Raw genomic sequence first — 72089 nt, 5'->3', positions numbered from 1 at the left:
GAAAGCACATGTGAAGTTCCTTTCATAACTTTAAAGGCTGCCTCCAGACAGCACTTAAGCAGGGATAGCTTAGAAAGAGATAAAAACATTTTTAACACTTGACCAAAAATACTATACTTTGTTTTCACAGAAGAAAAGAATATAGCTTCTTTATGAATTCAACCAACTTATACATAGAAATTTCCACATATGATACACAAATAGAAAATTTTGTATCTTTATCAATTGCTGCTGCTAAGTCGCTTCAGTCATGTCTGACTCTGTGCAACCCCATAGACGGCAGCCTACCAGGCTCCCCAGTCCCTGGGATTCTTAAGGCAAGAACACTGGAGTGGGTTGCCATTTCCTTCTCCAATGCATGAAAGTGAAAAGTGAAGGTGAAGTCACTCAGATGTGTCCAACTCTTAGCGACCCCATGGACTGCAGCCCACCAGGCTCCTTCATCCATGGGATTTTCCAGGCAAGAGTACTGGAGTGGGGTGCCTTTGCTTTTATCAATTAAGTTGCTGATATTTACAAACCAGAATGTGATTTAACTTCTCTTAACTGGAAAGCTGGTAATACTTATTACCAAAGTAATTATTCATCTCAATTGGCGTTTGCCAAGTGCCCATTCTATGACAGGTCTTAAAAAAGACTCTGAGGATCTTGGGATGAACAAGATGGAACTCTGGCTTTCAAAGATCTCACAGTATAGATGAGAAGATAGGCTAAAAAGAAATAATGTGTGGAGCACTATGATTACAGTGTAGCTTAGAAACCACGGAAAACTCATGAGGAGCTCTCAGCCACAGTGAACAATTTGAACATAGCACTTATGTGAATCCAGGAAGATTTGGGAGCCCAGGGAGGGAAGGGATGGTCCTAATAGACTGCTTTCTTTGTGAAAGACACTGTGTTAACTAAGGGGATAAAGTGATGCTTCAGGCACGGGTGGCCTCAGCCCCCTGGGGCTTTCAGTCTGTGAAGGGGTTCAGTGGATCTGAGTTTGAGTGAACTCTGAGAGATTGTGAAGGACAGGAAAGCCTGGTGGGTTGCAGTCCATGGGTTCGCAAAGAGTCTGACATGACTGAGCAACTGAACGACCACAAGGCGTACAAACTGTAGATATATTTTAAAATGCACTATGTTAGATGCCATGATGGTGATGGGGCTGGAGGTGTGGAGAAACAGGAAAGGTACTCCCAGCCTGGAGCTAAATGGAGTGAGGAGCGGCAGGTCACCTGTTGAAGCTTTCCTGCAGGAAGAGATACCTGAGCCGAAAGAGGTGTAGGCCTGAGCCTGGCGAAGTAGCTAGGAGAGTGGAGAGCAGACAGTACAGCTTCAAGTCAAAAAGAGAAAAGGAACACGGTTTGTGTGGAGATGCATTAACCGTCAAAGCCACTTAAAGTTTCCGGAACCTAGATTGTCAAGCAGGAAGGGGTGGTTGTATCTCTCAGGATCTATCTCCGTTTCCCAGATTAGAGGGCTTCCCAGGTGGTGCTAGTGGTAAAGAACCCGCCAGCAAGTTCTTTGCAGGAGATGGAATAGACCAGGGTTTGATCCCTGGGTCAGGAAGATTTCCTGGAGGAAAGCATGCATTCCAGTATTCTTGCCGGGAGAATCCCATGGACAGAGGAGCCTGGTGGGCTACCGTCCATAGGGTCGCACAAAGTGGGACACGACTGAAGTGACTTAGCGCACATGCATGCACACACAGATAAGAATGGTGAAGCTCACAGAAGTCAGGAAAAATCATCCCATCACACCGGTAAAAAGCAGCAGGACCAAAATTCCACCAATGTCTGTCAGACTCACAGCACTTGCTTTTCTACATGTCTTCAGAAGTACTTTTTCCATATATGTATTTAAAGTGGTTACATCATGACATAGGGGAAATATACATTCATTTTTTAAAAAAATCCATTTTGGCCTGGAAGAAAAATAGTCCCCATCAGAATGACGAAGATATTCATGAAATACAGCAACAACAACAACAACATAAAAAACCTAACAGAATAGAGGGGGATAACAATAGACAAAGTATGTATATATGTGTATATGAGATAAATGATGCAAATATATTAAAATAGCTTTAAAGACTTGCCCATTTGTCAGAAATAACTATGTCAAAATTATTGCTGTTAAATAACATATTAGCATAGTAATAAAGTATTTTACAGTCTCCTCTGGATTGAAAATATCTGGACAAATAGAAAAAGCTTTTGGAAAACTTTTCAGTTGACATTCTTTTGCTTCTGTTGAGAAATTTCTGTTTATGATGAGACCACTCTACCTCTTTCAAGCATTAAAGTTGTGGATTTTTTTCACCTTGTTTCAGCAGGCTCCCAAAGTTACAGTCAAGGAACTTGTCATCAGCTGGTTTTCATTAGCAAGGTTGCCATGACATATTCAGTTCTGATGCTCAGAAACAGGACTGAAAGACCAGGGCATTCTTTTTTTTTTTTTTTCCATTAAAGTAGCTAACAAATTAGGCATGAAGGGAAATTATGGCAATATGATGAAAATAGGAACAAGGTAATTAAAATGAGATAATCTAATAGGGTATACCTGAGGTGAGAGGAGAGTGAACTTTTGAAATGTAACCCATTAAACCACAGCAGAAACAATGGAAGCAATAAAATCTTGCAAGTGTTGCATCACCCTGGAGATCTCCCAGTGCAGTCAGGCAGCGAACCCCTTGATGAAAAGTGATTTTCATAAGCCTCGTGATCTGGACACATAAACAGAAAAGCCATTATGATACTGACCCATCGCTCTGGATGAAAACATCCACGGTCAAAAATAGATCGCATGAATAAAAGAACACATGAAAATGTCTACTCAGGTATTTTCCATTGAGCCAAGAAAATTGGAAGAGAAGCATCTAAATAATCCATGAGCAAAAACAAGATGTCACAGAACACTGTGACAACCTAGAGGAGAAGGATGGGGTGGGAAGTGGGATGGAAGTTCAAGGGGGAGGGGACATATGTATACCTATGACTGATTCATGTTGATGTATGGCAGAAACCAACACAATATTGTAAAACAATTATCCTCCAATTAAAAATAAATAAATTTCAAGAAGCAAGATGGGTAAGCTGATTTTTTACTACAGCCTACTTAAGAGGCTTAGTTTATGAAGAATGAGATTTCAGATCAGGAGGTTTCCTGGTTAACACACATACTAAAGCCCTAAAGATACAAACTTTATTATTTACTTTCCTATTTTGTAGTTGTGTGATTGTTTTCTAAATGACATTGCAGCCATAAAAAAGGAAAAAGTCGAGAAAATTCAGGTCCCCAACACTAGCCTTAGAGTCAGTTACTACTGTTTGCAAAATTGAATAGTCAGCTTATTATACATTTTGGAAAACTTTTAATTTCTGTCTAATCCATGTTATACAGAAAAAAAAATTCAGAAGATATTAAACCTCTCTAATAACACAATTGGAAAGAGGATCAGTCTAAATGAAAAGAACATCACTTTTACAACTGACCCACAGTTATATATGCATGCAGTTAATGGTTAATGAATGCCAGGAAATAGAGGCCCTTCCAGACTGGATTTAATATAGAGAAGAGGATTATTTATGAATGAGAAAATTATATAAAATTTGGTATGACCAAATGCTCTAATAGATTAGAATTGTATGATTGAAACTACAGATTAAATTTGCATGTACTTAACACATACCATAAAACTAAACGGTAGTAAGACCAAGTCTGAATTCACCCACATTCTGAATTTGTGAGGCTGGAATTAATGAGGTCTCATTACACATTACCTCAACTTTCTAATGTTGCAAGGAGAGACCTAGATACATGTGGAACTTATGTAAAAAAATTATGTAAAAATATTTTTTGTGTAAAAAATTGAGAGGTGGGAATTAGGAAAGGAAAAATATGCAATCTTTATTATTTTATTATAAAAATTAATTTCTATTGGAGTGTAGATGCTTTACAATGTTATGTTAGTTTCTGCTGTACAAGAAAGTGAGTCAGATATAGATAGATATCTATATCTGTATTTGTATATATACATATATGTACATATATGTCCCCTCTTTTTGGATGTCTCATGTAGGTCTTCTTTCTCATGTAGGTCATCTCTTCCCATGTAGGTCACTGCAGAGCACTGAGTTCCCTGACTTACAGAGCAGGTTCTCATAAAATATCTATTTTATACATAGTATCAGCAGTATATTTATGTCAATCTCAATTTTTCAATTCCTCTTATCCCTCCTCTCCCCCATTGGTGCCCATACATGTTTTCTATGTCTGTGTCTTTATTCCTGTTTTGCAAATAATACATGATCTTTAAATGATATCTAACTTCAAAAGTCGAGGGAGAGAAATTTTTCAAGGTTGTAGAGACTGAGCTATTCACTCTTAATGAGTATGCATTCAATCATATGTCAAGCAAATAAGAATGAATGAATAAATGGAAAATAGAAATGCAGCTTTAGTATTGTTATATATTTTACTCCCAAAGACTAAATAAACTGTTGGTTACAATAAATAAAACCACTTCAAATATATAACACAGTGGCTTTCAACACTAAAGATATATCACATAACAATTCTGAAGACTGACTGTATTCTATAATCTGTTTGGGCCGTGAAGAGGTAATTAAAATCTCTGTGGGTATGCATATCATTTGAATTGTCTTCTCACCTGAATCTTAGACAATTCTTAGTCACTCCCGACACTGGATTTAGATGAAATGCTCTAAGTTTAAACAGCTATGATATGCCATATAATTATGTAGTTTTTTTGCTTTCAAAATTAAATAACATGGCACCTTAGTTAGTTCTAAATGATGCCATGTAGCCTACTCTCTACTTCCTCTCACTGCCCTGAGAAACACATCCTCAGTCCTTTTCAACTCAGTCCATTGTCCAATGAGTCCTACTGTGGAAACTTCATTTTACTTTTCTGTTATTTTTTGAACCACCTCTCCCTACCCTACATTTTTACTGCTGCCCATCAGAGCATAGTTGATCTGATCCCTGTCCTTGTTTTTTTAAGATTTAGCAATCTGAAAACTTAACTCTCCCAAGTATGGGCATGAAAGAGTATTAATGATTAATTAAACTCGCCTTCCATACCAGCATTTAATGTTTAAAATCGGAATAATCAGATTAAAATAAGATTCAGTGAGCAAATAGTATATGGACAAGCATGAGATATTTTGAAATAATATCTTCATAACTTTATGGAGTCTAAATGCGCTTGAATTAAATAATTTGCTCAAAGACACATAATTCAGAGACTGGATACAAAATCATCATTTGTGACTACAATGTAATCTAATCTTTTTATATAATTCAATCTAAAAGGATTAAGAATAAGTAGGACTTCAGCAAAATGGTAAAAAAGACATTCTTGCAAAATACATGTTGGGGTAGTTTGAGGGTTCACTAAGATAAATAGATACTTACTTTACTGATAACAGCTTACGCTTGTCCCTGGAGCTCTTGCTCTCTCCAGTATGGTAGCCAATAGACATATGTGGCTACTGAGCATTTGAAACATGCCTAGTGCAAATTGAGATGAGCTGTAAGTATAAACTCCACACTGGATTTCCAAGGCATAGTATTACAAATACATCTACAAAGCTAAAGTAATCAGAACAGTATGGTCCTGGCACAAAAACAAACACCCAGATCAATGAAAGAGAATAGAGGGCCCAGAAATAACCTCACATGCTTATGGTCAATTAATCCATGACAAAGGGGGCAAGAATGTACAACGGAGAAAAGACAGTCTCTTCAATTAATGGTGCTAAGAAGACTGGAAAGCTGCTTATAAAAAAATAAAATTAGAACATTCTCTAACTATATATATATATGTATATAAAAATATGTATAAAATTATACTCAAAGTGGATTAAATACCTAAATGTGTAAGAGTGAATACTATAAAACTCTTAGAGGAAAACACACATGGAACACTCTATGACATAAGTTACAACACTATGTTTTGGATCCGTCTCCTAAAGCAAAGGAAACAGAAGTCTATAAACAAATAATAAGCAAATGGCACCTAATTAAACCTAAAAGCTTCTGCACAGAAAAGGAAACCGTCAAAAAGTGAAAGACAATCTCCAGAATGGGGAAAAGTATTTGCAAATGATATCACCAATAATGGGTTAATATTCAACTTATATAAACAACTCAGCATCAAAAAAAAAAAAAAAAAACCCACAAACAATATGATTTAAAAATGGGCAGAAGGACCAAATAGACATTTTCCAAAGAGAAAATGCAGAAGGCCAATAAGCACATTGAAAAGATGCTCAACACTGTTAAATATCAGGGCAATGCAAGTCAAAACCACAATGAGACATTATCTCACACCTGTCAGAATAGTTCTCATCAAAAAGAGCACAAATAACAATTGTTGGTGGGGATGTGGAGAAAAGGGAACCCTGGTACACTGTCAGTGGGAATATAAATTGGTGCACCACTGTGGAAAACAGTATGGAGGTTTCTTAAAAAAAATAAACATATAACTGCCATATGACTCAGCAATTCCACTCCTGGTATATATTGAAAAGAAACAAAAAACTAATTCAAAAAGATACCTTCTCCCCAGTGTTCATAGCAGCATTATTTACAATTGCCAACCAAAGGGTCCATCAACAGATTAATGAATAAAGATGTGGTATACACACATACACATGAACACACACACACACACACACAATGAAATACTACTCAGTCATGAAGAATAAAATTTTGTCATTTGCAGCAACATGGATGGATTTGGAAGGCATTATGCTAAGTGAATAAGTCAGAGAGAAAAAGACAAATACTTTATGATATCACTTATATGTGGAATCTAAAAAATATAACAAACTAGTGAATATAACAAGAAAGAAGCAGACTCACTGATACAAGGAAGAAACTACTGGTCACAAGTGGGGAGAGGAAAAGGGGACAATATAGGAGGGGGGAGGATTATTACAGGATCATATAAAATAATGGCTGTGAAGCTTTTGAAAGTTGTCAAGCATTATAGAATTTAAAGGCTTCCCTGGTGGCTCAAGTGGTAAAGAATCCGCCTGCAATGCAGAAGACCCAGGTTCAATCCTTGAGTCGGGAAGATCCAGTGGAGAAGGGAATGGCAACCCACTCCATATCACTCCAGTATTCTTGCCTGGAACATTCCATGGGCTGAGGAGCCTGGCGGACTAGAGTCCATAGGATTGCAAAGAGTCAGACACAACTGAGTGACTAGCAAGAATTTAAATAATCTTTCATTCAGTAGGAAATTTTTTAAAATATAACGAGAAATATCTTATTAACATCTTATATGCTATATACATGTTGAAATGATGTTTTGGATATATGGAGTTAAGTGCATTCTAAAATTAAAATTAACATCATCTATTTATTTTTACTTGTTAAACATGGCCACTAGGAAATTACTTATTTGGCTGATAACATGTTGCCCCTGGCGAGCTTTTGTTTGGACCCTCACTGTTTATAGAGTGTGATCTTCTGATCCATGGCATTACCTCCACTGGAACTTGTGAGAACCGGAGATTCTTGGACCTCACTTGAGAACTGGTGAATCAGAATATCTTTTAACAAGCTCTTTGTATTCCTATTACAGCTTGAGAAGAACTTTCTTGACTTCAGGAGGGCTTCCATACACTGGGCTCTTCTTTCTCCAACATATACGGTCCCTTTTACACATGTGTCCAGAAGGGAGGCGATATTTTTATACACAGAGCTGATTCACTTTGTTTACAGTAGAAACTAAAAGAACACTGTAAAACAATTATACTTTGGGTTTCCCAGGAGGCTCAGTGGTTAAGAATCCACCTGCAATGCAGGAGATGTGGGTCTGATCCCTGGCTTGGGAAGATGCTCTGAAGAAGGAGATGGCAGTCCACTCCAGTATTTTTGCCTGGGAAACCCCATGGACAGAGGAGCCTGGCGGGCTACAGTCCCTGGGATCACAGAGTCGGGTGGGACTAAGCACGTATATGCGAAATACATAAATGAGGAAAAAGAAATTGCCATCGTTCTTGAAGGAAATACAATCTGCCTTCATGTGAAGGCTTATTCAATGCTTACTAAATATTGACTTAAATAATCAGAAATTCGTTTGCTATCACTATAACTAATTTTTTCCATACTGAAATGACAATGGCTACAAATACTGTGTATTTGTCTATGTGACAGTTAGTACATGTGACATTGCCCATGTGATACCTGGTAAAAGAAGCAGAAGATATTAAGAAAAGGTGGCAAGAAAACACAGAACTGTACAAAAAAAGATCTCCATGACACAGATAACCACAGTGGTGTGATCACTCACCTAGAGCCAAACATCCTGGAATGAGAAGTCAAGTGGTCCTTAGGAAGGATCTCTACGAACACAGCTAGTGGAGGTAATGGAATTCAGTTGAGCTATTTCAAATCCTAAAAGATGATGCTGTGATAGTGCTGCACACAATATGCCAGCAAATTTGGAAAAGTCAGCAGTGACCACAGGACTGGGAAAGTCAGTTCTCATTCCAATCCCAAAGAAAGGCAATGCCAAATTACACTTATCTCACATGCTAGCAAGTAATGCTCAAAATTCTCCAAGCCAGGCTTCAACAGTATGTGAACCATGAACTTCCAGATGTTCAAGCTGGTTTTAGAAAAGGCAGAGGAACCAAAGACCAAATTGCAAACATCTGCTGGATCATCGACAAAGCAAGAGAGTTCCAGAAAAATATCTACGTCTGCTTTATTGACTATGCCAAAGCTTTTGACTGTGTGGATCACAACAAACTGTGGAAAATTCTTCAAGAGATGGGAATACCAGACCATCTTACCTGCCTCCTGAGAAATCTATATGCAGGTTAAGAAGCAACAGTTAGAATTGGACATGGAACAACAAACTGGTTCCAAGTCAGGAAAGGAGTACATCAAGGCTGTATATTGTCACCCTGCTTACTTAACTTATATGCAGAGTACATCATGTGAGATGCCTGGCTGGATGATGCACAAGCTGGAATCAAGATTGCCAGGAGGAATATCAATAACCTCAGATACACAGATGACACCACCCTTATGGCAGAAAGCAAAGAAGAACTAAAGATTCTTGTGATGAAAGTGAAAGAGGAGAGTGAAAAAGTTGGGTTAAAACTCAATATTCAGAAAACTAAGATCATGGAATCTGGTCCCATCACTTCCTAACAAATAGATGGAGAAAAAAGGAAACAGTGTGAGACTATTTTGTGTGTGTGTGTGGGGGGGGCTCCAAAATCTCTGCAGATGGTGACTACAGTCATGAAATTAAAAGACACTTGCACCTTGGAAGAAAAGCTTTGACCAACCTTGACAGCATATTAAAAAGCAGAGACATTACTTTGCCAAAAAAGTCCATCTAGTCAAAGCTGTGGTTTTTCCAGGAGTCATTTACGGATGTGAGAGTTGGACTATAAAGAAAGCTGAGCACTGAAGAATTGATACTTTTGAACTGTGGTGTAGGAGAAGACTCTTGAGAGTCCTTAGATTCAGGGAGATCCAACCAGCCAACCCTCAAGGAAATCGGTCCTGAATATTCATTGGAAGCACAGATGCTGTAGCTGAAGCTCCAATACTTTGGCCACCTGATGTGAAGAACTGACTCATTGGAAAAGTCCCTGATGCTAGGAGAGATTGAAGGCGGGAAGAGAAGGGGATCACAGAGAATGAGGTGGTGGGATGGCGTCACTGACTCAATGGACATGAGTTTGAGTAAGCTCCAGGTGTTGGTGATGGACAGGGAAGCCTGGTGTGCTGCAATCCATGGGATCCCAAAGAGTCGGACACGACTATGTGGCTGAATTGAACTGAACACTTAGTACCACTGAGTTAAAACATTTATATGCCTCATACACTAAAGACAACAGGAGACAATGGCCAGGGAACAATAGGATGTCTGAACTTCATATATATTTATACAGTATCTCTGATCTTGAAATGAAAAGGAAAAACTGTGTGAGGAAGTCCATCAGTACTCTGAGGGTCTGTTGTCAGCCAGCTTTCCTTTGGGAACAGAGAAATGGAGGTTATTGTTCAAAGGTGCAGGGAATCAGGCTATTATTTTTGTCTGCCCTTCAGTTTGCAGTTTGGGGATGAAGAGAAACCTAGCAATATTCTTTTCTGTTTCCTTTTTCCTTGTTCTAGTTACCAAGTCCTCAATCCAGTATGTACCTCTTCCTAGAGGAATTTAGATGAAGGTTGTTGGTTTTGAAAGCCACGTATAACTTTTTAAAAAACTAGTCTAATTATAACCAAACAGTGCAAAATCATCCCACTTACGATTGCTCCTGATTATGTGGAGGCTCTCTTTTTTCACTGCAGGAGGCTTCAGATCATTACAGAAAAATGCAAAGTGCCCACTGCCTTCCAGGAGGGGAAGGGCTCACAGAAAACAAAACTATTGCAGCTGTGCTCTATCATTTTATTGTTAAAATTATATCTTAAAGTTTCTGAGAATGGTTAACTTGAAATTGGCATGATCCAATCAATGCTTTTAGTGACTTGATCTAATGGGCTTCTCTGGTGGCTCAGTGGCAAAGAATCCACCTACCAATGCAGGACATGCGGGTTTGAGCCCTGGGTCAGGAAGATCCCCTGGAGGAGGAAATGCAACCCACTCCACTTTTCTCGCCTGGGAAATCCCATAGAGGAGCCTGGCAGGCTACAGTCCAAGGGGTCACAAAAGAGGTGGCCACAACTTAGCAATTAAACAAAAATAAAACAAATGAATTGACCTGATGTTCAGGAAATAAATAGTAATCAACTGATGATTAAGTAATCACCCACAAGCTATCATAATATTATTGTCAGACTTCAACAGCATATAAAGAATACCATTTTGTTCAAGCTACTGCAAAAAAAGGTGATTTTCTTTGTTTCTTCTAACTTTTATTTTATATTGGAGCGTAGTTGGTTAACAATGTTGTATTAGTTTCAGGTGTATAGCCAAGTGATTCTGTTATATATAAACATGTATCTACTCTATTTCAAATACTTATCATATTTAGGTTATAACAGAATATTGAGCAGAGTTCCCTGGGCTATACTTTGAATTGAAGTGGAATTCCATGGAAATTGAAGGTCAAGGGTCACAATGGTGCAGGTCTGACTTTGCAGAGAGCCATTTCTGTCCTTGCATCTCCAATGAAATCCTTTTAGCTCTCACTCTCTCTCAGCTGCCTTCCCTTGCTGACTTCTAGTTTCCCCCCTCTGCACTCCCCAGCCTCTCACTTCTGCATATTTTATTCTGGCACAGCTTCTCCAGTCACAGTTCGATTTCATGATCTCTCAGATGTAGGCTTGACTGTCTCCTGGAAGTTATTTCTTTGCTTTCTGACTCAGATGTTAGAGGCTCATGTCTGTGCTCAGTCACTAAGCTGCATCTGACTCTTTGAACCCCATGGACTACAGCCCACCAGGCTCCTCCATCCATGGCATTGTCTAGGCAAGAATACTTGAGTGGGTTGCCATTTCCTCCTCCAGGGAGTCTTCCAGATTCAGGGATCAAACCTTCATCTCCTACATATCCTGCATTGGCAGACAGATTCTTTACCACTGAGCCTCCAGGGAAGCCCTGGATTTTAGCGGAGTTCTTACTAAAGTTATGTTTTCAATGCAGTTCACTTTTGTCATAAAGTGGCTGCATGCTAGGGCCATTGATGAAGACATTCCCCGAATAAATGATGAGGACAGCCAGATATCATGACTGACATACCTGGTATCCGTGAGAGAGTCAGTTCCTAGGCAGGTTGATATGTGCACCAGAAGACATGCACACGCATTTAAGAAAGCTCCAACAGGTAGCCCCAGACTAGAAACTTCCCAAACCTTCCTCAAGAGTAGGACAGACACACACATAGTTGTATACTCTGCACGTGTGTGCTAAGTCACTTTGGTCCTGTCTGACTCTTTGTTACCCTGTGGACTGTTGCCTGTCAGGCTCCTCTTTCCATGGGATTTTCCAGACAAGGATACTGGAGTGGGTCGCCATGCCCTCCTCCAGGGGATCTTCCCAACCCAGGGATTGATCCTACATCTCTTATGTCTCTTGCATTGGCAGGCAGGGTCTTTACCCCTGTGTCACCTGGGAAGCTATACTCTGCCTAGCCATCAGCAGACTAGACTACAGCCTACAGGGAAACTATGACCTGCAGATCAAGGCGGGCACAATGCCTGCTTTATTACTGACCTTTGAGCTACGAATGGATTTCATATTTTTAAAGGGGTTGTAAAAGCAACAACAGCAGCAAAAAGAAACAAATAGCAGAGACATGGAAGGATGTGTACCAGAGACTACATGGCCTACAAAGCCTCAAATATTGACTGTTTGACCTTTTATAGAAAAGTTTGCCAACCATGAATTCAGGAGAGAATGAGCAAACCACAAGCAACACAATGGATGGATTTATAAGCCACAGGTTGAGCCAAAGGAGTGACAGTGACAGAGAAACACACACAAAATCAAGCTGGGATCTGAGAAGGCAGGTGAGCGGTTGTGCTGGACCATAGCAGAGACTGGAAGAGAGGGATGAAGTATATAATACTATTTAAGAGCGGCATGTTCCACAGATGTGCCCAATTTGTGGGAAATTTGACAAGCTGCACCCTTACGACGTGTGTAAGCACCTATTTGAACAGCTGTAACTGGACCAGAGAGTCTATGACTGACTGAGCCCAGCACCGCTGACAGATTATGGGGACATGCAACTTAAATTATTAATCTCCCCGTCCTCTCTCAGATCATGTAAAAATCCGGAGGGATTTCTGAGGCACCCAAAAATTGAGACAAGTCTTTTCATCTCCAGGCTACTGTGATGACCAGGTGTGTCCCCCTTTTGAAATCATGTGTTCCTTTCAGATACTGCCATTTGTTTACAAACTAGATAATTTTTTAACCTGATACTGAGACACTTGCAACTTAAGTCTTTGATTTCTTATTTTCAGTTGTTGTCTTTCTCTCTCATCTCATACCTAAGCCATGAGGCCATCCTGTGGATTCTACCGACATTGTGCATCCACAGTCCAACCATTTTTCTCAGCTTTCGCTGCTGCAAGCATGGTTCAAGCTGTCAGTCTGTCTTCCCTGGTTTGTCAGGCTCATGGTTTTTTCCCTTTGAGTTCCCCACCCCTGCCAACCTGTCCCCAGACAGTCTATTCTTAACATAGAAACTAGTGTGATCCTTTGAAAACAAAGATTGTGTCACTGCTCAGGTCAAAACTCCAATAACTCTCCTTTTCATTCAGAATAAAAGCTAACATCCTCACAATGGCTAATAGCCAGCATCTTTCTCGGCTCTCTCCCACAAACATACATTCACTCCCTCCCCACCCCTGACACATACTAGCCTCCTTCTCTTCCACAGAAATGTCAGGACCCTTCCTGCCTTGAGGCCTTTGAGTGAGTTGTTCCAGCTACCTGGATCATTCATTCTCTAACCAGCTCAGGAGCTAAGCCCTTGCCTCCTTCAAGTTTTTACTAAAATCTCTTCAAAGACACGAAGGCCTCGTGAAGCCTATTGTGATGGTTCTATTTAAAATTGCCAGGCCCCCTCCCCACATCCCCAAGTGATCATTCTGACCTTGCTTTTTTAAAATCACAATTATTGCATTCGAGCATCCTTTATAAGGTATTTATTTATGATGAACATTGTCTATTACCTCTCTTTTCCAGGTAATATATAAGTTCCTGAAGGGCAGCGATTTTTCATTTGTCTAGGGATATATCCCAGGTGGCCATCCCAGTGTTTGGCACACGGAAAGCTTCAGTAGGTACTGTTGAATGAATTAGGAGTGAATAAACAGAGTCTGGTCTCACAGGTACACCACTCTTCTAGCATCTCTGAGGCTTGCCACTTCGCTGAAGTACTGCTATAGACTGATACAGGTCATCACTCCTTTAGGGTCCTGTAAGAAGTCTCCACCCAGCATGGGGAATTATGTCTTCTTTCTCATGGGGCTTCTGCACTTCTTCTGATATAACACTTTTAGAGAAACAAAGCCATCAGGGAGATAATTTTTAAAGAGCAGATGAAATGAAGAAAGACAGACAGTAATTTATCCCAACACTCATAAGCATCCCTGTCTTTCCCAAGAGACTCAGCTGTGGAGAGCTCCAGGACTATGGTGGATCTGGAACATTTGAAAGCAAAATTTAGAAAGCTCAACTTTGGGTTGGGGCTTCCCCGGTGGCTCAGTGGTAAAGAATTCATCTGCTAATGCAGGTGACACAGGAGACTCAGGTTCAATCCCTACGTCGGAAAGATCTCCTGGAGGAGGAAATGGTAGCCCATTGCAGTATTCTTACCTGAGAAATCCCAAGGACAGAGGAGCCTGGAGGGCTGCAGTCCATGGGGTCGCAAAGAGTCAGACTTGACTTAGCAGCTGAGCATGCACACACATAGCTTTGAGTCTCTCAATATGAATTTAGTTTTCTGTGGCTTTATAGAAAGGATATTTGATATTACTTTTATTTATAAGACCCAATCTTTGTATTTTATTTTACTTGGGCTTTGAAAGTTGGTAGCTTATCTTTTATGATACTAAAAACAGTAATCCCCTACATAAGAACAAGTTCAATTCTGAGAGCACATTTGTAAATCCAATTAGTTTGTAAGTCCAACAAAGTTAGCCTAGGTACCCAGCTAATACAATTGGCTATAAACATTGCTTTCATGCCTGCTTCTAGACATCCTGGACTTGAAATAAAGCTATTGTTTGGCTGTACTCTATACAGCATTGTACAGTAAAGTACACAAAACACAACCATTTGCAGAGGATGCAGGCATGTGACAATGTACTCGAGATACTGGGACTGACACGTGATTGGACATGCAGAGGCACGTTCATGTCTTTGGAAGTTCGCAATTTGAAGGTTCCTATGTAGGGCATCTACTGTATTTTTTTAGTCCATGTTTTGCTGTCACATAAAATATACTGATTTTTCTGAACTTGTCTTCCAAGGTCATGTCTAAACAATTATTCGTTAAATGTACTCAACAGTGGGAACACAATGCCGGACATTATGGAGGAACAGATATGCACATGAAACAGGATCAACATTTAAAATATTTGGTAGAGTTGACCCTTGAAAAGTATGTGGGGGTGGGTATTAGCAGTGCCACCACGGGGGAATTAGGGACATGGATTCTTGGCACGGTCCAAAACCTATGTATAATTTATAATTAGCCCTCTGAATGCATGGTTGGCTTCACATTGGGGATTCAACCAACCAGGGGTGGTATAGTAATCTAGTATTTCGCTATGAAAATAATATCCACATATAATGGACCCATGCAATTCAAATCCACCTTGTTCAAGGATCATCTGTACTTACCGAGGTGAAGAAAAAGACTAGGCTGTCACAGGAAGAGGATTTTAATTCTACTTTAAAATATATTTTGTTCTATTATTGTAACTCCAAGCAGAGTCCTTATTTGTTACTGGGAAAGGTAAAAACACATTTTGATGTTAACTGACTTAAGTGAGAAGAAGGTTTATCCTTCCATGAAGAGAAGAACAAATGGAAAGCAAGGCAAAAGCTCTAAAAATTCAAAGCAAGCCAATTAAAATGTCAAGGTCACTTAACAGAAATAATAATAATGGTTACTCAAAAATCACAACACACTCCATCAGGGGTGGTTTTCATTAAAAATGTCAATGATATGAGATTTTCTGCTCACCAAATACATCTAGAAAACATAACTCATGCAACATTAAATAAATGATTTTTTTTTTAGTAATGTCTTTATGACATTTTTTACTTTGAAAGATGACCAAATAAAGTTTATAAATGTAAGTAATTTGTATTTTGGACTTCCCAGGTGGGGTTGCAAAAAGTCAGACATGACTGAGCGACTGAGTTTACACACCCAGCACACACAGAGATGGCTCCAGGGGTAAAGAATCCCCTGTCAGTGCAGGAGAGGAGGGTTTGATCCCTGGGTCGGAAAGATCCCCTGGAGGAAATGGCACCCCCCTACAGGATTCTTGCCCAGATAATTCCATGGATCAGAGGAGCCTGACAGGTTACAGTCCATGGGGTCACAAAAAAGTTGGACACAACTTAGTGACTAAACAACAACAACAACAAATTTGTATTTTACTCCAAAAAGATCTGAAAAGAAACTCAGAAGCCACCTTAAAGCAGTATTATTATCATTATTTTGTACTTAAATGCCCAGAAAACACTCCTACATATTATAACTGAAAAATTAAGTGGGGAATTGGGGCCTTGATCTGTCACAAAACAGATCATGCTTCATATAATTGGCTGAGCAATCAAGTTGGGTTAATTACTTAACTTGTCCAAGACTTCATTTCCTCACTTCTAAAATGAAGATAATATTAGTGCCCAGGGCATACTCCGTTGTGAGGATTATATATATATATATATATATATATATATATCCACACGCACACATATATATAATAATATAAAGTGTTAAATATATAATGTATACCTAATTAAAGTATTAAATATATAGTATATATATTTATATTTAAAGAATATAGTTGAGTATCTGGCACATAGTACAAATACAGTAAGTCCTAGCTGTTGTTGTTACAGTTGTTTTTTTTTTTCTAAATAAGCTTTGTGAGTAGAGCTTTATAAACTTACAGCATTGGTTTTTGCATTCAAATACAAAACTTTAAATGAATTTCCATTACCTGTGTTCTTATTAAATGCAGACCATCTGTCCACACTATTAATATCATCTTAGATCTCAAATTTATCATCCCCCTTTGAGACGTGATAGCTCAGTTGGTCAAGAATCCACCTGCAATGCAGGAGACCCTGGTTCAGTTCCTGGGTTGGGAAGATCCCCTGGAGAAGGGATAAGCTATCAACTCCAGTATTCTTGAGATTCCCTTGTGGCTAGCTGGTAAAGAATCCACCTGCAATGCAGGAGACCTGGGTTCGATCCCTGGGTTGGGAAGATTCCCTGGAGAAGGGAAAGGTTACCCACTCCAGTATTCTGGCCTGGAGAATTTCATGGACTCTATAGCCCTTGGGGTCACAAAGAGTCGGACACGACTGAGAAACTTTGACTTTCACTTTTTCTTCTATCCCTCCTAGTCTGATACTATTTATAATTCTTATTGTCATGTCATCTACACCTTTACTCAACTCATTTGTAAAAAAAGGAAAAAAAGCATGTTAGGTAAAACTGGTGATACTCAGATTCCTAAATTTCAGCCTTATGAATTGAATTAACAGGAGGCCAAAAATCAGCTCTCTTTGGTTAAAGTCATTCCATCTGTTATAAATTTTTGAATGTTCTCTCATAGAGTTAATATTGTATTTATTATGTTATGCATTAACAGTAGTTTTTATACATTTCTTAATTTCTTTACTAGACTGTAGGTTCCTTGTTATTAAGAGCTATAACTTACTCATCTTTATTATTTATTCATTTTATTCACAGTATGTAGCAAAGTACCAATTGATGCACTTTCTCAGTAGCTGTTTTCTGAGTTAACAGGATGAAAAAATGATTAAAGGCAAAGATGGGCATATCTTTGACTTAAAAATATGTGTCAATTGAGGAAAAAGGTCACCTTCTTTAATGCAATGTGTACAGCTTCGGGAAGGGGACTAACCCACCTTTGAGATCAATAAAGTGGCAATGATCATAGAAAGGTCACCCTCACATCTATTTCATTTTCTAAGCACTCACGTGCTTCTCTTTTACAATCTTTCTTGCCCTCTTCCACCTTAGATTCCCCTGCTGTGAAGCTTAATTAAACTATGTTTGCAAAGCATGTTGAATTCTTCAGGATAAAGATGCTCTGCAATTGTGCTACATGCCCAGTGATGTGACATATCTGCCCCTTCCTCAGTCATGTCTATAAATCCCTTGGTCATGTGCTCCTAACTGGAGGCAGCAAAGTATTATATTGAATGTAATCTGAAGCAATATCAAAATACAACACATTTCCACTGAGTATTCCTAAAAGGCTCTCAAAATGTGTTTTATTTAAAAACATGTATCCCAGATGGTTTTTCTTACTAAATATCTATGAGCAGATGTTGGGAATAGATTCCAACCCTGCCAATAGTTGACTTTGTTTCACTGAACTATGATGGATACACTGAATGACCTTGGATAATTACTTTACATCTTAAACCTTGGTTTCTTCATCGATGAAACATGGAGACAGAATAGGTGATCACTTACCTTTGAGATCTGCCAAAATATCAAGCAGAGAAGGCAATGTAATTCCTTAAGCAAGATTTATATACCCTATTGTATGTGACAGTTATAATTTGGGGCCTCAAAGATTAGGATGATTTAAATGTGTTCATGATTTAAACATAAGTGACTTAGAGAAGGTTTGCCAAATGTAAGTGATTATCTTAAATATCAACTCCCTGGAAAGTCCTTTTACTCACTCTTTATGTTAGGTACATCCTTGCCATAGCCTCAAGTCCAGTCTTATGGAAAGTCATCTCTGGGCCATCCTGTGTTGTTATTTTACTTTTATTCTCTACATGTTTTCTTTCTCCAACTAAATTTAAGGTCTCTGAGGAAGGACCTTATGTCTTCTACTTCTTTGCATCTTGAAAGAACCTACACATCCCAGCATCAGAGATTTTGAGCACTCAGTGATTAAATAGTTTTTATAAGCCTCTGATCACTATTTCAGCTGCATCACTATTTAAAGATAAACCTAAGCAACATTAAATGCCTGTGCATATCGTAATGAGAATCAACATAGGTCCAAAGCCTGACTCTGCCATTACTTAAGGTTTCTATCTCTCAAGTTCCAAATTTGTAAAATAGTGAACTGTTGTCTAAATTTAGAGGTGTTAGGATTAAATGAAATCCCATGTGGGCAAAGTTGATACATAATAGATATTTGATAAATGGTAACTATAGATATCATACTTTGCCTTTGTACAGTTATAAAGTTAATCATTGGTTTTTTACTTCTATGTGTAAACAGATCTCCTGGGGAGCCTCTTAAATATTTTGCTTCTTAGTACTCAGTCTTAGAGCTTCTGACTCTGGTGATCCTTGATCCTTACCTTGAGAAATGCAGTCTCGCAGCTGAATTGTTCATAACTCACTCTTATTCTTAAAATATTTTAGATACACATTCCTCAGAGTTCCACAGTTGTCAAGCATTTGACTCTTTACTGACCATTAAAATATGAAACTATTTTGATGCCAGCTATCTTGAAAGTTAGGTGGCTTGTTAAAAGAACCTGGAAGCTATTAGCTTGAAAAACAGGGATGAAAAATTACCTAGTGCAATTTTTCTGACCCAAGAAAATAATTGCTTTCTCACAGTCTGAAAATTACACAAACTTTTCTCCCCTCATATTACAACTGCCGTTTCCAATTTTTAAGTGTGGTTAAGGCCTCAGGTTACCCACATATTCTTTGAACTTCAACACTTTAGACAATTATTTTTAGGGCAAGGTTTACACTGGATTTCATTTTGCGCTTCTGACATTTGGCAATATCACTATAAAATTGATATTAAAACTGGTGTCTGTAAATTGCTTCAACTGATACTATTTGATACATTGTTTCTTAGCTCAACTTGCTTTAGAGTTTTGAGAGCCAACGATGAAAGATTAAGAGCACTGGGGCAAAAAACATGCTAGAATTATACATATAATCAATTTCTATCAGCACAGATTTTCAAACTATGAAACTATTTAAACTTCTAGTCTCTACTTCAAAAAATCTAAGCCTTTGGGGACTTCTCTGGTGGTCCAGTGAATAAGACTCTGTACTCCCAATGGGGGGTGGGGGCCAGGTGGGGCAGGTCTGATCCCTGAGTGGGGAACTAGATCCCACATGCCACAGATGAGCTCACATGATGTGACTAAGGATCCCACATGCTGTAACTGAAGATCGTGTATGCCACAACTAAGACCAAATAAATAAAAATAAACATTAAAAAGAGAGTGAAAAAAGCAAAAGAAGAAAACACTAAGCCGTTATGAAGAATGCTAATTGAGAACTAACAAATTGCCTTTATTCTTCCCAGAATCTATTTCTTAATGTATTAGTTAGGATAAAAGCTTGATTTCTGTTAAGAGAGAGATCAAAATAATGGTGGTTTATAGAAGAGGAATTTATTTTCTTCTTGCATAAAAGTCTGACTCAGTCATCCAGGTCATTAGGAGGTACCACAATCAATAGAGACCCCTTCCATCTTGTTACTATGTCATTCTCAGTCCAGAGTTTGCATTTCACTGCTCAAAATGAGCATCCCAGCTACTGTCAATATATCCACATTATGGCCCATGGGAAGGGGTCACTGGAAGGGTCAGGCATGCTTCTTCCTTTGAAGTATACAACCCAGAAACTGCACTGGAAAATTCATGCACTTTCCAATGGGCAGCACTTTGTCACATGACCACATGTAGCTTCAAAGGAGTATAAGAAATGGAATCTTTTACTGGATTTTCGTAACAGAGCTACAAATTCTTTTACTAAGAATGATATTGGAAAACATCTAGCTTTCTCTGCTACATCTGATACTCAGTAAGTTCAAGTGGATTCACGCAATGCTCAACGAATGCTACTGAGCCAGGGTACTAACTGACAAGATTATATGAAAGGTAGAAACAATATTAAGAAATAAGAAGATAAAATTCCAGAGACGAAATGTGCTGCTGTTATACCGATAATATCAGCCTGATGATCCAATGGTTTAGAAGTGATCAGGTATTTTTCCAAGCATATAACTTGCTAAACAGTAAAGGGAATCAAGCATTTTTATTAGATACCATAATATCTGAAGTAGAGAAACTTGGGTTTTGTCTAAGAAATCCAGTAAAACATATAAACTATTTCATCTTACCAAACAAGTGTAACCTAGAGATGCTAAAATTTAAGTATATAAATTTATTCTGTGATATAACCTGTGATCATTCCATAGAACTATAAAAACTAACATTTCATTCCCTTTTATAGCTGCTTAACATCTCACTGTGTAATTGCATCACTGTCATTCAACCACTGGTTTCCTACTGATGATAAGTCAGATTGTTTGCAGACTTCGCTATTACCAATAGTGCTACAAAAAATGGCCTTGTAATGGTACTTTTCTAACAATACTGGCAGCATATCTTTGGGATAGAATTTTGGAAATGGCCATGAATATGTTTAGGTATTTAAAATGGTATATGTTTTGGTATTTAAAAAAGTATTCAAAATCCAAAGATGAAACCAGACTCTAAGGATTTTGAATACCATGCCAAAGTCTGAACTTGCCAGTGAAAATTTATCAGGAAGGGAATGCTATTTTTGGACATGTTTTAGAAAAATGACTTTGATAGTAGTAAAAAGGATAAGGTAAAGAGGTTGGTTAGAGGGCAAAGGTCACTGCCTTCATAAAATTCACCATATTTTGGGTATATGTAATCAGGAATCATGTGATACAAGTGAAACAGTTTAAAAAATATCTATATATCATTTTTTCACTTTAGGAAAAGTAACACAATTCATGAAAGACTTATAGGCCAGAGGGCAGTTTTATCTCAGTCAATGAGTAAAGAAAGTCACATTATGTCTTGCCTACTCTTGAGTATAAAGACCTATCAGTTAATGATGTCTATTGGAACAGAGGGATATAATGGGAAGCCATCTTTCATCCCAGCCATCTTACAGAACACAAACTTTGATTCTGCTGGGGAAAATACTGATATCTATGGCTAAGACCAACTATAGGTAAGAAATGCAAGGCAAAATATCTTCTACAACGCGTGCTTGTTTAGAACCAAATAGCTGTTTCTGTAAGAGCTGAGATTCAAGTAAGATTGGAGCAGTGGTTAGATGAGCAACTAGAGAACAGCAATTAAAGGATTGAACTTTGAGAAATAAGAATTGTGCAGCAGATTCTGTGTCTGCCCTGCCCTCTGTCCTCTCAGCTCCTTTCCATGTACATTTATAGCCCCACTGAACAGTTTGCATATACTCTGATAACACCCATTGAAGACACCTGCTTTTTATTTTCGCTTCTCTGCCTGAGGGCTTTCTTTGGTCCTAGGGTAGCTTTTTCAGCTGAAGTTCAAGGCAGGTATTCAACATGCAGAAAACACTCCTCAACCAAAGAGGTATACAATTGGTAGAAAAATATTCCCAGCTTTCCCATTTCTTTGTGGGAAAATTCTGAGCTGAATTCTATAAGGTTCTCCAGAGTGAGCCTCAGTCACCCACAGTCCATCCATCGACACACCCCTTACTGACTTTCTCACTTCCATGTCCCATCTGCCATACTTCTCTCTTGTTCATCCTGGGACCACCTTTCAAATGTTTAAGTCTTTGTCTTAGTCTCCTTTGGAACACCCAAATGATGACTAGCAGAACTTTCTCTTAATTTTTCTGAACTGTATTGCCGTCTGTTTCAAGGCCCCACTGGAAACTTCCTACTAGCCTATCTAGCCCTGATCTATCATAATTAACAGAATTTCCCCTTCAACATAGGGAGCTCCATTTTTTTTTTTTTTTTTTGTCTTGTTATTCACAGTGCCTTGCCTATTCCCTGGCATAGAGCAGCTGGACATTAGGTAATTGTGGAATGAATGAATAAATAAATGAAAGAAGTTCCAAAAGGCAAGCAGGTTATATCTGGGAAATCTAGCAATAAACAAACAGAGAATACTAATGCAAGAGGAGGGGATCAGGAACAATAAATAGAAATCTTAGGAAGCAAGTAATTACATCAACCAAAAAAATGAATAAATACAAGATGTAGAGACAGAATTTCAGGAATACGATCCTGTCTTTAAAGAAGATATTTAGGTCAAAAGAAAATGGTGAACTTTAGAGTGAGAAGGCAATGATGAGGACTATTCAAGTACTCAATTAATTCTTACGTTAGTCATATAACACAGGTATTGCTTCACTTAATGGAGAGGAAAAAATAAGCCATAGAAAGGTAAATAAAAATGACCAAGTTTAGGCAGTAAGCACTATTAGAAAATCAGGAGATGCGTCATCTGGTATTTCTAGCCGTAATTTCTAGAAGTGAAAACTCCTAGGAGGACTCAAGGTGATTCTTATTTTTGAGGAGTCAGCCACCAGAATTACACCCTGTGCCTCCAGTTTCACTAGAGAAATCTAGGCCTCATATGAAGAAGCAGGTGACTAAACCAGCTACCCCTGCAGCATGGGAATAAGAGTTTCAGGGCCACCATTTTTGTTTTAGAATTCAAAGTTATAGTTTCTTTGCAATGATGGAAAGAATGTTCCAACAGTGTCACAAGTGACCAAATTCTGATCACTAACATTAAAAAAAATAATTGGAGGTTACGTATTATTCTTTCTTTTTCTTTTCTTCCCTTCACTTTATATTACTCAACATAATTTCCTCAATTATAATGGAAGCAAACTCTCATTTCCTATCTGTGCGCTCCTAGTCTATGATTCAAAATTACAGTGCTGTTTTAGAGGCAACATTTTGCTTCTGTGGTAACATTTCCTCTAAATCTTTGCCTTGTGGCCTCAACGAATGCATTTGGCAGGAGAAGCAGGCTGATAGGAAAAGGAGGGCTTCTGTGAACACAAGTACCTTGGGAAATCAGCAATGATGTGAAAAGAAATATATAAAAGCTACCCTGCACAGTAGATCTGTTTTTAATGGGACTTCATTAAAAATATATATTTCTTAAAGTTTGCCTCAACATGGCAGTGGGCTTCTACAGAGGAAGTTTGAGAGTACTTAGTTTTCTTTCACTTCTTTTTAATTCACTCACTACAAACTTTGATAGAAAAAAAAAAGGAGAATAATTTCAGGCTCATATTAACTTCGCAGTAGGATTTATATCATTTGCCACTCATTTTCTAGAAACCTTAAAAATCAGTCAAAAGGGAGCTCCTGATTTATGAAACTAGAGTTTAAATCATTAGAAAAGTGGCTCAGCAGAAGCTACCGTCAAGGGCATTGTACCCAAAGAAGTGTGCATTTTGGAAGGTTCTAGAACACAACCTTTACTAATGCCACGGCTCAGAGGAGGGCTTTGAATCTGAGCAATGACTAACACTGAGTTGACCCTCTGTGAATATCTAATGAATGAATTAGTATCACATCAGTGGGGGGAAAAACCCAGAAATGGTAACAGAATTCTAAAGATGAGAGATAAAAGCAGAAAATAGAGGAATTTTTAACATGGCAAACACTGGCTACAAGAGGACAGGAATTCTATATGGTAGGGGAAAAATATTTCATTGATGAAATGAATTCAGTGTAAGGACATTAAATGCTAGAGAGTTATAGGCAATGGAGAACCAGTAAAGGTTTTCCAAGTAGTAACATCAAAGGAGTTCTTTAAGATTACTTAGCCGGTTGGTTTTGAAGGGAGGACAACACAGGCATAGAGAAAAGTCGAGTCTAATTCTAGCAAGGGAATAAAGCAGTCAGAAGCACTGGCATCAAGGGCAGAGAGATCTGAAATTGTATTCCCCATATGCCACTCACTGTTTGGGAATAATTTTATTTCTTCAGGTATCACTATTCTCATCTGCATAGGTTTAACTCCATCAGTATTCTGGAATTTACCTTTTTGTCATTCTTTGCTCTAGAATCTGAGCAAACAGTTACACAATAGATAATCTTGCATGAAACACTCTGAAGGTGACTTTCAAGTCAAGAACTAAAAAGGGCAGATGGGTAACACATAGTTAGAAGACAGACACTTCCTGAAGAGGCAAATATTAGTACAAATGCATGAGGCAAGGATGAGTTGGGTGCCCTCGGGGAACTGAAGAAAAGTCAGTCTATACCTATGGGTGAACAGGGGAGTGAGATGAGTTGAGGACAGATGGCTAAGGCGGGGGCCAAATTTTGGAGAAACTCATAAGCTGGGCTAGGAAGACTGGAAATATTTTAAATCTGATGGGGAATATCTAGAGAGTATTTTTGTAGATGACTATTGCTGAATAGAAAATGGATTGTGGTGGGATGTGGATTGGAGCTAGGAGACCAGTTACACAGCTATTGCAGAATCTGGGAAAGAGATGATGAAGGTTCACAATAGGACTGATAATGAAAGAAAAAGATACAATCTGTTTGTAGGACATACATTAAGTTCATCTTAAAAATGCATTCCAACATACATTAGGTGCAGACAAATATTATTTGATTCCACTTATACAAGGTACCTAGACTAGTCATAGAGTCAGAATGTACACCGAGAGATGGGGTAGAGGGGTAAGGGGATAGTGTTAAATGTGGACACAGTTTCAGTTTAGGAAGGTGAAAAATTCTGAAGGTGGATGATGTCTGAAAGTTGCACAACAATGTGAATGTACTTAATTCCATTGAAGTGTACAGTTAATTATGGTTAAAATAGCATGTTTTATTTTATGCTACCTTTACCACCATAAAAAAATTTGAAAAAAGTTATCATTGACATATAACATGTGAATTTAGGTATATGATATAATGATTTGCTATTTGTATATAGTGCTAAATGATCACAAGTCTGATTAATGTTCATCACCACCAATAGTAACAATCTGTGTCTGTGTGTGAAGGGAGATAAGAATTCTTATGATCAACTCTCCTAACAACTCTCAAGCATACATTTCTGTTAGCTATTGTCACCAAGTTGTACATTCCAAGTTTTCAGATTTGAGGCAGTAAAAAGTTCATTAAGCTTGTTCTTAGAAAATAAATAAAGGGAGAAGCATAGATATGGATATGTTCAGGAGGTAGGAACAATAGGACTTGGTTATAAATTAAATTGAAGAGTAATGGAAGGCAAGAAATCACAGAAAACCCCTACATTTCTGGCTAAAGCGATGGGCTATAAGGTTGTGTTTTGTTAAGATGGGTGAGGGGGAGAAGCAGGAGAGCAAATCAAGGGTATTTTCATGATCTTAATTTTAAGTGTATGAAAGTCAAAGTGTCAGTCACTCAGTCATGTCCAGCTCTTTGTGACCCATTGAACTGTAGCCCACCAGACTCCTCTGTCCATGGGATTTCCAGGGAAGAACACTGGGATGAGTAACCATTCCTTTCTCCAGGTGATCTTCCAGACCCAAGAATCAAACCCACCTCTCCTTCATTGTAGGCAGACTCTTAACAGTCTGAGCTGTCAGGGAATCTTCAGTCCATAACTATGGTGATAAAAGTAACATGGAGTGGTGGACATAAATCTAAAGAAAAAAATTCAATTAGACATCTTATATCAGACTGACAAAATTCATGTGTGAGAACTCGGTCAGGAATAGGCAGCCTGGCTAACCTCTCTTCTCCTAGTGAGAGGATGCCCACAACGGTCTGCACACCAGAATCCATGCCCTGGAGTTTGTGACTTACTTAAAATAGGACTTACTATGGATTTCATATGTGTGCTTTCATCCTGCCTGCTAAGTTGCTTCAGTCATGTCTGCTCTTTGTGACCCTATGGACAGCCAGGTTCCTTTGTCCATGGGATTCTCTAGGCAAGAATACTGGAGTGGGTTGCCATTTCCTTCTCCAGGGGATCTTGCTGTCCCGGGGACTGAATCTGTGCCTCATGTCTCTTGCATTGACAGGAGGGTTCTTTATCACTGGCGCCACCTGGGAATCTCCATGGATTTTGGTCTCCTGCCTTGCAGGCAGATTGTTTACCATCTGAGCCACCAGGGAAACCCTGAGTGTGCTCAAACCTGGTCATTTCAAAAATTTTTACAGAACAGAAATTCCAAAGATTCATATATATATATTCATATAGATCATATGTATAAAAATCCATTTCATGAATATATGACTTTTATATGTATATAATATACATATTATATACTGAACACATTTGATGAACTGAATATATAGATACAGATATAGATATATGATCCATATGAATATATATGAAACAGGAATTTCTATATTGTAAAAATACTTGAAACGACCAGGTTTGAGCACACTTAGGGCTTCCCTGTTGGTTCAGTCCATCACCAACTCCTAGAGCTTACTCAAACTCATATCCATTGAGTCGGTGATGCCATCCAACCATCTCATCCTCTGTCGTCCACTTCTCCTCCTGCCTTCAATCTTTCCCAGCATCAGGGTCTTTTCTAATGAGTCATTTCTTTGCATCAGGTGGCCAAAGTATTGGAGCTTCAGCATCAATCCTTCCAATGAATAATCAGGACTGATTTCCTTTAGGACGGACTGGTTGGATCTCCTTGCAGTCCAAGGGACTCTCAAGAGTCTTCTCCAACACCACAGTTCAAAAGCATCAATTCTTCGGTGACACTCAGCTTTCTTTATAGTCCAACTCTCACATCCATACATGACCACTGGAAAAACCAAAGCTTTGACTAGACAGACCTTTGTTGACTAATGTCTCTGCTTTTTAATATGCTATCTAGGTTGGTCATAACTTTTCTTCCAAGGAGCAAGTGTCTTTTAATTTCATGGCTGCAGTCAACATCTGCAGTAATTTTGGAGCCCCCAAATATAAAGTATGTCATTGTTTCCATTGTTTCCCCATCTATTTGCCATGAAGTGATGGGACCAGATGCCATGATCTTAGTTTTCTGAATGCTGAGCTTTAAGCCGACGTTTGCACTCTCCTCTTTCACTTTCATCAAGAAGCTCTTTAGTTCTTTCTTCACTTTCTGCCATAAGGGTGGTGTCATCTGCATTTCTGAGGTTATTGATATTTCTCCCAGTAATCTTGATTCCAGCTTGTGCTTCTTCCATCCCAGCGTGTCTCATGATGTACTCTGCATATAAGTCAAATAGGCAGGGTGACAATATACAGCCTTGACGTACTCCTTTCCCTATTTGGAACCAATCTGTTGTTCCATGTGCAGAAGGACAGAAATGAACTCTGATCACTGAGGATCATAGTAGCTGCATTACCAACTGTAGTTGGCATGGTAAGCAAACAAGATAGTGTGTACATCCCTGATAGCTCAGTTGGTAAAGAATCCACCTGCAATGTGGGAGACCTGGGTTTGATCCCTGGCTTGGGATGATCCCCTGGAGAAGGGAAAAGGCTATGTGCTTCAGTATTCTGTCCTGGAGAATTCCATGGACTATATAGTTCATGTGGTCACAAAGAGTCGGACACGACTGAGTGACTTTCACTTTCAGTTACCACATCACCGGACTCTGAGATCAGAAAGTGGACGCTAAGTAGAATCTGCTGCCCTTCCCCCAAGATGAGGGCCCACTTTTCTGTGAACTACTTCTAACAGGGCAGACAGTGGTTTACACATAAAGATGCTCCTGCTTCTCCTCCATTCTTTCTGAACATACAATAGCAGTAGATACTCTGTCAAGAGCACATACCTCATGATGACGGCTCAATATGTTTTCCAAGAGCACTATGTATATTATTTTCCTGCTCTGCTAAACAAAGAAAGTTACTGTAACTGGGAGAAATAGGTACAGAGAAGAATTATGACCCTCTGCACACTCTTATTTTTTAATCTACAAGTAGAGACGCTTTCAGCAGAGATGGTGCTGTCCAGGGTACCTCTAGGACATTATATAATTGAGATGGAACACTTTGGCCTTCCCCGAAGATGGATGGCGTGCTCTTCTAAATGCTGCTCACGACCAGAGGCTTTACTTAAGTATAAATAAGGAAGATGTCGCTAGAGATATTGAATAAGGTTTTCCCTAAGAACAAAAGACATAGACACTGGAAAGCGGAAACATTAAGTGGCTATACCTTCAACACGTACCCAGTCATCTCTACAAGTGACAATGCCCAAAATCTGGGAAAGGGAGGTGTGATTGTCCTCACTGTTGTCTCAGCTGCCATCCACATAGAGATCTTGATTCCAAGTTCCAGCCCTATGTATCCCCCCAGTTCAGTTGCTGTTTCCTGGGCCTTCACAGACCACAGAAGACAAGCCATTTTTGAAAGTCTGAGATAGGTATACATGATATTCTGTTTCACTTTTCTTGGGCCTCATTCCTTCAGTTCCTGCTTTGCTTAAGTCAAAATGTTCAAGGTGATTATGAATTCATAGACTGCTACAGAATCAGTGAAGAAGTGTTTTGGGCATATCTAGTAAGTTAAATGGGCATTATAACTATACCATATGTTAGAATGAAGATGCCTTTTGCTGCACTACTTAACATAAAGGTAGATTAAAAGAATATCTTAATAGTAAAAAAAAAAAAAAGATCCATGTTTTATATTGAAGATGGGCTTCCCAGATGGTGCTAATGATAAAGAACACACTTGCCAATGAAGGAAACATAAGAGACGTGGGTTTGATCCCTGGGTTGGGAAGATTCCCTGGAGGAGGTCATGGCAACCCACTCCAGTATTCTAGCCAGGGGTATCCCATGGACAGAGGAGGCGGGTGGGCTACAGTCCACGGGGTTGCAAAGAGTCAGACATGACTGAGTGATTAACACACAGAAACAGGAAAATCAGATCCAGGATTATTGGGTAAACAGAGATGAATGATGGTATAAAATTTACCACTTCAGAGGATTTTTCTTAATTTTTAAAAACCTTTTATTCTGTATTGGGGTATAGACAATTAATAATATTGTAATAGTTCCAGGTGAACAATGAAGGTACTCAGCCAAGTATCCATTCTCCCACCAACTCCCCTCCCATCCAGACTGCCACATAATATTGAGCAGAGCTCCATGTGCTATACAGTAGGTACTTGCTGGTCATCCATTTTAAATGTAACAGTATGTACATGTCCATCTCAAACTCCCTGACTATCCCTTCCCAATTTTATTCAACCTAGACACATTTCTCCAGCATGTACTAGGCACTAAATAAAAGAGAAATAAGGCTCAAAGTCCTTGACCTTGTGGTAAAGGAGATCAGAAGATCTATTTCAGATGATGGAGTTTTAACCCTAAATAAACCTCTCTTTACTTAATAATCCACTATCCCCAATACTTTCAGTCACGTGGAGGTGTTGTTGAAAGAACAAGGAATAATTACTGGAAAGAATTGAATGCTACTGAAGTCTTAGGGGTCTTCTTAGGTTCTGAATGCTTCCATAGTCACCAATTCTGTCTGTTGATATTGATTTTGAGTCAGTTTTATTGAGGTACAATTGACATACAATAAAACTAAGTCCTTTTAGCTGTATAGTTCTTAAGATTTAACAATGTATGCAGTCAAATAACCACAACAACCAAGATATAAAATATTTCAATCATATCAAAGATTTCCCTATGAACTTCACAGCTGACCATCTCCTTCTATGCCCACCTCCTGGAAACCCAAGGCCTGTTTCCTTGTACCTAAGTTTTCTCTTTTCCAGAAAGGCATACAATGGAATTATGTAGTATTTTGGCTTTTTCAGTTTGGTTTCTTTCACTTTGCATATGCTATTGAGATTCAACCATGATGTTTGGTATATTGATAGGATAGCATTTGTCTTTTTTTCTTATAGCTTTTTACACTCCATACCATGAATGTAGCACAATTTGTTTCTGTATTCATCAGCTGATGGCATTTGAACTGTTTCCAGTTTGGGGGTATTTTGACTAGAGCTGCTATGAATGTTTGCATAAGATTTTCTTGTGGACTTGTGCGTAAGTTTCTCTTGGATAAAAACCTGGGAGGAAAATCGCTGAGTTGTAGAGTAAGTGTATGTTTAACTTTTGAGGAAACTGCCAAACAGTTTTCCAATGTGGGTGCAGCATTTATGCATTTCCACCAGCAATATGTGAACTGGGAACTTCCAGGTGTTCAAGCTGGTTTTAGAAAAGGCAGAGGAACCAGAGATCAAATTGCCAATATCCACTGAATCATCGAAAAAGCAAGAGAGTCCCAGAAAAACATCTATTTTTGCTTTATTGACTATGCCAAGGCCTTTGACTGTGTAGATCACAACAAACTGTGGAAAATTCTGAAATAGATGGGCATACCAGACTACCTGACCTGCCTCTTAAGAAACCTGTATGCAGGTCAGGAAGCAACAGTTAGAACTGAACATGGAACAACAGACTAGTTTCAAATAGTTAAAGGAGTATGTCAAGGCTGTATACTGTCACCCTGCTTATCTAACTTATATGCAGAGTACATCATGAGAAACACTGGGCTGGAGGAAGCACAAGCTGGAATCAAGATTGCCAGGAGAAATTTCAATAACCTCAGAAATGCAGATGACACCACCCTTATGGCAGAAAGTGAAGAAGAACAAGTCTCTTGATGAAGGTGAAAGAGGGGAGTGAAAAAAATTGGCTTAAAGCTCAACATTCAGAAAACTAAGATCATGGCATCTGGTCCTATCACTTCATGGCAAATAGATGGGGAAACAATGGAGACAGTGGCTGACTTTACTTTTCTGGGCTTCAAAATCACTGCAGATGGTGACTGCAGCCATGAAGTTAAAAGATGCATGCACCTTGGAAGAAAAGTTATGACCAACCTAGACAGCATATTAAAAAGCAGAGACATTACTTTGTCAACAAGGGTCCATCTAGTCAAGGCTATGGTTTTTCCAGTGGTCATGTATGGATGTGAGAGTTGGGTTATAAAGAAAGCTGAGCGCCAAAGAATTATTTTTGAATGCTTTTGAACTGTGGTGTTGGAGAAGATTCTTGAGAGTCCCTTGAACTGCAAGGAGATCCAACCAGTCCATCCTAAAGGAGATCAGTCCTGGGTGTTCATTGGAAGGACTGATGTTGAAGCTGAAACTCCAATATTTTGGCCACCTGATAAAAAGAGCTGACTCATTTGAAAAGACCTTGATGCTGGGAAAGATTGAGGGCAGGAGGAGAAGGGGACGACAGAGGATGAGATGTTTGGATGGCATCACTGACTCAATGGACATGGGTTTGGGTGGACTCCGGGAGTTGGTGATGGACAGGGAGACCTGGTGTGCTGCAGTTCATGGGGTCGCAAAGAATCAGACACGACTGGGTGACTGAACTGAACTGACCAGCAATATACGAGCATTTTTGTTGCTGCTCATGCTTGCCAGCATTTTGTATTGTTATTTTATTTAAATACAGGCATTCTAATACGTAAATACCAGTATCTTTGGTTTTAAATTGGAGTTCTCTAACGTCTGGATGTTAAACACCTTTTCTTATGCTTATTTGACATCCACATCTGTTTTATAATAAAATGTCTCTTCAACTAATCTCTCCCTTTTTGTTTGTTATTATTATCCTCGCATTGTGGGAGTTGTTTCTATATTCTGAATACAGAATATGTGCAAATATTTTCTTTAACTATGTTGTTTGTCTTTTTCTTTTCCTTAGTGACTTGTAGAGAGTTAGAACATCTCAAGTCTAATTAATTTATCAATGCTTTCTTTTATAGTTTCTGCTTTTTGTCTAAAAAAAAAAAAAACTTTGCCTAAAGGATAATGACTTCTGGTATAAGATTTATAGGTTTAGACTTAGATCTATGATCAGCTTCGAGTTAATTTTTATAAATTGTGTGAAGTATGGGTCAGGAATTATGTCTTTGCTTATATGCCCAGTCATTCCAGCAACATTTGTTGAAAATAAGATCATTTGTTCATTGAATTGCTTTAGCACCTTTGTTGAAAATCATTTGATCATATATATTGATCTATTCTCTGTTCTGTTCCACTGATCTGTGTCCTTCCTTTGCTAATACCATGCTGTCTTGATTACTCAAGCTTTATACTATTAAAATCAGGTTGTGTGAGGCCTCTAAATTTGTTCTTTTGTTTTGGTTATTCAATGCTCTCTAATTTTCAAAATAAATTTTAGAACTGGCTCATTGATTCCTAAAAACATCCTGCTGGTATTTTGTTTGATTCCATAGATCAGTTTGGGATAAAATTGACATCTAATGATATTCAGTCTTCCAATTAATGAATCTAGTATATTTTACCATTTATTTAAATCTTATTTGACTTCTCTCAAGATTTTATAGCTTTCATCATAAAACTATACAAAGCTTTCACATATTTTATTAGATTTATCCTTAAGTATTTCCCTTTTAGGGATTCTACTTTAAATGAAACTTTTAAAAAACTTATAATTTGTAATTATATATAGGAAGCATATAGAAATACAGTTTCATGTTATGTATGTTGAGTTTGTATTCTGCAACTCTATTAAATTCCCTTGATCTAATAGCATTTTTATATAAATTTTTTGAAATTCACTACATACAGTCACATCATCTGTAAATCAATACAGTTTCATTTCTTCATTTCTAATCTGTTTGCCTTTGACAAAATTTCCATGTATTATTGTACTGTCCAGGACCTCTAGTAGAATGTGGAGTAGAAGTAGACATTCTTGCCTTGTTTCCTATCTTTAGGGGAGAAAATTCAGTTTTTCAACTATAAGGTATGATGCTAATGGTAAATGTTTTGATTGATACCATAGATGAAGTATAAGAATTTCATTTTCACTTCTAGTTTGCTGAGAGTTATTATTATGACTGGATGTTGATTTTACAAAAATGTATTTTCTATCTATTGTGATGACTCAAAGTTTTTTCTTATTTAGTCTGCTGATATGGTAAATTCCATTACCTATAACCCCACAGACAACTACTATCCACATTTTCTCAAATTTCCTTCCAGTCTTTAATCTATAAATATAACTTCTTTGCTTAAAAAAAAAGGAGAACAGTAATTCTATAATTTGTATATTTCTTAACATTTCATTAAGACCTATTCCATGTCATTCATTTTGAGAACAGTTTTCCTTTGCTTTGCTAAATAGAAGCCCATCTGATATACATATACCATAAAAATAGTCACAAAATAATAATGATAATTATAATAACTGAAACAATAGCCTTTTATTTGTACAAATTTCTGAGTATTGCTACATATATTAATGTTTTCCTCTCAAAACAGATCCATGAAATAGATATCATTATTGCTATCATTACACCCATTTACAGATAAAGAGCAGAGACATAGGAAGGCTAGACAATTTTCTCAGGGTCTCAAAGCTAGTGAGCAAGGAACTCAACTTGTGGCTCTGTAGACTACAGTCTTGCCCACTTGTGCTGTCGTTACATAGTATACAGTTTTTCTGTGTGTCTACAAACAATGCTCTGATAAACACAGCTGGAAGTAAATCTTTAACTATCTCTCTCACAAAATCCTTAGAATAGACTCCTAAAGAGGGATTAATTGGTCAAGGTTTTAAGTTACAAAGTGTGGTTTCTTCAAGAAAGCTTGAGGGATACTGCTCAGTTGCTTTTTTAGAACAATCCTATGTACACATGGGAATGCTGCAACATAAATGCAATTAGCTTTTTAATTTTGCTAATTTTTGAAAGGTTAAAAAATACTATCTATTTTTCATGTTTAATGTGTTCCTGGGTTTATGTTTCCTTTCTACTGTTCATGATTTTGCCAATATTTTGTGTATTCAGATTGGAATGAAATTTTGATGTATGAAAAATTCAATTTTATCCTAGAAATTTTGTTTTAAATTCTCTTTGCTCGTTCAGTTTTTTATTTTTTTTGAACAGTTTTAAAGTCAAATCAATCTTTCATTTGCATTTTATTCCTCATATATATGGTCAGAAGTTCCTTGCTAAGTCAGTATTAGAGCAGATACATTATTAATAATACTTATATATTTCATTCAAGTATTTTGTAGCTTAAGGTTTTTAAAAATGCATATAATTTAAATCTTGTTGTATGCTGTGAGTTGAGAATATTGGTTGACTTTTTCCTAAATAAAAAACCAATTATCCTAGTATCATAAATTTTATAATCATTTTTGCCTAATGAATCAATGGCAACTTGACTTTATGTTAAATTATTATATATGCTCTCTATTCTGCTCTATTAATTCATTGTTACTTTAGCAAAATAATACAGTGTGGCGTAATCTGTGTTCAGATCTGGCATTGCCACTCTTGTACCTCCTAACTGAGTTACTTAACACCTCCCTTGTTTTCCTCATTTGCAAATAGTTATTTTAAATATTAAATGAAAAAAGAAAAATATATAAAGCACTGAGTTTAATGCCTGACACATAATAAGTTCTTAGAAATATCTGTAGTTTCTATTGTTTCCTTCAATATGCCAGGTCCATAGTTTTAATTACTATAGTTGTGACGAAGATTCCTAATCCATTTCCACACTTCCCTCGCTGCAATAGACCCAGCCACAAGCCATGTGACCCATGAGACCAAGTCCTGGTAAATGGCACATAAGAAGACTTTCTAAAATGTCTCTCACTTGAAAGGGAGGTTTCTTTCCTTACTACCTACCTGCCTTATTTCAGAATTAAATCTAGAAAAGATAGCTGGATATCCAGAGACCTCTTAGACCATGAGGTGAAGATGGATGTCAAGAACTATATCTTATGATAATGGACTTACCCTGGACTTTATGTCTATGTGAGAGACCAAACATTTGCTTCTTTAATGTACTATGCTAGAATTTCTATTTCTCACAGAGTATTTCATTTTCAATGACATGTTTGAATATCCAATTCAAGATAAGATGCTTATTTGTACACTTAAGTGTTTTTAGCTTAGTTTTTCTGTATCAAGAGTAAAAAATAATCTCCCTAATTCTCCATCAATTCTAGCCAAGGAAACCAATATTTGGTCTCTTAAATTATTATCTATTAATACATGTTATTGGGCTTCCCCAGTGGCTCAGCAGGTAAAGAATCTTCCTGCAGTGCAGGAGACACAGGAGATGCAGGTTTGATCCCTGGGTCAGGAAGATCCCCTGGAGGAGGGCATGGCAACCCACTCCAGTATTACTGCCTGGAGAATCCCGATGGACAGAGGAGCCTGGCGGGGTTCAGTGCATGTGGTTGCAGAGAGTTCCAACTTTTAAAGGGAAGATGAATAGAGTCTTAACCATGAGACAGAAAATCAACAGGTTTCTTTTTTCTGGCTACACCAGGTCTTAGTTGCAGCATGTAGGATCTAATGGGTTGCCCAAGAAGTCCATTAGGGTTTTTCCATTACATCTTATAGAAAAACCTGAATGAACTTTAGGGTTTGAACCCAGCCTCCTGGCATTGGGAATGCAGAGTCATAACCACTGGACCACTAGGGAAGTACCACAACTGTTATTTTGAAGCTCCTCTAATATGCACTTTACATGAACCAAATTGTAAAAGTAAACATATTTTTCATCATTGCCTTAAGGCAAAGCCATACAAAAGAGATTGTCAATGGAGAGAGAAAAAGCAGGTAATTCAGTTTCCCAAAAGAGTTTTAGAAAATGAATTGCCCTGTTTGGCACTTCGTATTGATCACTTAGCCACCATAATTAACATCCTCTTATTTATATTATACTGAAAACTGAAGTTCAGAATTAGACTATGACTCATTGTTCTTAATATTAATGACCAACCATCATAAAATGCCTTCATGTTGTTTTCTAATAAAGTCAGAAATACCAACTTCATTAAGTTAACTTACTACCTCAGCTTCAAGACATGGATTATCTAAGGGATCAAAGTACTCATGTGCTGCGTCTAGATATAAAGTCCAAATAAGGCAAGGAACCGAGGCTTTCCAGGTGGTGCTGTGGTAAAAGTGATAAAGAATCCACTTGCCAATGCAGGAGATACAAGAGAGGTGGGTTCGATCCCCGGGTCAGGAAGATCCCCTGGAGAAGGAAATGGCTGCCCACTCCAGGATTCTTACCTGGAGAATTTCATGGACAGAGGAGCCTGGTGGGCTACAGTTCATGCGGTCGCAAAGAGTCAGACACAGCCGAGTGACTGAGCATGCAAGGTAAGGATCTAGTCAAATAATTCTTTTACTTCAAGATGGAGTGGTATATTTTGGCCTTGCTATGGCTGTTACACTTGAACTCATTCTCAAGGATGAACATTAAGAGAGGATGTGGAGATATCGTTAGAGATAAATCACCTCTTAAAACATTTCTTCAGAAGGTGTGTCCCTGCTCTTTGATGTTTCTAATATCCAAGAAGAAAGCTCTTCTCAGTCAGAAAAAATTTCTACCATTTCTATCTCACCCTCTAGCCTCAGAGAATATCCTGCTAGACAACAATGGGCACAGTAAATTTATTTCATATCAGACAGTATATATACCAAGATGTTTTTGCAGGTTCTAGACACAGAGTGGGAGAGTCCTCTTTTAATAATTTACATGAAATTGATTCCATGGCAGAGAACTATTTGTGGTGCTATTTCAATTAGAAATATCTAGACCTATTTGTGATTTAAAAGTCTTCACATTTATCTTCATTTATCTTCTTACTCCCCACAGAACTTAGAACAGTTAAAACTTGAGTTTCTATGGAACTTCCCTGGCAGTCCAGTGGCTAAGACACTGTGCTCCCAGTGCAGGGTGCCCAGGTTTGATCCCTGGTCAGGGAACTAGATCCTACACGCCATAGCTAAGAGTTTGCATGCTACAACTAAAGATTCCCCCATGCTGAAATGAAACAATCCCACACTCTGCAACTAAATGTTCCACTAAATGTTTGTTTGCCACAACAAAGCTTGAAGATCCCACATGCCACCACTGAGAACTGGTGAAGCCAAGTAAATAAATAAGTTAAAGATTTTCAATAAACAAAAACACCCTTGAGATTCTAAAAATGTGTTATTCAGTGATACATTGTCAAAAATTCTGTGAAAAATCTCAAAACAAACATAATTGCTCCAGGAGTCCATTCACTTCCATATTGGGCATGTATGATATGTCAGGTAGAGGGATAATCTATATTCTATTCTTGGTCAATCTTGTCTGGTAGACTGGCATGAGAATAACATCACAATCCCTGGAACACAGAGGAAGACAAGACTCGCTTTGCTGAAAGTACTGGAGAAAGTATCAGAGAAATGTTAGGCACTCAGTTGTATCCAATTCTTTGCGACCCCATAGACTGTAGTCCACCAGGCTCCTCTGTCTAGGGGTTTTCCTAGGCAAGGATACTGGAGTAGGTTGCCATTTCCTTCTCCAAGGAGTTTTCCCAGACCAGGGATTGAAACTGCATCTTATACTGGCAGGTGGATTCTTTGCCACTGAGTCAGCAGGGAAGCCCCAGGATTTACATTAGGAACTTTTAAAGTTAGACAGCTCTGGGTTTAAGTTCCTGACTATGCTACTTGCATCCTTGAGCATGAGCACATGACTTAGCTTCTATAAAACTCAGTTTCTATGAAAAATATGAATACTAAAAACACCTACTTTAAGGCAGATGTGTGAGAATTACATTAGAAAATTCATAGAGACATTTAGTCCTACATTTGACATGCGCCTCTACTTCAGAACTATCAGCCAAAAAAAAAAAAAAAAAAAACCTTCTTAAGTAAATGAATATGGGCAGAACTATGGAAACTTGTCTTGCCTCTTGACAGAATTCAGATACCCAGGAGCTATTCCAAATCCCTTGTGGAAGAACTCAGGTTCTCTGGAGGATTTGTTAGAATTCTAAGTTGAGGGTGAATCTAAAATTTTAGCTACAAATCAGATGAGAATTGATGCTTTGGAAATGTGATGCTGGAGAAGACTCTTGAGAGTCCCTTGGACAGCAAGAAGATCAAACCAGACAATCCTAAAGGAAATCAACCCTGAATATTCATCAGAAGGACTGATGCTGAAGCTGATGCTCAAATACTTTGGCACCTTATGCAAAGAGCTGACTCATTGGAAAAGACCCTGATGCTGGGAAAGACTGAGGGCTTGAGGAGAAAGGGGTGACAGAAGATGAGATGGTTGGATGGTATCATGACTCAGTGGACATGAGGTTGAGCAAACTCCAGGAGATAGTGAAGGACAGGGAAGCCTGGGGAGCCGCAGTCGATGGAGTTGCAAAAAGTCAGACAAAACGTAGCAACTAAACAACAGATGAGATTTATTGGGAAGCTTCCTTAATCGACAAGCATTCCTAAATATCTGGCATGCAGAGTGGTCTGGGAGTAGTGGCTAACGGTCCATCTAGGCCACAGCCTTCTGGCACCAAAGTGGAGGGAAAAAAAATCTGGCCGAGTAGATATCACTAGAGCATCAGGTCACAGCCTTACATGGGCAAGTGCATCCACTAGAAATTGAGGTGCTATCTCCAAAACCCCTAACCGGCCTCTCTTCCATCCAAAAATCAGGGAAGAGAGCCAAAGGTTCTGATTGCACAGCATCTGCTATGTGATTGATGGAGATGTCTGAGTATTCAACAGATGGACTCAAAATATCCTGGGGCTTAGCGACGTGTGCAAGTGACCGTATACAAATCACAAAGTGTTAAGTTATTTTTTTGAGAAAGATGGGACCTGCTATTCTTAGCAAAAAAAAAAAAAAACAACTTATTTATTTTCATCCATCACAGGGCTTCTCAGAAATATCTTATAGCAGAAAAGTGAAGTGTCATAAAAAATACACATTTAGCATGTACAAAAGTGAAATATATATCCACATAAACATATTCATACACATATACCATATAATGCCCTCACAACTTTATATATCAGTATCACCTTGTATTGACTCTTTGGACACTTTAAAAATAATAAACTTTCATCTAAATATTAGTATTATGATTAAGTCAGTGGTTTGCTTTGTATGGGGCTTCCCTGGTTGCGCCAACAGTGAAGAACCTTCCTGCAGTGCAGGAGACCTGGGTTCGATCCCTGGGTCAGGAAGATCCCCTGAAGAAGGAAATGGCTACCCATTCCAGTCTTCTTACCTGGAGAATTCCATGAACAGAGGATCCTGGTAGGCTACAGTCCATGCAGTATAGGTGCCTAATTGCTTTAATGATATTAGATGAATTATAGTGAGAGTAAAAACATAGGAAAAATTATTAAATGGCACAATTGCCTGATTAGCTTAAGAATGGAGTCCAGGTCCATGTGGATTATAATATGTACTATCTTTCAATCTGCTTCAGTCCTTTGAAGCATTTAGCAAGCATAGCTAGAAGGAAGCTTAGATCATCCAGTTCAATTGCTCATTTTAGACTTGAGAAAACTGACACTCAGGAAGGCTGTTATTTGTTTAAGGTAACCAAGTTAATTAACAACTCCCCTAGAAATGAAAATGTCTCCTACAATATTCAGCTCCTCAGGAAACCTTCCTAAATATAAATCTTTGAATAATGGCAATAAAGGGCCTGATGACTAAGCAAACTCAAAAAAATCTCCAAATTTATATTTTTATTTATTTTTTTAACTGGAAGACAATTGTTTTACAATGTTGTGTTGGTTTTTTGCCAAACAACAGCTCAAATCAGTCATAACTACATGTATATGTATATCCCTTCCCTCTTGAGCCTTCCCGCACCAGCAATCCCACCCCTTGAGGTCATCACGGGGCTTAGTTGATAAAGCTCAGTTGATAAAAATCTGCCTGCAATGCAGCATACCCGGGTTGGATTCCTGGGTCAGGAAGATCCTCTGTAAAAGTGATAGGCTACCGACTTCAATTAACTTATATGCTTATTTAACTTATATGCAGAGTACATCATGAGAAACGCTGGGCTGGAAGAAGCACAAGATGGAATCAAGATTGCTAGGAGAAATATCAATAACCTCAGATACGCAGATGACACCACCATTATGGCAGAAAGTGAAGAGGAACTAAAAAGCCTCTTGATGAAAGTGAAAGAGGAGAGTGAAAAAGTTGGCTTAAAGCTTAACATTCAGAAAACTAAGATCATGGCATCTGGTCCCATCACCTCATGGGAAATAGATGGGGAGACAGTGGAAACAGTGTGAGACTTTATTTTTTGGGGCTCCAAAATCACTGCAGATGGTGACTGCAGCCATGAAATTAAAAGATGCTTACTCCTTGGAAGGAAAGTTATGACCAACCTAGATAGCATATTAAAAAGCAAAGACATTACTTTGCCAACAAAGGTCCATCTGGAAAAGTCTATGGTTTTTCCAGTGGTCATGTATGGATATGAGTTGGACTGTGAAGAAAGCTGAGCACTGAAAAATTAATGTTTTTGAACTGTCGTGTTGGAGAAGACTCTTGAGAGTCCCTTGGACAGAAAGGAGATCCAATCAGTCCATCCTAAAGATCAGTCCTGGGTGTTCATTGGAAGGACTGATGCTGAAGCTGAAACTCCAATACTTTGACCATCTCATGCGAAGAGTTGACTCATTGGAAAAGACCCTGGTGCTGGGAGGGATTGGGGGCAGGAGGAGAAGGGGACAACAGAGGATGAGATGGCTGGATGGCATCACCGACTCTATGGGCATGGGTTTGAGTAAACTCTGGGAGTTAGTGATAGACAGGGAGACCTGGCATGCTGCGATTCATGGGGTCGCAAAGAGTCAGGCACGACTGAGTGACTGAACTGAACTGAACTGAGCTGAATTGTCTTCAATATTCTTGGGCTTTCCTTGTGGCTCAGCTGGTAAAAAAACTCTGCCTGCAATGTGGGAGACCTGGGTTCGATCCCTGGGTTGGAAAGATCCCCTAGTTATCCACTCCAGTATTCTGGCCTGGTGAATTCCATGGACTGTATAGTCCATGGGGTCGCAAGAAGTCTACTGAGTAACTTTCACTTTCTAGGTCATCACAGAGCACCAGTCTAGGCTCCCTGTGTTATATAGCAGCTTCCCACAAGTTATTTCTAACTCATACATGCTAGACAGCAGAAAGGCCATTTTTATCTTTTGCTTTAAATGTTGTACCAACATTGCCATTTGCTTTGGTACTAATTAAGTGCATAATTTTTGCATTTAACATACTACCAGAACTGCCTTTGAGGTGTCAGCTTTATGATATATCTCTTTGTGCTAAGTGCTATGTCACTTCAGGCCTGTCCAAGCTCTTCGCGACCCCTCGGACTGCAGCTCACGAGGCTCCTTTGTCTGTGGGATTCTCCAGGCAAGAATACTGGAGTGGATTGCTATGCCCTTCTCTGCGGGATCTTCTAGGGGATTGAACCCCCATCTCTTGTCTCCTGCAGAGAGGTACTGTCTCTGGCAGGCAGGTACATTACCACTAGCACCACCTGGGAAGCCATCTCTTTATGTAGAGAAATTCTCTGGAGAATCTGTCTCCAAATTCTGTGTATTATAGAGTATTCATAAGAAACTTAATTTCTTTTACATGTTTCATTTTACTTTGTAAGTTTCTGGCTTACAGTCACCCACAAGCAGTCTGTGTATCATCAGAGTTTCCAGCTAGTAGGCTGAGCATCTTCTTTATAATAATAGTCGATTATCTGTAACATTATTTGCTTAATAAATATCTCACCACTAGACTTCAAGTTTGTTCAGAAAAGCCAAATATTCCTTTACACCTTGCACAAAGCCCCAGGGCATAACTGGATGTCAATATACTTTTTTTTGGGTGAATGAATGGAATGCAGACTAATTTAATATTAGTATCAAGTAAAAAACAAAGAGAAGCTATACTATGCCACCAATCAGATGTCTAGAATTCTTTCCAATAGCAAATGTGACGTGTATTTATCTGCCACATTTTTCTATTACATGTTATTAAAAACACCTTGAAAAAAAGGAATATTTGAGATTTGATTCAACATAATTTTTAAATAGTACTTGTTTGTATTTAAGCCCTTGTTCAAGGCGATACTTTTCTACCAGTTATATTAGATCAAATTTAAGAATAAAATTGAAGAGTAACCTAAAGTGTCCTTGCAAGTAAACATGTTCAGTTCTATGAGTGTATCCCTTTATTGCTGTAACATCTGTGTTCTAAAGGACTGCTATGTAACTAGCTGCATAGACACTTGTAGAAGAAGATTAAGTCAGGGGATATTCAAGGCTGGAAAAATGGCATTTAAACACCCAGTCCTCTATCACCAAGCTGAAGAGATATGAATGAAACAAATTGATTACATTTCTTTTCATTTATGTCAGGCCCATTCACATGAGCTGCTTACATCAATGATATGTGAAAAGTCATCATGCGTGCCACTGCTGATCAGAAACATGGCTCCCCATGTGTCTTTCTTCTTCTATAAGATCATCCATGTTTCAGACAGAGTCTGTTCCATCAGTCAAGATTCTGGAACAAAGAGGCCATGGAGCAAAGATCAATCAAAACATCATAAATATGTCACCCAAGTGAGAAATATATTTTGCTGATTTAAGTCACTGAGATTTTACTGTTGCTTATTTTTACAATATATTTAATTTAAGATGACAGAGACAAAAGCTAGTCATGCGGATTACATTTGAGAAAGATTCTTACTGAAAAGCAGTGGAAGTGGTGATGGGGGAGACCAAGGTATCCTGAAGATGAAAAACAGAAATAAACCTGAATGGGAAAAATTCCAACAGAAGTTAAAATAAAATTGGAATGAATCTAAATTTAGATAGAGAGAGATAAATAGAGACAAAGATAGAAAACTAAAACAAAAAATAAAAGGGCCTTTAAATTTATCTACTATATCATAAGACATAGCAATAACCATAAAGTATTGGTTTTGCCTTTCTTCTGAGCAAAACTGTAACTAGTTGGCCCAGAATGGCACTGATATTATTACTTATTTACCCTCCAAAACTTTCCCACCCAAAGTCTTCTCTATGTAAAGAGGTGGCAACTCCATCTTTCCAGTTTTTAAGGCAAAAAGTCGTGGAATCACCTTTGAATCCCTTCATTTCCTTATGTCATACATGTAATCTCAGGAAATTACATTGGTTATATTTTGAAATTTTATCCAGAGGTTATCCAGGTTTCTAAAGAAAAGGTTACACTTTAACCAACTTCCTACATTTTTCTTCCCCAAAAATACAAAGTAGTTTCACAAGTATAAAACTCTTATATAAAATATAACCATCCATATGACTTGAAAACAGAGACTACTGAAACTTCAAAATCACTGTGACTAGAAAAAGAAAAAAATAGCAAAAGCCAGAACTCTAATTCCTTACTTTTCTGTCCACTACTGCCCAACCACAAAAATTTTCAATAAGCCAAAGTCCAGAAAACTGTCAAGAAAACAAAAGAAGGGTGCTAGTAATATATGAGCACTGGGATAGATATCAGAAAGATTAAATCAACACAAAATCTGAATTATAAAAAAATAACCAGGTAGATCAGAGCGCTCACTAGAGGAAAGGAATTTCAAAGTACACATAATTTAAAGAATCAGAGCATCTCTAAAGTTCCAGGTGTGCAATTGAAAGAGATTTAAGGGTTGAATATAATTAAAACCACAGGCAAAATATGAAAAGATAGTCTTCCAAAAGCATAACTTCTGAAGGAGAAAAAAGGGAAGCAAAACTGCCTTTTGGAAATTCAATGATGGTTGGAGGTGGGGGAGAATAGAGAAAAATGTAAAGTCATTCAAGACAAAAGAGAACTATACAATTAGAAGGTTCACATCACCTTCCCCCACCAAAAGAAAACAAACAAGCGATAATCCTTTTAAGTGACTAGATTTTACTAGACTAACAGAAAAATCACTTACTTAGGAATCATATAAAGCACTCTTATATCATGAAAATGAACAAAAGGAAAGTCAAATCCATAGAGAATTACTGCAAATAAATAAGGAAGCAAATTTTCACACAAATATATAGAAGAAAAGTCTCCTGGAAAATAATCATGAAATGAAAGAAAAGTATAAATCTACACTCCAAACAGAGCCAAGTAAACTCAAAAATGCATTTGAGAAAATGGGTATTCACCTTGAATCAAAAATTCAAAAAAAATTAAATGCCCAAATGGATTAAAAACTGAGAGAATGGAAAAGGAGTTGATTGAACTCAGGAAGGAATGAAAGAAAAATTTTTAAATATCACCTGATAAGTGAATAATAGGTTAGAAGACACTAAAGGAAGAAGAGAGTCAAAAGAAAAATTTTAAAAGGGCTTTGAAGAAGGGCCATTAAAGTCAAAAGAATTAGGCCAGCGTTAAAATTTTCAAAACCCACGTACAAAGCAACCCAGCTCTGTTCACTGAGAGGATCTAAAAAATGAAATCCAGTAGCAATGAGGACATCAGCTTACCTTGTGCCGTGGCCATGGTTTTTAAACACCATTTCTAATCAGAGAAACCAGAGTTCATTGGTGAAGTGGTTGATTACAGGGGTTGGTGTAGGAATGGGACACCATGAGCATGAATTAACTTGTAGTACCAGAAATAAGGACATGATAGAAATAAAATGGTGGTTTATACAAGGAACAAGCTGCCAACCTAATAAAAGCTCCTGAAGTTGAAAAAATTGAGCACAAAATAAATGATAGCATTGGACTTTAACTCACAGAATAAGATAAATTTACATTGGTAAAGAATCTGCCTGCAATGCAGGAAACCTGGGTTCGATACCTGGGTGGAGAAGATCCTCTGGAGAAGGGAATGGCTACCCACTCCAGTGTGCTTGCCTGGAAAATCCCATGGACAGATGAGCTTGGGAGGCTACAGTCCATGGGGTCACAAAGAGTTGGACACGACTGAGTGACTAACACAAGCACACACACATCAATAAATAATAGAAGCAACAAATACATAGGGGAAAGGAGACACTCTTCCTTACCATTAAGTTTTAATTAGGTGTAGAAAAGAAATGGGAAATCACTATTAGCCAAGAAGCACAATCGCTGCAGACAAGATCCACTGATGAATACTAAAATTAATGGACAGGTATTGGAGGAGAAGCAGGTTTGTAGAGTATCAAATTATTAACTTTCCAGGGAGACAGATACTACCATAACCAAGTGATCAAAATTAGTAATAAGATTTATTGATACCATGGACCCTTTGATTATGATGCCCTGGAAAGTATCAAGATATGTCATTTCTTTGGTATTCTTGACAAAATTGCATAAACTCATTCTGATCATGAGAAACCATTGAACTTGAATTGAAGGTCACTGTACAAAGTAGCTGATTGGTGCTCTTTAAAAGAGAAAATATTATGAAAGGTAAGAAAGACTGAATACTGTCACAGATTGGAGAAGAAATAACCAATACATGCAAGATGGGTTTCTGAAAAGTGTCCTGGGACAGGAAAAAGATGGTGGAAAAAATGGTGAAGTTTGATTTGAGCCTGGAATTTAGTTAATAACAGGGTGTATGCATATGTGAGTCACATCAGACGTGTATGTCTCGTTGCGACCCCATGTTCTGCAGCCTGCCAGGCTTCTCGGTCCATGGTGTTCTCCAGGCAAGAATACTAGTGTGGGTTGCCATGTCCTCATCCAGGGGATCTTCCTGACCCAAGGTTTGAACCCATGTTTCCTGTATTGCAGGTGAATTCTTTACCACTGAGCCACTGGAGGAGTCCAATAATAGAGTGCTAAGTGAAGTCGCTCAGTCATTTCCAACTCTGTGACCCCATGGACTATAGCCTATCAGGCTTCTCCGTCCATGGGATTTTCCAGGCAAGAGTACTGGAGTGGGTTGCCATTTCCTTCTCCAATTAATAATAGAGTATTGACATTAATTTCTTAGTTTTGATCATCATACTATGGTTATATAAGGAGTTATCACTAAGGGACGCTGGATGAGGAATATACAGGAATTCTCAGTCTATGTTTGCAAATTTCTTTATACAATCAACTCAAAATAAAAGTTGAAACAAACTCCATCCAGAATCTGAATGCTTCCTGCCATCTTCATTTCTTACCACCCTGGTCTGAACCACCTCTCCTGGATTACTGAAATAGTCTCCTAACGATTCTCCTGCTTCTTTGTACCATGAAGACTCAATCTTTTGAAAACATAAGTTGGATCATGTCACTTCTTTGCTGAAAATCTTCTAATGATTTCTTATTCCTGTCAGAGCAAATCAAGTCCTTTCAAAGGGCTTCAAATCACAGATAATCTGGCTCTCCATTCCCTCTGTAACTTGATCCCCTGCTTTTCTGTTTCCATCACATTCGCTTGCCGGTCCAGCCTCCTTGCTTTCCTGGAACACTCCAGACCCAAGCTCAGACCTTGGAGCCTTGCACTAACTGTTCTCTCTGAAGTCCCCGCTTACCCCTGCCACCCACACAGGAACACAGAGCTGCTTCTCTTCTAGCCTTACTTCAAATTTCTTCTTCTCAATGAAGCTTACCACAACCACCCTAGTTAGTGTTGCAACAAGCATCACATCCTTTCCCCCGCCCTCCTTTTTCTTTTCTTCCTTAGAGCATCTCATCTTCTAAATTACCAGATAGTTTATTTCGATGTTGACTTTTATCTTACTTTCTCCATCTCCTACTCCTTCATTTCAATTTAAGGACGTTTGAGAGGAGGAACTTCAGCTTTTTTCAATGATGAATCCCTAGAACTTACAATCTAGAATAGCAATAGGTACATAGACCAATCAGTTTATATGATTTCAAATAATTAATGATTCTCTCACTCATTAATACTATAAGCAGAGATTGGAAGAATTACACTTTATAACTAACTCACAAGATACATCTTTAAAAAGTGGATATTTAGATACTAAGAGTAGCACAAGTACAGTTTCCTTAATTTTTTTAAAAAGGTGAACAAACATCTCCAACCAGATAGCTTATTAGTTCATGCAACAGCTATTGTGGGCTCCTGGAGAATATTTTTGATAACCTCTTTAATAAGCTGTGTCCTTACCATGTTACTAAACTGAGTTGCTTAGAACTAAAGCTAAATAGCCACGATCAATGTCAAGGTATAAATTCAGTGCTTTGGTTGAACTTTTAAATTGAAAGTATAGGTTACATTGAGGTACATATTGCTAAATTTTATGGGGATGGATTTTCTTTACACTCTATGGACATCAACAGCAATTTATTTTAAAAAAATTTTTCAGAAGACAATACGAACTTTGTTATTTTTCTAAACAGATCCATAAAAACTGTTATTCCCTCCCTGATCCCATGTGGATTTTTAATTGGTGCCATTACACTTCTCAAGGGAGTTAGAAACAGTAGGCCAGATATGCCTTTAATTGGCAGTAGCCAAATTTATTTTTTTACTGTATTAGTCAGAGTAGCTGATAAATATCCTAACTTAGTGGAGTAATTTTTATGAGAACTTTGGCTTTTTTTTTTGTTTGTTTCTTTTGCTTTCATCTTTTCTTTTCTTTTTTTTTTTTTTTTTTTTGTCCCTTTTATTTTTATTTTTTCAAATGGATAATGGGTGTTGGTAACTTGTCAGTTGACATCCCATTTCTAGCAATGCAATCAAGCTTCTAAGCAGCCTGGTGTTTTGCTTTCTTTTCGTGGTCGGTTGCCCTCTTTAACCTTATCAAAGCAGCTAAATTTCTTCAAACTGTCAACCAGAGCCATGCCAGCATCTTAAAGAAAGTCACTGCTGACACAGCTTAGCAAAGCTGAATTGATCTTTCACCCCTTGGGGCAATCCACACAGCCAGCCCGTGCACCATCCCCGGAGTTTGATGTAAAGTTCTACCCTTTCTGCCTTCCTATGGGGAAGGCAAGCTGGGCTGCTCTATAGCAGTATTTAAAAATATTTCTGTTTCCATGTCTAACACCTCAGCTTTTCTCTGGTCCTTGTAGGTGACAAGGAAAGTGAAGTTTGAGGGAAGAGATATCAAGAGACAGAAGTAAATTCAGTATTGTGTGTACTGTGACTCGGATGATAAATCAGAGTAATTTTCCATTTAAATGACATAAAGTGCTGCTACTGGAGAAGCCAGAACAGCTTTCTCATCAAACTCCCACTGCTTTTTCCCACCCTTCTCCATCTTTAAGTTTCTCTTACTTGAGTTCTTCTCTGGTTTATATTCCGTCACGCTTAAAGACTTATAAACATGTCTCTAGAAAGGATTCTTCAAAAAAAAAAAAAAAAATGGGGTTGACTCGAACAGCTTCCTGGGTTTCCCTTGTGGCTCAGCTGGTAAAGAATCTGCCTGCAATGCAGGATAGCTGGGTTCGATCCCTGAGTTGGAAAGATCCCCTGGAGAAGGGAAAGTCTACCTACTCCAGTATCCTGGCCTCGAGATTTCCATGGACTATATAGTCCATGGGGTCTCAAAGAGTTGGACACAACTGAGTGACTTTCACTATCACTACTGTAAAACTAGAAATTTTTCTTTGTTTCTAGGATGTCTGTATTTGGGGAGAATAGTTTAATTTCAGTAAGCAACCACACTTAAAAGTCAATTCATAGAGAAACACCAATACAGTATATTAACACATATATATGAAATTTAGAAAGATGGTAATGATGACCCTATATGCCAGATAGCAAAGGAAACACAGATGTAAAGAATAGACTTTTGGACTCGGTGGGAGAAGGTGAGGGTGGGACAATTTGAGAGAATAGCATTGAAATATGTATATTACCATGTGTGAAATAGATGACCAGTGCAAGTTTGATGCATGAAGCAGGGCACTCAAACCTGGTACTTGGGGACAACCCAGAGGGATGGGGTGGGGAGGGAGGTGGGAGGGGGGTTCAGGATGGGGGACACATGTACACCTGTGGCTGATGCATGTCAGTGTATGGCCAAACCCACCACAATATTATAAAGGAATTAGCCTCCAATTTAAATAAATAAATTACTTTTTTAAAGTCAATTCATGACAAGTCTTTTCCACCATGTAATATATCCCTTTACTTTTGTGTCTCTCATGGGGTCTTTTACAGAAGAAATGTGCTATAAAATTGTTACTTAAGAAATACTTGTTATCAGTTTGGTAACAGATCTGCATAAAAACCGGCTTTTGAACTTATTGCACTAAATTTGGAGAGTAAATTTGACTCGGGTTATCAAAAGTTCTTTCTGATAAAATCTAAACTTTTTTGAATTCCATTATCATTTGTTGAGCACCAGTAATGTTGAAATTATACAGATTAATCAGGTAGTTTGCCCTCTCAAATTGATCACAGGGAAGTCAGAGGAGAGTAGGAATAAAGAACTAAAAAAAAAAGAAAAAAAAAAAACAAAAACTGCCAAGCCATGTGCTAACAGCTCTATGTATGCAGTGAGGATGATATATTTTCCTTGGATGGGGTTCTATAAATCTCCATACCTCTGAAAAGGGAACAACTCCTAACTCTACTGCTCTGATGTAGCTATTATATGAGGCTGTAAATTTGGTGAAATGAATGACACAAAACTAAGATAATTTACCTAAGACCAAAGTTTCTTGGTTGACTAACTTAGGTGTAGTATTTCCATACCAGGAGTATGAGATTCAAGAGCCGATAAGAAAGGTTGGAGGACTCCGGAAGTAATCAAGTGATCATTATCCTGATTTCAACTAAATCCTTTCCTAACTCTTGCTTGCCAATCAGCATACCACCTATTTCCACTAAAAAAAAGCACCACGTCAATTTTCTAACTTTTGCCTTCTTTCAGTAATATTAATATAGTTGTATTTTCTCTCTTATCCCCTCTTCTCCTCTGCCTCTCTTTCTCTGTGCACACACACAGACACACACACACACACACAGACACACGCACACACATATCTTATATATATTGTGTATTACATATATACTTGCCTATGTGAGATTTTACTCTTTAATTATTGAATAACTTTATATATAGGGCATCCTACAATTACTGACAGTTTTTTGCTTTCATTCTGTCAATCTTATTTAATTTCATAGATCTATCACAATTAATGACCTTCAAAATTGTGATGCTCAACCAATGTGCAATGTTTAATGATCAAAGATCAAGTCATACAGGCATAACATGAAAGACAACAATTAAAATGACCTTCAACCACCTTATTTGTTTATAATCTTACCATGGAAGACTGCTGGATTTCATAAATCATAGGAAGAAATCAAGACAATTCATTTTATAAAGGACCTACACATTTAAAAAATCAAAGATAGTAGGCACTCTGGGAGTCTATGAAAATGCCAACTGGTAGAATTTTAAGTAGTCTTCACTGCCAATGATAGATTCCTTTAGGAATCTTCATCTTCATTTCACAATCAAACTATAATTTCTGTGCTCTTTCTGCAACTATTCATGATATGTATATGGCCATCATTTGGGCATTCAGCAATTCTCTTTACTCATTTTAGAATTTTTCAGAATGCTCCATGAGTTTTTTTTCAGCAGAACTTTTAAAATTATTTCAGCCAAATCTAAGTTTATATGAACTTTTCATGAACACCTGTTCAACTTTACTTAAACCAAGTACTGATAACTAATAAATCTTAGTTATACATTTCACAGTATTCAGACTTTACTTCCTTGAAGGCTTTGCAACAATCTCAAAATAACCATTTACCTTATGTGCCCTTGACAGGAAACAAAAAGGACACTAGGGTACTCATGGAAAGTTTTAGTGGAAGGAGTGACTTGACTCAGCATAGAGCAGTTGCCTCCCGAAGTAAGGACTTTGGCTCACCAGGTCTAAACAAGGGGTGATAAATAGGCTCAGGATGCTTGTGATGTATGCATTGAGTTAGGAGGAGTTTATTTTTTTATACTTAGCAACTTCAGGGCCAATAGTATGACTGCGGAATTGAAAAGGACTGAGATCAGAGGCAGTCAGATCTGTAAGGAACCTACGGCAGTTATCAGCCTAAAACTGATGACAGTCTTGGCAGCAAAAATGAGGGAGAGGTAGTTTTTGCCAGGTATTGAAAAGGATGACTATCAGGACTTACTTGGCAAATGACTTGAAATGGCAGTGGAAATGAATCAATCAGGGTGATTCTGAGATTCTCCTTCAAGGCTTTGAACATGGCTAAGAATGACCTCTAGTTGGTGTATGAAAATGCAGAGACATTACTTTGCCAACAAAGATCTGTCTAGTCAAAGCTATAGTTTTTCCAGGAGTCATGTATGGATGTGAAAGCAGAACCATAAAAAAAGCTGGGCACTGAAGAACTGACGCTTTTGAACTGTGGTGTTGGAGAAGATTCTTGAGAGTCTCTTGGACTGCAAGGAGATCCAACCAGTCAATCCCAAAGGAAATCAACCCTGAATATTCACTGGAAGGACTGATGCTGAACCTCCAACAATTGGCCATCTGATGAAAAGAGCTAACTCCTTGGAGAAGATCCTGATGCTGGGAAAGATTAAAGGCAGGGAGGAAGAGAAGGGGACAACAGAGGATGAGATGGTTGGATGGCATCTCTGACTCAATGGACATGAGTTTGAGCAAGCTCCTGGACTTGTGATAGACAGGGAAGCCTGGTGTGCTGCAGTCCAAGGGGTCATAATGAGTTGGACACGACTGAGTGACTGAACTGAACTGAACTGAACTGAAGATTAACCTCATTACCTCTTCGCCAATGTAGCTCCTCCTCCTGACTCCTGGTATCCTCATCATCATCTTGGTTACAGAGGATCCCTTTCCTATAAAGTGGTCTGTTTACAAAATCCTCCTGCCTGGTCATTCTGTCCTTAGCCCTCCCATACCATCACATGTTGGTATAACCCATACATTGGAAATAGAATGCGTTTCCAGCAGTTCTGTTTATACCACTAATTGGAGTGGCAATTCACCATCATTCTCAGTCAATAAGCTTGAAATGTTTCAGAGTAAACTAAAAGATAAACAGGAAGACAAGCTCATGTTAAATTGGTAATCATCATATATCATATAGTTTTCAAAGTATTTTTGCAGCAACTTTCACATTTAAGTTTCCTAAGAACTCTCTAAAATAGGAATATCATTCAAATGATGGATATGAAACTCAGAGATTTAACTCTGGCTGAAAATCACAGAGCTATTAAATTTTAGTAACATTCAGTAGAGTGTAATATATTAATAGAAACTTGTAATCATTAAATAGATCCTTCTTTTTATCTAAATTTAATTTCCCATATTAGAGACAATAGGCTTTGAGGGCTAAATATGACAGGATCTACACAATTAATAACTAGAGATTATATAGATTTTTTTCCAAAAATTTTCCCATAATACTACTATGAATTTGACTTACAGTTTTCAACCTTAATCTTTTATATGCCACAAAATTTCTGGGGCACAATCTAAAAGTAGTTTATTGCTATACTGCCCTGTTATCAAGAAGCAGGAGAAATCACTGTATTTTCCATCCTCTTAGTTGATGCAACACACATACTAGTGGCATGGCATCATAAACAGCCCAGTTTCCAACTCTCATCTGAGCCTATAGATCTCAGACTAATTATTCCTTGGAAATGGTCCAGCCCTAAAAGATAGCAGACCATATTTCCAGAGAAGAAGTGGTTGACTTCATGTCAGATCCTCTCTCTCAAGTCATATCCAACAGTGCCAACCTGGTCCTTATTGCTTAGATCTTGAATTTGAACTTCTCTTGCTGCCTCCCTTCCCTGCAGACACATATCAGGGGCTCAGGTTCCATTTCTGACTCTTCTTCTCAAAGAATAGCTGCATCACAGCATCACATTGGGTTTTCATTGGATGTGACATCAGAGGACTCACATTTAAATCCTAGTCCTTCCTCTTAGAATCAGCACAAACTTTAGCTAAATATTGAGGCTTACTGAATGTCACATCTTTTTGACCTTTTATACAGTTCATGAGGTTCTCGAGGCAAGTATACCGGGGTGGTTTGCCATTCTTACTGACAGTGGATCACATTTTGTCAGAACTCTCTGCTATGACCCGTTTGTCTTGGGTGGCCTGGCACAGCACGGCTCCTAGCTTCATTGAGTTGCACAAGCTCCTTCACCTTGACGAGGCAGTGATCCTTGAAGGAAAAGAGGGCATGAGAGGATGAGATGGCTGGATGGCATCACCAATGCAATGGACATGAACTTGGGCAAACTTCTGGAGATGGTGAGGGACAGGGAGGCCTGGTGTGCTGCTGTCCATGGGGTCGCAAATAGCCAGCACAACTGGGCGACTGAACAATACTGAATGTCACATGGGCTTCTCAGGTGGTTCAGTGGTAAAGAATCCACCTGCCAATGCAGGAGATGCAGGTTCAATGCCTGGCAGGAAAGAACCCCTGGAGAAGAAAATGGCAACCCACTCTAGTATTCTTGCATGGAAAAATCTTATGGACAGAGGAGCCTGGGGAAGCTGCAGTCCTTGGGGTTGCAAAGAGTCAGACATGACTTAGACAGTCAACAACAACTGAATGTCACATGCTATTCTTAGCACTTGACATGCATTAACTCATTTATTTTTCACATCATCAATATAAGCTAATTATTGTTATTATTAGCCTAATTTACCTTTACAGAGCCTGAGACACTAGTGAGTTAAGTTACTTGCTCAATCTAGTTAGTAGCAGCATTAGGACTATTGGCAACTCATTAATCCTATGTGAACTTGCTTCTTCATTAGTAAAATGAGGATAACAGCATACCCCTTATACAGTTGTGTCTGAATTTCACAAGAAAATGTATGTGAAAATACTTATTAAGCTACGTAAAGCTCTATAAATCCCAATATTGTTATTATTGACTGATGCCTTGATACCACATTTAGCCAGATCCTAAATAATCTGTCTAGCTCTGATCCATGGCTTTTTCAGACTTTCTAGTTACTTCCCTCCTGGGCAGCCCCTTCCATCTGTAGCCTGAAGGTATATATACATTGATACTACCAACAAGAGTCTCCCTCCTTTAAACTGAATAAACCATTGTTTCCACTTATTTAGCCAGTCAATATGGGTTTGCTGAGCTTATGTATTCCTTAGATGAGGACTGTCCAAATGGCTCCAAACTATAATTCCATGACATAGACAAACTTCAAAACTATTGCATATTACTGAATATTCCTGGAAGTATGACAATTCATACCAAAAATGTGTTCCCCAGAGGACAGAACCATCCCATAGTCAATGAAAGCAGACACAAGAAACAGCAGTCAAAGGCAGGCAAGGTGTGGCCAGCAGTGTCAATTCATCTTATAATCTTTGTCTCTTACGTAACTATAAAACCATGATGTCGTCACACTGAAAGAAGCACTAGATCCATAAACTGACCCAGTGACGCGTTGTTTGTCTCAGTGTTTCTCAGCTACATTGGGATGTGTGTTTTTCTGATCCAGTCTTATTTTACATGTTCAGTAAACACTTTACTTGCTCACAAACTGTAGTTTAAAATCTGGCTCTATTCTATCCGATTGAGCTTCTGGGCCAATATAGTTTAAATGACAGCTTGGGAATGAAGGTATTCCCTTCTGTATTAAAGAGGAGTTCTGCAGTCCTCCTCATGCTGCTTGTAAGATTATATGGGAGCAGCTGGATCTGTCATATTAGTGACAGGAGAACGGATCTTCTGTCTCCAAGTACAGCACAGAATCCCTTCATGGCGTGAAACTCAAGGGAGAAAGCCAGTAAGGCTTATAAGCCATCTTAACAAGTTTCTTTCAAAGTTTGCCTGTCTTCATCATTTCATTGTCCAATTAAGCACTATCACACACAAAGGAGTAGACCAAAAGGATTGATTTATCCAAGAATTATAATTGAAACCAAAACACAAGTCTTCTTGCTTTGATTCACAATTCCTAATTATCTACCAACACTTAATGAAATTTATTCAACAAATATCCAATGATAACTTTTTGTGCTAGCCTGAAGTGTAAAATGACCTTTCACTCTATTTTTGCAACTAGATTTCAATGTGTGGTTGTTTCACACATATATATTACATATGTTATTGACAAGGTAAAATATAAGGTTATCTTAAGTGCATATAGGATTAATTTACAAGTTTTAGGTGTATGTGATGAGTTCATATTTAGATGAGGGTGTGACTTCTGGGACACACCCAGGAATGTGTGAATAATGTGAAAGGTTTGGTCAATTGTCAAATTTATACTATTTTATATTAATATTTATATGCAGATCAAATAGGTATAGGTAGAAAGGAAGGAAGAAGGGAAGAAGGAAGGAAGGTATGGAAGGAGAGAGGAAGAAAGGAATAGAGGTGAGATAAAGACGAAGGGAGAGAAGAGATGAGGGAGGAATATTATAATAGAAAAGTCGAAGTAAAAAAATATACAACCATGTGAAAACTTAACTATTATCACTCTGAGAATTTGTTCAATTATCATTACCTGATCACTCTCCACGCTCAACTGCACTAGAGTCAGATGTGTAGGAAGACATGCATTCATTTACACTTATATTAACATGTTATCACACTGAGTGGATCCATTCTCTTTTGACAAAATCTAGGAGCCTTTGCATTTTTATAAGATTTCACATTTTTATTAGGCTTGTAAATGTTTCTCTTTTTCTCATGAAAGTGGCAGTCACTCCAGAGGCAGATCTGTCCTATCACATTTCTAGACAAGGGTGGACATGTCTCAATCCCCCGTGTATAAACAGCTTGGATCCCTTTTATAATTATATTTACAAGTATGTGTGCCTTTGTGTGTCTATATGAATGGCAACATATACCAACATGGCACATGGAAATTTACCAGAGATATTCTGCTGCTGCTGCTGCTAAGTCACTTCAGTCGTGTCCGACTCTGTGCGACCCCATAGACGGCAGCCCACCAGGCTCCCCCGTCCCTGGGATTCTCCAGGCAAGAACACTGGAGTGGGTTGCCATTTCTTTCTCCAATTCATGAAAGTGAAAAGTGAAAGTGAAGTCGCTCAGTCGTGTCCGACTCTGTGTGACTCCATGGACTGCAGCCTACCAGGCTCCTCTGCCCGTGGGATTTTCCAGGCAAGAGTACTGAGGTGGGTTGCCATTGCCTTCTCCGAGAAATATTCTAGAAGTAAGTAAATCCAGAATTTAAATTCCTTATTTGCAAAATCTATTATTATTTCAAGTCAATTAATAAGTTGATTACAATTTCATGGACTCAGTTCAGTTCAGTTGCTCAGTCATGTCTGTCTCTTTGTGACCCCGTGGACTGCAGCACGCCAGACCTCCCTGTCCATCACCAACTGCTGGAGTTTACCCAAACTCATGTCCATTGAGTCGGAGATGCCATCTAACCATCTCATCCTCCGTCATCCCCTTCTCTTCCTGCCTTCAATCTTTTCCAGCATCATGGTCTTTTCAAATGAGTCGGCTCTTCACATCAGGTGACCAAAGTATTGGAGTTTCAGCTTCAACATCAGTCCTCCTAATGAACACCCAGGACTGATCTCCTTTAGGATGGACTGGTTGGATCTCCTTGCAGTCCAAGGGATTCTCAAGAGTCTTCTCCAACACCACATTTCAAAAGCATCAATTCTTCAGCACTCAACTTTCTTTATAGTCCAACTCTCACAACCATACATGACCACTGGAAAACCATAGCCTTGACTAGACAGACCTTTGTTGACAGAGTAATGTCTCTGCTTTTTAATATGCTGTCTAGGTTGGTCATAACTTTTCTTCCAAGGAGTATGTATCTTTTAATTTCATGGCTGCAATCACCATCTGCAGTGATTTTGGAGCCCCCAAAAATAAAGTCAGCCACTGTCCACTGTTTTTCCATCTATTTGCCATGAAGTCATGGGACCAGATGCCATGATCTTAGTTTTCTGAATGTTGAGTTTTAAGCCAACTTTTTCACTCTCCTCTTTCACTTTCATCAAGAGGCTCTTTAGTTCTTCTTCACTTTCTGCCATAAGAGTGGTGTCATCTTCACCACCCTTATTGAGGTTATTGATTTTTCTCCTGGGAATCTTGATTCCAGCTTATGCTTCATCCAGTCCAGCAGTTCTCATGATGTATTCGGCATATAAGTTAAATAAGCTTTGACATACTCCTTTTCCTATTTGAAACCAGTCTGTTGTTTCATGCCCAGTTTTAATTGTTGCTTCCTGACCTGCATACAGGTTTCTCAAGAGGTAGGTCAGGTGGTCTGGTATTCCCATCTCTTTCAGAATTTTCTACAGTTTGTTGTGATCCACACAGTCAAAGGCCTTGGCATAGTAAATAAAGCAGAAATAGATGTTTTTCTGGAACTCTCTTGCTTTTTCGATGATCCTATAAGCTGTTTTGTTATTTTTACACTGATAATTATTTAAAAGTCTTTTTTCTTGGCAAAATTGTTTAGCTGGTATTCTTTTCTAATGCATGTGAGCGAGTGTTAGCCTGAGTATGCAATTAATCCTCCAAATCAGGACATCTTTTAGAGTTAAACAAAATACTAATAAATAGTTACATTGAGACAACCAGCATAAAATATGTCTGTCAAAAGCAAATAGGACACGGTATGGACAGTCAAACTAGTGACCCTATAGGACTAGCAAATTCACATGCCAACTGAACTTTAATAAAAAGGATAAGGAAACAGGGGTGATGAACAGGTGGGAGACATTAATGGTAATACTTCACTTTTTAAAATTTCTTAATTGACTGCTGCCTTTTGGGCACTTTATGAAATAATCAATATTTCTTTTAAATTTTTTTTCTTTTTTAACTTTTGCTTTGGCCACACTGCACAGCATGTGGGATCTTAGTTCCCTGACCAGGGACTGAACCAGTGCCCCCTGCATTGAAAGATGGAGACTTAACCAGTGAACCAGCAGGGAGGTCCTGGAAATAATCGATATTTCTATTTCCATTTCAGAAACGAACACCAGGATCTCCTACTGCCAGTCTCTCCTAGTGTTTGCTTCCATACCTAATCACACTTCCCATTATGTTAATATATGGAATAAATTGAGTGAATAGGATACAGCATTCATAACTGACTTTCTAATCCTTAAAGAATATGTGAAGCTCTGACCAGAAGTTATCAAGTGGGTCAAGGGAAATAATCACTAAGATAGATCTATCCTACACTACTGAGTACAATCTACTAAAGCTCTTGTAAATGCTCCCACGCCCAGTAACAGACAATCATTCTATGCTTCATTTAAATTTTAATTGTTTTAACTGTGCAGCATGCAATCCAGAATATGGAATATTTGGCAAACCCAAAGTTGTGGAGGTGTGAAAACACCTTATTACTTTTTATAAACATTTAATAGAAAGAAGCCAGATTTTTCCTGCCAATTACAGGCTTTGTAAATTGTCATACTAACAATTAGTAAGTTACTCCATGTACAGGTCTTAATGAGAATTTAGGGGCTTTTGCATTGATCTAGTATACAATTTTCATCAGTGAAATGGATGTGAAGTTTATGCTTGAAAATAAGGATAAATTTAGATTTAATATGTAATGCAAGCATTTGCCCCACTTGCTTTCATTAGAGTTATTTTGTTCTCATAAGATATAATTTATCGTTGCATGGTACAGTAAGCAAATATAGCTTCTGCTCTCAAGGGAAGTCATGAGGTTATATTTTTTTCTCTAAATTATATCAATAGAGTTAACCTAGCTTAAGAATTCAGTTTGATAATGGTCGAAATGGATCTAAGTTTTCCATGGATGAACAGATTTTTTACACAATTTCATTAAGTCTTTGTCAGCATTTGTTGAATATGGTCAGAATTACCAAATCAACTTCCATTATTATAAAAACATTAAGTATTAACATTCTGCAGTTATCCGTTTATTTAACACATATTTACTGAGCACCTATCCTGTTCTAGGTAGTAGGATTTCAATAATAAGCTAGAAGATAAAGATTTCTGTTTTTCCACAGCTTACATCTCATTAGGTGAGACAGATAATATATAAATGCAAAAAGTGCTACTTACCATAATTTCAGAGAATAAGAAGTTCTATAAAGAAAAGTAATAAAAGTTAAGTCTTTAGAATTTGATCTGAGTGAGTGTTTTATTTGTTTGTCCTGTTTTTTCAGTCAAGATGTTTATTCAATGTGTCTCCAAGGAAGTGACAGTTGAATAGATTCCTGATAACACAAGGAAATGTATAAAGAAATCTTGGAGAAGGATAAACCTAGGGGAAATTTTCTGAGAAGGAGATAATGAGTATTAGGATTATTATGAAGCAGCAAGAAAGAAGTAAGAGCAGGTGAGCATGGTAGAAAAACAATTCCAAGAGTTTGAAAAGGAAAAGTATTTATTTAGATCATGGAAGTGATGGGCTGAAGGAAACAAGATGATGTCCCCACAAAATGTGTATGCCCTAATCCCCCGAGTCTCTGCATATGTTATCTTAAATGGAAAGGGGGACTTTGTAGATATGATTAAATTATAGATCTTGAGCTAGAGAGATTATCCTATCTGGATTGGCCCAGTCAAATCACATGAGATCTTAAAATCAAAGAACTTCTCTCAACTATGTTCAATGAAATGGGATATGATGCTATGGAGTTGGCTTTGAAAATGAAATAGGGCATCAAAAGTCAAAGAACATGAGTGGCCTTTAAAAGCCAGAAAAGACAAGGAAATGGGTTATTTCTGAGAAGCTCCAGGGAATAATGCAACCCTATCAGCACCTAGAAAAGACCCTGATGCTGGAAAAAGATTGAAGGCGGGAGGAGAAGGGACTGACAGAGGATGAGATGGTTGGATGGCATTACTGATTCGATGGACATGAATTTGAGCAAACTCCAGGAGTTGGTGATGGACAGGGAAGCCTGGTGTGCTGCAGTCCACGGCATCGCAAAAAGTTGGACAGGATTGAGCAGCTTATCATGCAGGCACTAAAACTGTGGTAACTTTTATAATAGCAATATAAAATCAATAAAAGGATTTGAGTAGTGATACAGCACCCCTGAAACATTTATTTTATTGGAATTCCCAGGTAGCTCAGTGGTAAAGAATCCAACTGCTAAGCACAATACTCAGGTTCAATCCCTGGGTTGGGAAGATCCCCTGGAGAAGGAAATGGCTACCCACTCCAGTATTCTTGCCTGGAGAATTCCATGGACAGAGGAGCCTGGTAGGCTACAGTCCATGGGGTTGCAAAGAGTCGGACGTGATTGAGCAACTGAGCACACACATGATATCTATGACCCATCTTTTAAGTGATCCTGCTGGCAACTATGTGGAGAATATATTGTTAGAGGGGCAAGATGGCAGCAGGAGGATCAGTTAGGATGCTAATGTTGAAAGCAGATATGGTTGCTTGGACTACAGTGGCCAATTATCTGATGGTGATAAGAAGTAGCAATACTTGAAATAAAATTTGGGTATAAAATAAGTGTGAAGGTGGTTTTCAAAGCCATGGGACTAGACGAAAATAACCTGTTGCACTGTCCTATATGGTAGCTACATGTGGCTGTACAACAAAACGAACTAAAATTAAATAAAATTAGCCCTTCAATTTCTTGGGCACACTAGTCTCATTTTGAGTTCTCCATGGCTACATGTGGCTAGAGGCTACCACACAGGACAGCACAGAGAATGCTTCATCATCACAGAAAAGTCTGTTACACAGGGCTGATGGTAGTGAGACAAGACAGAGAGAAAAACACAAATAAAAGATCAAGAACAGATCCCTGGGTTATTCTAACTTTGAGTCAGGGATGGGAAAAGGAACCCTGAAAAGAGACTGAGGACTGGTCAGTGTTTATCTTTTCCAAGAATTAAACACAGCAAAACACAAATGGGGATACTACACTTCTGATAGAAATTGTAATTCTATATGTAATTAACATAAATGTTTCTGCATAGATTTAGCCGTTGCATCAGCTCACAAGCAGAAGGTGTTAACTTTCTTTGGGATTCCGTTTATTATTAAGTCCCTTCTAAAAACTTTGGTGATCCCAAGCCCTTCCCCCCACCCTTCCCTGTTCTCTAAGTCCCTGGGACTGCTTCTGTTTTGTAAATGAGTTCATTTGTATCACTTACTTTTAGCTTCTGCATACACACTGCTATATTTAAAATGGATAAGGGACAAGGACCTACTGTATAGCACAGGGAACCCTGCTCAATGTTATGTGGCAGCCTGGATGGGAGGGGAGTTTGGGAAAGAATGGATACATGTATGGCTGAGTCCCTTGGCTGTCCACCTGAAATGATCACAGCATTGTTAATCAACTATACTCCAATATAAATAATCAACTATATGCCAATACAAAACAAAAAGTTCTAATAAATAAATAAATTGGAACCTTGGCTCTGGGAGAGAGAGTCAAGAAAGGAGAAAGGCAAAGAAGGAAGTAACAGCATGGCACAAATGTAGTAAAGTATTTCTTTCTTCATAATTCTGTATCAGACCATCTTTGATGGAGAAAAGAAGAGATGAGAAGAGGGGCAGATGAAAAAAGAAAAGAAGCTTAACTTGAACATGAGAACCAACCCATTATTTCCTCTGACCATTCCTAAACCCACATAAAGAAGCTTAAAGTTTTCTCTTTTTACTTTTTAACTTTTTCTACTTGTTTGATAACTTATCATTCATGTTGCTAATAAATGGTCACCAGCTGAGGATTTATCAAACATCTGCTGGTCCTCAGCTGCAGTCAAGTGCTCACTTTCTTAGAGGCAGCTGACCTCTGATACCATATTATTTGATGGTTTTGATGTGTTCTTGTAAAGTTGAGAAAAAAGCAAGAAGCTTACAAGAAGTCAGACCTTAGGTGAGACACACATAGGACTTTGAAACCAGAGAAGAACTTTAAGGGGAGATTCTGAAAGGGGTGCAAGCAGTGCAGGTGAGAAAAGAGCTGCTGCCATTTTGATTGTTATAATACCGTTTATTGCAGCTAGTTAGTTATCAGACTTGTTATCTAATAAGTTACCTTATTAGTTATCTAACAAGTATTTCCCAACTTTATTCAGTTCTTTGAAATTGTTTTTCTGTTTGGAGATAATGAATACAAATAGACTCAAGTTGAACTTCTCTTCATTGCTTCTTCGCTGAGACCAAATAAAGAAATTTGGGGGGAAAAAAGGACTGAATAAAACTAACTAGGAAATACAAAATTTGATCAAAGAAGAGAGCAAACAGTGAGCCAGATATGTGGTTTCATTCATTCAACACTATTTGTTGAGTTTTGATTCTTTGTCTATCCTGTCCTTGGTGGAAAGAATGTAAGACATGGAGTGTTTTCCCAAAGAACTTGCATTTTCTCTTACTTAGAAGGTCTAATGGTACAAATACTGGGCCTTTATTTTGTCCAGATTTCTCTCAACTACATTATTTATAAGATAAAAAAGTTTTTAATTAATTCATTCATTTTTAATTGTGATACAACTGTTTAACAATGCTGTGCTAGTTTCTGCTGAACAACAACGTGAGTTAGCCATATGCACACATATATTCCCTTCCTCTTGCGCTTCCCTCCCATCTACCCCGACCCCACCCCTCTAGGTGATCACAGAGCACTGACCTGAACACCCTCTGTTATATAGCAGATTCCTTCTAGCTATCTATGTAGTGCATATAGTGCATGTAGTGCATATAGTGCATATAGTGCATGGTAGTGCATATATCTCAATGCTGCCCTCTCAATTCATCCCACCTTCTTCTTTCCTCTCTGTGTCAGCCAGACAGTCTGATCTCTGTGTCTGCATCTCTATTCCTGCCCTGAAAATAGGTAAATCAGTACCATTTTCCTAGGTTCCATATATATGCATTAATATATGATAGTTGTTTTTCTCTTTTAACACAAAAGATTGAACACTTCATTTGTCATGATCTCACTAGTACATAATTTTTTCATGATTTTTACTCACATATCCTTTGACTATATCTCAGGTGTACAAATAATGCCATGACCTTTTATCAATAACTAGCTTAACCATTATCTCTAATAGGATATATGGGAATTTCTCTGACCAAGTCAGAGCATAGGGTATGAAACTGTGTCATTTAATTCATCACTGAATCACAGTGTTATTTTCACTCAAAGTTTGTAATATAACACACTACCTTATCCATGGACAATAATTAGAATTCTTGGAGTCAATCTTTACATGTGAATAAACCAAGATATAACATAGGTAGATAGCCTAACTTTGTCCACATGATAAATGAGAATTTTCTTTGTTTCTCTCCACTTCTAACACAAGGCAACTAGAGATGGAGAGAGTTTTCTCTCATTCCTGGTATAGATTAACCCTAGACGGTCCCCATGCAGCTGTTTATGTTAAATACTGTAGCTACTTATTTTGAAATATAAATTAACATGGTGACAGAATTGAAAGAAGATTGAGATGGTTTTGTATTTGGGATGCAATAGATATCATATGTTAAACATTATGAAATAAGTGAATTATTCTTCAATTTCATGGCTCAAATTGACACCCATAATCATCCTGGGATCATGGCATGGAAAAGAGAGCTCTAGCACCAGTAACTGTAACCAGCTTCTCAAATACTTCTATTGGAGAATACGAATTTTAGAGAAAAGGCCACTGACTTGAGATCAGAAAGATTATGTTCTAGCCAGATTAGTCAAAATTGCTCCATAATATTTAGGATGCTTCTCTACTTTCAACTTGATCATTCTTTTCCCTATCATTTTAATCTTAATTTTCTATCACTAGAAGAGATAGCAGTGGTAAAGTCATACAAATTATTATCTGGTTCACACCTCAGTTAATTAAAACTTATAAATGCTCAAAAGACATTGTATGCATTTGAAGTTTGTTTGTTTTACTGTAGGTGGAGTCTGTGTGGATTTGTTCTACTGGGGACAGAAAACTGTAAAATATATTTAAGACAGCACCTATTGCTCAGAAACACATCTGGGAAGTCTTGGCAGTGTCTGCTTCTCCAGATAATATCTGCCATCTTGCTCACCAGTCCAGGCAGGCTATAGGATATGCTCCTTGGCTGCCAGGCATCTGTGGCCTCACTTCTAGTAGCACAGGGCTAGCAATTACATCAACAGTTAAGCCAGGCTTTGAGCCTCCTTCCTTGCCCAGACGGGCCATAGAGTGGTCTAACTTTGGTCAATGTGGCCTCTTGGATGGAGACCCAAGCTAGGCAGAATTGTCAACCCCGCTCCCTGACTAGAAAGGGTCACTGGCTTGGCTCTGAAGATGGGAAGAGCCACTGGCTGGGAGAACTATGCAGACTCAGCTGCAAGCAGGAATGTGGTCTGCTCAGATTTTAACTCTAGTTGCTGAAAATGCTACCCCTCCTGCTTTCTTTAACTTTATCTCATCTCTGGTGATTGAGTCCAGTAGATTCCCCATCGATCCACATGAGGCAAGAGCCGAGTTGGCCTCTGGGAAACACTGCAGACGTGGATGTCCACCTTGGGTTCTGTTTTCCCACTGGAGAAACCACAGGCCCTGGGGTCCCCCCACGGTGCTGCGCTGTACTGGCCTGGGCGCAGGGTGATGGGTTCACCGTGAAACATCACCTCTAACCCTTCTAATAAGGACCTTCTCGGTCTCCATGGCCCAAGGGTGTGCTTCAGCCTCACCCTCGGTTCTGGGATCGTCACAATGGTGTTTTCTCTGCCAAGTGTTGCTAACTGTTCTTCTTATGAGGAGGAGTGAAGTTTAGAATTACCTCTTGATGAAAGTTAAAGAGGAGAGTGAAAAAGTTGGCTTAAAACTCAACATTCAGAAAACTAAGATCATGGCATCTGGTCCCATCACCTCATGGCAAATAGATGGAATGAAAACAGTGACAGACTAAAATCACTACAGATGTTGACTGCAGCCATGAAATTAAAAGACATTTGCTCCTTGGAAGAAAAACTATGGTCAACCTAGACAGCATATTAAAAAGCAGAGACAGTACTTTGCCAACAAAGGTCTGTCTAGTCAAAGCTATGGTTTTTCCAGTAGTCATGTATGGATGTGAGAGTTGGACTATAAGAAAGCTGAGCACTGAAAAATTGATGCTTTTGAACTGGTGTTGGAGAAGACTCTTGAGAGTCCCTTGGACTGCAGGGAGATTAACCAGTCAATCCTAAAGGAAATCAGTCCTGAATATTCATTGGAAGGACTGATGTTAAAGCTGAAACTCCAATACTTTGGCCACCTGATGTGAAGAAATGACTCCTTGAAGAAGACCCTGATGCTGGGAAACATTGAAGGCAGAAGGAGAAGGGGACAACAGAGAATGAGATGGCTGGAAGGCATCACCAACTCTATGGACATGAGTTTGAGTAAGCTGTGGGGGTTGGTGATGGACAGGGAAGCCTGGCATGCTGCAGTCCATGGGGTCTAAAGAGTTGGACACGACTGTGTGACTGAACTGAACTGAACTGATGTTGTCATCTGGATGATGTTACTCTGAGCATTAAAATTAGTATTTCAGTAAAGCATCTAGTGGAGTCCTAGCACATAATATCCATTATCATTCTTATATGTGAATTCTCCTTCAGGGCTCACTATGAAACAAATGCTTGTGAAGTAGTGTCTGCTCTACCTATGCTAAGAGATAATATCCTATTGGTATTTTCACATATTTTAGCATGATATTTTTGCATGTTCTTAATAATGAAGTTAAAAATACAATAAATATGGGTGGTTTTGAATCTATAATTAGTATGAAGTCTAAGTAGTCTTAAAAATCTATGGCAAGATACATCTGTATTCTTTGTCAAGCAAGTAGCACAGAGCAAGAACAGCTAGGTGCTTCACTGACTTTTCTCTTGGATATTCTAGAAGTCACTCTTTCCCAACTCTTGTTTTTTCCTCTACTTCACCACAACCCTCTCCCTCCTGCCAATCTCTTCAAAGAGATCAAACCAGTCAATCCTAAAGGAAGTCAATCCTGAATATTCATTGGAAGAACTGATGCTGAAACTGAAGCTCTAATACTTTGCCACCTGATGCGAAGACGCTAGTCACTGGAAAAGCCTCTGATGCTGGGAAAGATTGATGGCAGGAGGAGAAATGGATGACAGAGGATGAGATGGTTGGATAACATCACCAACTCAAGGGAAATGAGTTTGAACACACTCCAGGGGATGGTGAAGGTCAGGGAAGCCTGGCATGCAGTGCATGGGTCACAAAGAGTTGGGCATGACTGAGAGACTGAACAACAAAAATTTCACCACAACTCTCTCCCTCCTGCCAGCCTCCTTACCTAACAAATACATGTGCAAATATTCACGCAGTGAACAAAAGCCCACATACACAATGAATGGAGAATGAGTAGATGAAAGACAAAAGAACATTCAACTGAACCTAAGGAAATCTGTGTTTCAGTCAAGCTTGTTGAATGCAAGCAACAGGGACCTACTAAACTTAACTTTAATAAAAGTGACACAGAGAGCATCTTGTAAGGAAGGACTCAAAAAACAAACAGTGAAAAGCTTCCACTGACCAAAGAAAACAAATCCAGCAACACAATATATAGCATAGTGATGGACTGTATCCTAAAATATAAAATAAGTATTCATGACTTTCCAATGATCAAACAAATACTTAGGAGAAAATAAACAAGTCTCCCATGCAAAAAAAAAATCCAAATAATAAGTGTAGATACTTTGCTCTCAAGGAGAGAGAGCATAACTCTCCACTCCGTAGATGTAAGTTGTGCAGAGTGATTTCCTACTAAAGAATACAGTATGAAAAGAGCAGAAAAAGAGTGATTTACAGTAGAGACACCTGACAAGCACTACTTCGTCCAGGTGATCAAGGTCAACATCATCAATGATGAGTCATGTTGACAGATGTACATTTGATATGATGTGGTGAGAATGGCACTCTGGTCCTCTTCTCAAAAACACAAGACTGGTGTAATCAAGAAACAAATAGACAAATCAATGAGGACACATTCTACCAGATATCTGACCAATACTCCTCAAAATCTTTAAGGTCATCCAGGTGGCTCAGTGGTAAAGAACCCACCTGTCAATGCAGGAGACATAGGTTCAATCCCTGGGTGGGAAAGATCCCCTGGAGAAGGAAATGGCAACCTACTCTAGTATTCTTGCCTGGAGAATCCCATAGACATAGAAGGCTGGTGGGCTACAGTCTATGGGGTCACAAAGAGTCAGACACAACTTACTGACTAAATAGCGAACAGCAGGGAGAAAAAGGAAAATCTGAGAAGCTGTCTTGGCAAAGAGGAGTCTAACAAGATTTATGTGCTCAGTCATATCCGACTCTTTGCAGCTGATGAACTGTAGCCTGCCAGGCTCCTCTGCCCATGCAATTTTTCAGACAAGAATAATGGAGTGGGGTGCCGTTTCATTCTCCAGAAGATCTTCCCCACCCAGGGATAGAACCTCTAACTCGTGCATCTCCTGCACTGGCAGTTGGAGTCTTTACCACTAGTGACATCTGGGAAGTTTGATGACCAAATATAATATGGCATCCTATAAGGGATCCTGAAACAGGAAAAAAAAATTGGTGAAAAACTAAGGAAATCTAAATAAAGGATGTACCGTATCAGTATTGGTTGACTCACTTTAACAAATGTACCACAATAATGTAAGATGCTAATAATAGGAAAAATTGAGTGCAGGATGTATAAGAACCTTCTGTACTACGTTTACAAATTTCCAGGATACCTAGAATTGTTCTAAAAATAACATGGCCCTCATGATAAAGAATCTGCCTGCCAATGTAGGAGATGTAAGAGATGCAGGTTCGATCCCTGGGTCGGGAAAATCTCCTGGAGAAGGGCATGGCAATTGACTCCAGTATTCTTGACTGGAGAATCCCATGGATAGAGGAGCCTTGCGGGCTACAGTCCATAGGATCAGAAAGAGTCAAACATGATTGAAGCGACTTAGCTCACACAGAGGAGCTGAAGTCTGGCTGGTGACTAAAAGTGAAAGGGAATCTCTTAGAATCAGAGGTCGAACCCATGAAAACCGGAACTGGAGTTCAGAGAGTCACAAGGATACAAGGCCATCTTTGTTTTCTTTTGGAGGTCACCAGCTTTCTCATCTCTGCTTCCTTCTGCATACTGCATTCTATTTTGCAATCTGCTTGATCTAACAATGAACTAACTATGCACATGGTTCAAAATGAAAACCATGCCTAACCTCCCTGTCATTGCATCCACTTCAGCAAGCATCTCAGTTGTCTTAATTCAAATTCCTATCAGATTAGATACCAAATCTGGTTAGCTGTCAACCAGCCAGTTTGCTTGTCTTTGAAACAGGTACACAATCTTAGTCCAAACAGTTGAAGGCAAAAGGGAGTGGAGGGCCATGTGGTAACCTCTTCTGGGGTCTCAGAGAGAAAGTTCATTAAACAAAGCTAATTCTTTAAACAAAGGGGAGGCTAATGGAATAAGTTTAGTACATGCAACAAAACAAAATATAAAATTTTTTTGCTATGAATTAGAAAGCATAACATACATAAAGAGATACAACAGAAATTGTTATCAGTATGTATGGTCAGAGGAAAGCTATGTGCCAAGCATGAGCCCTTGGTGTTCAGACAGTAACTATGTACTCAACTCATGAGTCTGCAGTTCTCCGCAGCTGGAGGCTAGGCTCGGCAGGGTTGGTTGTACACCTGTGGCCATCTGTGGCTTGTTGTCACAATAATGATGTCTGGTGGTTGGCTGCCTGGCAACTGGTACAATAAGGACACACATTTCTTCTTAGCAAGCTAGTCTAGACTAGTCTAGACTTGTTCTCATAGCAAAATCAGAGGAAGAAAGGACATGGAAATGGCAGCCACTCTAACAAGCTTCCACTTACACCACAACTGTTGAACTTGCAGAGGCCCCATCAAATCACAGGACTTCCCAGGAGATGCTAGTAGTAAAGAATCCACCTGCCAAGGCAGGAGATGCCAGAACGGTGGGTTCAATCCCTGGATGGGGAAGATCCCTTGGAGTAGGAATCGGCATTCCATTCCAGTATTCTTGCCTGGAAAGTTCAACGGACAGAGAAGCCTGGTGGGCTACAGTGTGTGAGGTCACAAAGGAGCAGACACAACTGAGTGACCGAGCATACACACACACACACACAATCAAATCACATGGCCCAACTCAGAACCAAGGGTCTGGGAAATAGATTCCCTGAATGCTGAGGACTACAAAGGCACATTGCCAAGCACATGGATATGGGGAGGGGTGAGGGTATGAAGAACCGGGATCATTTACACAATCAACGTACCACATAAGTGAAATATTAAGGTAAACAGATGGTGGGATTCATCTGAGAAGCCCACCCAGAGGAACGGATTTTGAATAAGTGTTTAGGCCAAATTATAGAAGAACATATATAGATGTCTTCATCATTTGGTCTGATTTAAAAGTATTTCTTCGTTTGCTATTATAAAGGGATCAAAAGGAGACAGGATGTAGCAAGCTTCTATGTCCTGGAGTGAAATGATGATTCAGTTATTAACTCTGCCGCTCACTAGGCCACAAGAAGTAATGCTGCATCCTTCGATTTGGCCTTATCTATTGTGACAAGGCTCCAGGGAGCCGATGGGCATGAAATTCATTTCATGTCTCATTCACAGAATGCCTGAGTTTTGAAAATACCTCTATGATGTTTCAGGTTTCAGTTACCTAGTGTGTGATCTCACCAACTCACAGTCTTCAAAAGGAAGAGCATTAACTCTCCTTGGAAGCTTGAAGTTCTTTGTTACGGGAAACCCAGGAGGTATCATCACGGGAGAAACATACGGAGCATACAGGTCACTTTTGATAAAATGTCATGTATTCTAAGGGCCGTAGGAATATGTATTTTATGCAAACTCAGAGCTGAATAGATAGCACAGGCTTAGATAAAATAGATTCAAACCGCCCTTATGTATAATACATTAACAAATAGACCATAGTCTGCCCAGATCTCCACTTTCTCAAAATACTCTGTACAAATAAGAAAACTGGCATTGTGACCAACGCAGCAAATAGATAAATAAAGGTGCGAGTAAGAACAGCGACATTTTTAGAATCTTCCAGGAAAAATACAATTACATGTTTCTTCCATTAAATGAGAAGAGATAAGAATATGCAGAAGAGATGGTGCATTAACTCCCTCCTGTTAATTCTGCTGCATATTTCCAAGGTTGTCATTTATCAGGTTTATTTCTTTCCATGCTTATCGCAATAATTAAACCTGAATTTTTCCATTTGTTTCACTTCCAACAACCCTTTGGGAATAGAGGTAATCTAGTGATTGCTTGGCATTCTCCTCATGCCCTGACAGATATCACAGTTCAATTTGAAAGCTTTATTTAACAGAGGTTGGACCAGGTTTCTACATCCACCTTAACTTATTCTTCTGTTTTACGCCATCATGAGATCAGAAGCAATAATGTAAGGAAACCCATTTGCCCTCCATGACACAGTCACTTCCTCCCTCTCTGCACCCCTGGTTAATTTAGTCAACTCCTATCCATCCTTCAAATTCCAGCTCACTTACCTCCTCTCCCAGAAGTCTTCCCTGACTGATCCTTCTCATTTTGATGCATCACTGCTGTGTTCTCATAAAACCCTGGGCATAACTCAATGAAAGCACACTTTATACTGTGTCATCTTCTATATTGAGTTCTCTCTCCCACTCAGTGGTCTGTGAAAGAGACATAAGTAACTAAGAAGAAAGAACAACTAAATGTGGTTGTGATTTGTCTGTGGAGGACATATAATTTTCATAGCCAAGCACTTAGAACGTGGCGCCTACAATTTTGGAGGATGCGTGCCAGCCTGCAGAGCGCCTGAAGGAGTGAATGAGTGACTTAGAAAGTGAAAGAACTTGGAAAAGAAAGGCTGATGTTTGCATGTTTCCTTTTATCCATGCACCTGACCCAGAAAATTACCAATGGTCAGTGATATTTTTCAGAGTTTATTTATAGCAAAAATAGTCCCACTGAAAAATATCAGCCTTATATAACATGTCTCTATATAGCGCTGAGGTCGGGAAGCATAGAGGTGATGACAGGTGGCAGGGAGGGGGGGTGGTTTATTTTGGGCTCCATTGAAAGCACTGAGGATAGAAGTTTATTTATTCAGGCAGCTCAGTGGCATTAAGAGAGCAGTGGGGCTTGGAATCATTGGGAGATCATAGCTTACCTGTATTAGGTTACTTAGAATTTCTGAGCTTCAGTTCCTGCCCTTGTAAACTAAAGATAACGAAAACTACCTTCCTAGAAGACTCTGTAGGGGCTGTTGTGACAAGCCAGCCAGGTTGCTGTATGCCTCTTAACCCCGGGGACACCTGATGATAGTGACAGAACCTCCGCACCAACCGGAGGCCACAGAATAAAGTTGGTATATCTTTCAGAATCATTTTATTCAAGGAGATTGGGGACATATTAATTTTCTGTTGAAGTAAACATGTATATTACATGTATACAATGCAAAATGATCATGAATATTTATGAGAAACCACAAGACTTCAGAGAAATCTCACGCTTGGATCAGGAAGCAATAGACTCATTCCTGAATTACCTAAGGATTCATATTTACTTTTTTCTGCTGCTAAGTTAGGAACACTAAAAAAATCTGTGGTTGTGGTAAATGATTTCAAACACCATCTAAGTGTGTGAGATGATCACAGTTTTAAATTTTCAAATTATTTATTATTTACAACCTTTTCCTTAGAAATGACTCTTGTGACTGGGTACTGCTCATAGATCCAAACCCAGCAGTAGCCAAGTCTTCTTATTTTATTGCCTTGTAAGGAATCCTTGAAGCATATTTACATAATTATTTCCCTAAGCACCTAATTAATTTATTTTTGCCTTTCACAAATGCAAACTGCCTCTCTTGTTGGCAGATCCCTAAATGT

Source organism: Muntiacus reevesi, chromosome 4 (genome assembly GCF_963930625.1).
Source record: "Muntiacus reevesi chromosome 4, mMunRee1.1, whole genome shotgun sequence".
NCBI lineage: Eukaryota > Metazoa > Chordata > Mammalia > Artiodactyla > Cervidae > Muntiacus > Muntiacus reevesi.
Note: the sequence above shows the minus strand (reverse complement) of the source record.